Genomic DNA, 60172 nt, shown 5'->3' with positions numbered 1-60172 from the left:
AAAAAGAGACACACTTTCATTAAACACATGCATGAAACACACACACAGTGCATACCACCAACGCCAGCACAGACGCACACACTGACCCGATCAGTGTCATCTGTCAGAAATGAGATGGTGGTTGTGAGAATCCACTCAGGCCTCTGCACTGCAGTGCACAACAGTAACGGATGACTGAGGCGGGGTGTGAGCTGCTGTTTGTGTGCCTGCGTGTCCAAAGCTTATATTCTATATATATAGTATATATATTCATGTGTGTATGCATGTGCAGTTGTGGCATATGAAACAAAATACAATAAATCTCCGGACGCTTGTGCAGGGAATCGTGCGTTGATGGCGGATCTCGTTCTGTCGTGTGTGTGTGTGCAGTAGTTAGTTAGCCCCGGTAGACTGCATGAAGAGATTTTTGTAGAACGACTCGTCACGTGTTGAAACTGTAGAGTAGCAGCTGTTTCCGTGTGGCTTTGTATGGCTTAAGTGTGTGTCTCGCCTCGACGTGTAGAAACAGGGTTATTAACAGTGTCGTTCACCTGAAAACAACGCACAGGGCTCTTTCTTCTAATCGATATTTAATATTCACATACAAGCTGCCATCGATAACTGATGGTTTGATCTGGGGCAACAGGGGCATCTCTCTGCAAAAAAACATAGTTGAATGATAAATTATAATTGGTGATTGGAAATCCTGAATATCTTCCTATTTTCTGTCCCAATTCAGCCCAGTGTTTCCCATATGAAATAACCAGTGGTGCTCCAACTTTGGCAGAAAAAAAATGATGTGTTCATATCTATAGGTTCAAGCAGATTAGTGGATATCAAAGTTTCCAAAGGCACCAGGGTGGAAAATGTGCAGGAAAATGCTGTAAAAACCATTAAGAACTGAGTCTTGGGTTTGAATGTTTCTTTCATTGTAAAGATAGAGTCGGGTCAGGATGAACTTGGATAAAGGTGGAAATCAAAAGGGAACATTTTGGTGTTTTCAGGGGAAAATGAGCAGTTGATTTCTTATTATCATGTAGTTGCTTTTTGGTGTTTGTGAAACCGGCTTGCATGCCATAGAGGAAAAGTGAGCAGCCTGGATGTCATTCAGATTTCTGTGATGAAAACGATCACTCAATAAAAGGGAATCGGTCCAATGAGAGCGCAGGATGAAGGTTTGTGTTTTCACTGTAGTTCAGCTTTGTGTGTAGTTCTGTGTACAGCTTGAATTCTGGGATGTGTAGTGGATTTTTAGGGGTAGTTTTTTTTTTTTTTTTTTTACACTCACTGGTGTTCTGACCCGCTCGACTGTCTCGGCCAATCAGGCGATTCCCTCCTCTCGTCACTCTGTGTAACGCCACCTTCCACTGCTAGTCTGTGTGTGCGCGTCAGTATGCACTGTATGTGTGTGCGTATATGTGTGTGTTAACGTAGAACGGTTTCAGCCAGCAATGTGTGTGTATGTGTGTTTCTGGAGCAGGTGTGTGTTTTTACTTTGAGGCCAATGGAAACTGATGACTGCATGTTGCCTTATTAAGCAATCTGACATTCACACACACAGACCATACACTTCAACACTCTTACACTAACAAGTACACACTGTCTTAACACCCCCCGCCCCCCAACACACACACAAATACAAATACACACACACCATGTTTAAGTTGGCATCAAAGCAGACTCGCTGATTTTATAAACAGTACCAGTGAAATTAAAAATGTTTTGTTGAAATCCAGCTACGGTGTGGAGAGTTTATTGAAGAGGGGCCTGAATGAAAATACAAGGCTTTGGTTATCTTCACATAGTCGGGGCCATGGAACAAAACTGAGCAACAAGTCCCAGAAAAAGTTCTTTGTTTACTTATCAATATCTTTATTATTTTATTATTTTGTCTGTGCTGGGAGGTGGTTAACTTAGCTAAGCATTAAAACAGCTCAAACAAATCAGAGCGTACAGCACAATTAATTTACCTGTTGTAATTCATCCGTTTAAAATTGTACAAAACGTTAAGTCTAAATTTGAAGTCTAAGCAGTGTCGGTAGCAACAGTCATTGCCTGATACTCATTAAAATAAACTCACGACACGCCCATATTGTTCCGAACATTTTATTGGTTTCCACAAAATGAATAAAAATAAAAAATAATTTCCTCCAGAATGGTTTGTATGTTGAGGAACTGGACGGTTAAAATTGAGAAAAAATTAAAATGAAAGCCGGGATCAGGCGATCACAGTGACACCTCGCCTCCCACCCTGATCCTTTCTTGGCGAGTGGAGGAATAAGGGAGAAGCTGCTTTTATAGATTAGAGCAAGCGGCGGGAACAGGAGGAAGAAGAAAGGGACAAGGAGATGGGGGAGAGCATCTTTTTAATCTTGAAAAGGTAAAAACTACAGCAGAAAAATACTACATCATTGTTGGGAATCCTGAACCTTGGCAACTTCACCTCTAACCTTTACACCTCAAAACAGTGAGACGACAAACTGAAGGGTAATAAACTCTATTCTCTTATTCACATGAAGTTACATCTGAATCCCTTTTTATTAAAGTAAAACTGCTCATTCTCAGAACAGACATCTATCTGAAATAAGGCATCTGTAGTGATGACGACTGAAACAGGAGGGTCACACATGCGTTCAGCGATTACAAAAAAATAAAGGGGCGCTTTGAACATGGCTGCCTTACAACAATACCATTAACATGTATACGGGGTCTGAGGGAGGGATGGGGTTTTCCATTCTCTCTCAGGACGGAGCACTATCTGCATTTTCCTCAACAAAAGCAAAACAGGATTTGACAAGATTCAAGCAGGGATAAAGATTCAGTATATTTGCGGCACAAAGATCACAGGGTAAATACCAGGCTGGCCAATGTGTCGCTGCGCAAGTGTGGGAGAGAAAGAGCCAAAGCGCAGGCGTAAACAGCGATATGTTCTGAAGGCTGTGTGATGGATGGAAAATGCCAGGAGAGGCTGATCAATAGCAGGCGGGTAGAGGGGGAGGAGGTGCGGGTGGTGATTGGCAGTTTATGTGAAGGTGAGCCCCGCCTCGTTGTAGACTTTGAAGACTTTCTCGATGGCGTTGACGTATGCAGCCGTCCGCAGGTCCAGACCCAGGTTGTGCTTGCTTGCCGTGCGCATGATTTGCTGAAAAGGCAGGAGACATTTTTATTAAGAACTACATATCACAACAGGCCCTGAATATCTCAAAGACAGAATCAATTATCATGACCTGATCACAGAGGAGAAAAAGGAAAAAGAACCACGCACATTTGAAGATCCCTGATATGGAAGTGTAATGTCTCATATCAGTTTACCAAACTAAAGATGGCAGCTGTGGGTTCACTTACCCGAGCAGATCTCTCCATGGTGTAGGCCAATCCAGAGTGAACGATGTCCTTCTCAGAGGCACCCTGCAGAGACAAATGAGTGTTAAACACACGGTCAGTCTTAGACTTTTAAATCTCTTATGAACCTTTGCGTAGCATGAGATTCTCCTCTCAGGTCTCCTCACTATCCCACAGACCACATTACAAGCTAAATAGGGCCGAGCCTTTGCAGTCTGGACCTCGAAGCTCTTGAACAACTTGCACAAGGATATTAAGTCGTCTGAGTCTGTGTCATCTTTCAAGTCTCTTCTTAAACTTATTTCTACTGAAAAGCGTTTCCTGATGCGATCAGAGCTAGCGATCCAAATTATTGAACTGTTCTGTTTATTGATCATTTATGCTATATAAAATACAGTAGATGTTACTCACAGCGACTCTGGCCTGGAAGTCAGCAGTGGGTACGACGGGAATGGGTCCCCCCTGTTTGCCAAACTTCCTCTCCAAACTCTCCTGCACAGACACTATAAGAGAGAACATGGGAGAGGGAAACAAGATATCAGAAGACTATTTGGTTTCTTCATGCTGTATTCTCAAAGCTTATTTCAGCTGTCGGTAGATTGTGCAGGAATTACAAAGCAGTCGTCTTGTACTCACTGAGCAGGTGGTAGTTTGAGTCCCTCTCATATTTGAAGGTCAGTCTTCCATAGCTGACATGGTTAAGATTCTTCAGCCACTCGAAATAAGACACCGTCACACCACCAGCATTCAGGTACATGTCCTGTAGAGTAAAACAACACTCACTCAGATGGATCTGCCTGTTAATAATACTTTTTTATTCTGACTAACAAAGACACTGAAATTAACACTTAACGTTATTCATTTTACAAGTAAAACAAAACAGATGAGAAGAACAAAGACTCAAGGAAGTGTAAAAACAGTGTAGAAATGTTCTACTTACAGGGATAACCATGACGTTATTCTCTAGGAAGATCTTGTCGGCCTCTGGGGTGGTGGGACCGTTGGCACCCTCAGCAATGATCTACACCAAACAAACGGAACTTAAGATGACTGCACTCTTATCAATCCACATAATGATTTGAGGTGTAGATCAAAATTATTCTTTGCCTTGGCCTTGATTCTGCGGGCATTATTCCGGTTGAGCTGCTTTTCTCCAGCAGCAGGGATCAGGATGTGGCAGTCGGCTTCCAAAATGCTCCCTTCGTAGGGTTTGGCTCCTGGGAAGCCCACAATGGTGCCATGTTGCTGCAGAGACACACAGAAAAAGGAGGATAAATATAATGTTTATTTCCAAAAGAAGAAATGCAAACTGACAGAAATACTGTTTAATGAGAATGAATCAGTGAGACACAAAAACTTTGCTGGTACCAGTTTGTAGTCCTCCAGCTGCTTGGGGTCGATGCCTTCTGCGTTGTAGATGGCTCCATCGATCTCACCGATACCCACACACTTGGCCCCAAACCTGTGCAGGTACCTCATGGAGTGAAGACCCACATTACCAAAGCCCTGTGAAAAGTCACGGCAAGAAGGTTATCATTAAGTTGTATAAATAGTAAACATACTGTATATATAAATTATACAAATTTTCTTCAACCATAAAGTATAGCTCAGCTCCAAGTAACTATAGCCTCTGGTGCCACCTTGTGGCCTGCTAAGGTTATAACACCACCATCATCATCTGCTGTAATATGAGCTAAAAGGAGACGTCAGACAAGTTGGGTATGTTTGATTATGTTGGCTAGAAATGGAGACAGGATAGATACAATAAAAACACAGGATGTTTCGGGGTCAGTGAACTGGCTGTAATGTAAAATGTGTCATCATTAAAAGTACATCAGTGCTGGAGCCAGCTGATTAAATCAGATAGGATGGTGGGTAGGTGATATGGATATTCATATACTGTATATAAATGCCCTCATTTTTATTAACATTTCTACACAGCATCACAGGAAAACAGAGAGTCTAAGGACTGACTTCATGGTTGATTCAAAAAATATATATATATAAAACTAAATAAATCAAGTCGGTAGGAGCAAGAACAAGATCTGCTATGTCCTCTCTTACGAATATATCGCTTAGCAAATCTAATCTCAGCACAACGTAATCCACACATACACACACGCACACAGAGAGGGATAAGCTGAACTTTCGTCATGATTCATCTGTTGTTGCCGCCTCTTCACCTCCTCGGTCCCCCCCCACCCCCATCATCACTCGAATACCCTCTCCACAAACCTAATTGTTTTATAACTGCTGACAATCTGTATAAAACAAAGAAATAATAATTCCATGTGCAAACAAGTATAAGCACAGCCTCTTTTAAGTGTGAGAAGGTTACACAGGGTGCATCCCTCCTGACAGACACACACCATACAGAGACGTCAATCAAGTGTGTCAGATTATAGTTTTTGTCATGGAAAAGTGGTAAATAAAGTATGCGAGGAAAGCCGAGGAGGCCGATGTCGAGAGGTTGCCATTTGTCAGAGTGTCTTTGTGTCCATCACAAGCGAGGTGAGGCCATGTGACGAGTGGAAGTGAAACTGCTGCTTCTCTTCTTAAATACGTACTGTTTAAAATGGTACACTGAGAGAAAGAAAGCCCTTCCCATGGTTCTTTGTAACTCACCTTTGTTTCTTTCTAACGCTTTCTAAGATTTTTCCATTTTGTCGCGTTATGCGAAATAAATGTTCGTGATCTGAGCATTCCACTGATTACATTTATTCCTTCACACAAAGACCCGAAAAATATCAATATAAAAATATAATTTGTTATGCTCGACAAGCAGGAATAATTGAGCCAGAGCAGTCTTACTTCCTTTGAATCATTTCCCATTAACAAAGAAGGGAAACTCCTTCAGTTCCCTGCCGCTGCTTGGTGTGAGGAGATCAGGGCCAGAGTAGAACAGATGGCACAGCTCTGATTGAGACGCAGCTCTAAAGCCCCCTCATTGTGCTTTCAAATGAAATCTTATCCCCTGCAGTATTGGCGGTACATCTCCTCTTGAGCTAAATGTTTCCACTGTCATCAAACCACACATGAAGGCGTTAGTTTGTGTACCTGGATGACGAAGGTCTTGTCCTGGACGCCAGGGGTCAGACCAACCATGCTCATGTAGGAAGCCTCATTCATGAAGTTCTCGATACCATGGAAAACTCCACGGCCAGTGGCTGAGATACGTCCGTGGATTCCTCCCTGGCTGATTGGTTTTCCTGTCACACATGCGTGAGCGTTGATGTCCTGTAAACACGGGCGAGGAAGGTCAGAAGACAAACATCATAGACTAGAAAATTATGTAAACAGCACGAGTATAGTTACCATGTTCTTAAAGACTCATTTTGTGTGTTCCAGTGAGCCAAAGCAAGTTTTTAATGCTTCCACTCATTCTAAATTTAATATGAATTCTTGAATCTAGTCAGATTTTTTAAAAAAGCATGTGGTGGCCACGTTGGCATGCATATACTAAGAGGTTGAGCAGTGCCAGTTCCAGACTATGGTTGAAAGAACATCAGCGCACCCCACTCGTTACCCATAATCCTCTGCACTCAGATAACCAGAGCAGGAGTGTGTCACACACTCTTAAGTCCTGCCAGGGGTATCTGGAACAGAAGTCACTGTGACTGTATACGGTGAAAGTAGATTTAAGAACTAGAGTGGAAAGGGGAATCAAGTGTCAATGAGAAAGGAATGGGACTTAATATTTTAATAACATGGATATGCAAGAGTGCTTGATGTATATTAATTATAGATCATGAAACCCTATATCGGATTGTGGGTTCATAAAATTAAAACAATACATTTAGTAGCCATTGAGGAACCTGTTTAAAAGATAGATTCCAGCAAAACCCCTATTCTTGGTCGACTCACTGGTTACCAAAAAAGGCAAATAAAATGAATGAGCGCAGGAAAAAATTAGCACTATTTTTATGAAGAGGACCAATGATACATCGGATTCTACATAAGGGAGGGACCAACTTGAGCTGTGCATAAAGGCAACCTCTGAAAGGCTTCCGCTAACAGACACTGTTGTTGCAGGGTTGGGTAACAACCATTAATAATAAGTATCATCCATCATTGATGACATGTCAGAAGAATGAAGAGTTGTGGCCAGAAAGCCATTCTGTGACTTTTGTTTACCCTCGTTCAGAGTAGGACAGAGAGAGTTCTTCAATTCATGTTATATTAACTGGATTTTCTGCTATGACTGTTCATGTGTGGCCTCCACTTTCTCCTATAATTAAAATATCTATAACTGAACCTACATGCTTTCATATTTCATTGGTAGTCCCCATCTTTTCATTTTGTAAACTGGATCACTTTCCTTCCATATGAAGATAGGGGCCAAACTTATAACTAGTCTGTTGCTCGTTCAACACATCAGAATGGAATTAGCCTACAAAGTTACCAGTCTGATGGTTTGCGTGAGTTTGGCCTGGAGTTAAATTCCTGCCCAGAATTATTGTTTCAGTCCAGCCCTGGTAGTGTCATTTGGATTCTCATAACACTGCAGTTGGCTTTATCATGTTCGAGTTTTTGAGAATTATAACATGTGGCAGTTGGATGAAACTTTTAACAGCTGCTATAAGCATATGAACATTCTGATAATACACACACACACGTGGGTAAATATTTCCTATCTCTTATCAAATAACACCAGTTTGACAGGTTTGGATAGCATAAGGATTAACCGATAACACACAGAGAAACACACAGGCCTCTGCCTGCTAAGCTGACTTCAAGAGAGCAGGAATGTCTCCCTAATGGGAAGGGAGAGGCAGGAAACCACTGTTCATGGTTTACATGTGAGTCACTCCTTGTTTTTCCATTTGGCCCATTTTCCGATTCGTACCAAAAGAACCAGCCGAAGCACACATTTCTATTTGTATGTCTGAGAACTCACAGTGTGTGCAATGGTGTTCGCGTATGTGTCGGCAATCCAGGACATTTCCCTCTCTCCTGTGCTCATGTCCGGGGCAGGGACATCGATGCCAGGTCCTGGTGAACAGAGATTGTGTAGGAGAGGAAAAGAGGGTACAAGAAGGGAGAGCATTGTAAAGTGTGCCAGCGACTATGTACCTCTGCAGATCCTAACAAATTTGAATAAACGTTGTCCTTGACAGCACAGTATTGGATGACAGAAACATGAAGCACAAGACATTGTGTCATACTGTATATACATGTGCCCTCGGGCTGGCATTCAGGAACAAGGTTCAAAAACAGAAGCAGGCATGCAGAGAGGTGGGGGAGGGGAGTACTGAGAGTAAGAAAAGGATGAGCCAATCTCTCAATAGGGGCAGTTTGACCATGTTACACTCACAGTGACACAATAGAGTAGAGAATGTGAAGTGGGTACTGCTGCACATCCAGGGTGTATGTATGAATTCACCAGTGAAGGGCCTTGTATAAAACCTCACCAAATGAAACAACTGTTTGTTTACAAGCATATAAAATATCAATATATACAAATAACAGACTGTTATATTACTCAGTGCTGTGTTTGCACAGCACACTTTATAAACACTAACTTGCATCCAGGCAGGGGTGAAGAATGTGCCCGTATGGGGGCTGTTAACCTGCTGATCTGTTTGTGTACTTAACTTAAAACTTTAACTACATTTTCCACCACGGCATACAGAATATACGCGTTTTCACTTCAGATTCTTCACCTCTTAACATCATTTTCACTGTGAAACTCGATCTCAATCCCTTTTCTTTCTTGTGACACCACTATTGTTGCTCTCGTCAGTTGACACGGGCACACCCTGAGCTACCCCAACCTGAATAAACAGCACTAGATGACAATAAATGTTTGCTTCTCTCAGGTAATATTCATCACTTCACCTCTTTGAATAAACAGTGACAAGGACACCTGACATTCATCTTTCAAAGCAAACAAATAAAAAGCAGTATGATAAATTATCACTCACAGAATAAATTATAAAACAATTTCTAACTTTTTGAGTACCAAGTTTTAGGATTATTGATTAAAGAATCTCACCAATGAATCCCTTCTTGGCCAGCTCAATGGTGAATCTCCTTGTAATCTTCTCCAGCTCATTATCCTACAAATGGACACACAGACAGTATAGGTCAATAAAAACACAGTGGCAGTTCCATATAAAGTAATATGGCCATCAGATATTTAGAAAGAAGCTCCAGCTATGTTGATAAGAACAGCCAATGAACTTTAAATCTGTTCATCTCAAAGTAGCAATCAATAGATGGACTAAATTCCCTATGATCAATCAAATAAAAGGCTGGGAATCCTCAATGAAAGAATGTGAACTTTGCACTTTTTATCTTCATTTACTGGCACTGCAGTTCTTCCAGGTTTTAAATTTAACTTGATCTCTCTCCATTCAATAGAGGAGAAATACAACATGAAGGGGTGAGACTCTGCAGCCCTGGCTTGTGCATTCTTGTTTGGTTGAATCATCCTCTGGGGTTTGTTTGGATGTGAGAGACACACAGTGAAACTGATCTTCCTCATATGACTGCCAGCCTCAAGATCTCCTCTTGGACTGTCTCGCTTTAAGCATAACAGCACACACACAAAACATTGCTGTAAATCTCCACATGTGCGTGTTAAGCGTAGGCGAGGAGGGATTGATATTAGAAGCCTTACAGAGTAATTCTTGGGGTTGATCTTTACTCCAGCTTTGGCTCCCCCAAACGGCACATCTGGAGGAAAAAAACAGGAACATAATGTAGATATGTTTTTGCCAACACACAAGACGATAACATACGCAGGCAGAGCTGCATTTTTAATGTGTAGTTAGAAGACGACAAAGCAAAACTAAAGATTGATTCCTATTCTCTGCTAGCATTACATGACCGATAACCTAACTTGCTGTCAAATGGTCCTGATTGCTTTTGAGCATTAAACGTAAAAGAGATGAAAGCGCAAAAAGAAATTGTAGAGATCAGGGGATAAGAGCTAAGAGGCTTTGTGGAAAGCTTAGACATCAATACCTACCGACAACGGCACACTTGTAGGTCATCAGAGAGGCCAGGGCTTTCACCTCATCCACAGACACCTCTGTACTGTAACGGATACCTGAGGAAACACACAAAGATACAGAGGGAAGTTTAAAACATGATAACCTTACAAAAAAAAAACTGGAAAAAAGGAAAATGCACAAAAAAGGGCTTTATGTGTGATCATATTCAAGTCATTCAAATGGAGTTTTGGTATTTTTACAGAACAGTATTTAAAATAAATGGCCTACACAAACACCATTACATGTGTATCTCAACAACAGAATAATACTATCAAAGACTGGACCAATGATTGCTCACAGTATGTTCTATGCAATTGCACAAGAGTACATAAACCGGTCAGAGATCACTGATTGTGTCTGACAGCCACAGTAACGGAGGTGGGCGGGTGGAGACCGAGTGAGCCAATCCCAGTCCCCCATTCTGACCCCAGCCCGCAAGCTGCAGTGATTTCTTCCTGCTGTCTTGATTTTACTGCCGTTGCAAGTGTAACATGTGTGGATCTACCCCCAGCGCAGCGTAAAAACGCGATCAAATAGCCAGCTGCCAGCCAGGCCATACCAGAACAGTTTGTGTGTCTGTGTGTGTGAGAGACTGACGGTGATACCAAATATAGTGTATCCAGAGTTAGCTTAGGCGGAGGAATCCAAGGGCAAACGCCACAAAGAGGGGACTGTAGAATCTCAATGGAGAAGAAAGCCCTGTGTGTCATTGCATGTGTTCCAACCACAAGCAAAAACACAGGAAATGCAAAATCCCACTTACTGGCATCATTTATGTGTGTGTTAACACAGTCAGAGCCTCTCATCTCGAGTCTGTTATTACTGAGATTTTGGAATAGACGAGGAAAAGATCAGACATCCTGAAAACAAAGCTTCATCTTGTAGAGTGCTGTTGTGGTTTCCCCTTCATCTTCCTCACCATTCATCCACAGATCAGCTGAGTTTCCTCAGGCTGACCGTGGAGGACAATCTCGGGCACAGTGATCAAATTAAAAGGGGGAAAAGAATAAGCCTAGCTGCCAGCCCATCCCCCACCCAACCAACCATCTAACCATGTATCCACCCAACCAACAGCCGATCCCAGCAACAAGAAATCAAAACATGTCTGTAAACACATTCCTCTGAATTGGAAGGGCAGACTTTTCTCATATAAACTGAGGCCACGCTGAAATTCAGAGTTTCCACTGGAGTCAGATGAGCTGGATTTTTTTTCACTAGACCTCACAAAATGGAGCTTTGTGAGTCAGAGCCTCTTGGCTGCATTGCTACACTCCTTTTAAAGCAATGGCTTAGATTAAGGTGTGTTTGGTAGATTGTACCTTAATAGTAATTGCTTCTTAAATACCCATTTAATCTTGTTCATTTTTCCTCAGCAAGCACATAGCGATCCTTGTGTGTATATGTGTATATAAGCGAGTTTGCCTTTATTCAAAGGTCTTTAACTTCTATAACATACCTATGCAGCTTTCACAAACTGCTGAACTTGTGTTTTCCATGTGACATGAATTTATGCCAAGAATCTATTCCACTTCTGCACAGAAAGGAGAAGGATGTTGACTAAACACATCTTGAGTGGCGTGTACTGTGGAGCAACTTGTAACAAAACTCTCCTCTTGAAGTGTGTAAACCATAAGAGATTATTTTATGCTGAATGGGCAGCTTGGACAACAATGGCTTACTGTTAAAAAGGGACAGGATGGGCTGAACAAGCTGAGGATGGCAGCTTAGGATACTAACCTCATGAGAAGCAAACAAGTAACACAAATACACGTTAACAGTGACGTTGCTTTCAACGACTGTTGGTGAGTAATGGAAGGAAATTGGATACTGAATTAACGATGCTCATGTTTAACTGGTAAGTAAATAGATGGTAATGCTAAGGCTGGCTATGCGGCACAAGCAACAATCACCTACTGTATAGCCCCAGACGCTCACTCAGTAGAAAGCAGCTGTTGCTCTATGTGGCCCTCAATGTGCACACACAGAAACAGCCTTTGCACTTTTGATCTGACCACAACTGAGGGTCTGTGCACCATATCAATGATGTTTACTGAACCACTTGAATCAATGAGCTCTGCAGTTTTTTTTTAATATGTAGCGCAAGTTAAGATAAGAGAGAAGTTGTGGTTTCACAGTGATGCATGTTTTGTTGTGTAAAAAGACAGTAACTCCAGCAAATTGCAAAATGATTTCCAATTTACTTTATAAGTTTGAATTCAAAGTTGCCACACATTCAGTGATTTGTGTGGTCAGCCATTGGAACAACTGGTTAGCTGTTCCTGTGATCTAAATTAAGCGACGCGAGACCGGAAGTAACGCGTTCTAGTAACGCTAACGCTAAATATGATTTTTAATGCCGAGCAGGGTTTTGATTTGGATAGAGCTTCGGCTTGTGGTGATACTCTGCAGTTCTCTTGCTCTCATGAAAGGTATCGTGAAGGTTTTGCTTGGTATAACAGATTTGATTGGAGTCAGATTTTTCCCTGCATTTCACACTGCTAACTGGCTGTTTAGTGTGGTGCTGCAAATTCATCAATGGGTGCACTGATGCATTAGTGATAAGTGGTTTGCTGATGTGTAATGGATACTTTCAGGGTCACGTAGATCAGGACATTCTGACTCGGCCTGTAAGACTGCGTCCTTTAAAACAATATATCGCTGTGCACGGCCCATTCAGGAAAGTGCACGTCTTCAGTCTAAATCTGCCTCCCCCCAGAATAGGCCTTTCACTCGCCACGTTACACGGCTGCAGTAGAGGGTTTGGTGGTGTTAATAACAGGCCAATGTCAGCTCCGTACCATTCAAACGTGCCCTTTGACTGCGCTGACTGAAAGGCATGCCTCTTTTCCACCGAGATAGCCTCCTCTCCACAGCCCCCTCCCCGCCTGTCACACCACTGACAAATAGGAGTTCCCGGAAACACGACCACCCCCATCCCCAAGGCTGACACACCTCCTGTCTTCCTATACAACATAGCTCCACTCCCAATTTACCCAGAGTGCACTTAAGCAGAAAACCCATAATGCTCCGGCTCTGAACCTTGAACTCTGGCCATGGAGCATAGGTCAGTGAGCATAAAGGATATTATAACATATTCTGCTTGAGCCTGACAGAAAGTATTGACAGCTCCTGCATAAAGTAGATGAGTATTTGTCTATATAATGGGGAGGATCCTAATCAGTGTAGTAGCTCTGCTTTTGGGATTTTTTTCAGCCTTCTTTGATTCCAAGGACATGTGCAATGGCTCCAACCATGTGTTCTGTGCAGCAAATGTGGGGATGCTAAATCTGGAAGTGCTCAAGGACATAACAACTGGGTTCTGCCCTTTCCATCACACCATAAATTAGATTAGAATATGCATAGACGACGTTGGTGATGACAGTAAACAGATTTGCATAGGGTCGTCCAATCCAAATCTGGAGATCAGACCAATGGATAATGAGAAAATTATGTCAAAAAGATGCATTAGTAAGTGCATTCTTAAGATTGATGGATTTAGAAGGCGATATTAAACAGGGTAATGCTAGCTTGCTGGTGGCCCCTTAGGCTAGCAAAAAACAGCCACAGGTGAGCAGGAAGGTCACTGCAAACTACCCGGAAAGTCTCAGTTTAAGCAGCCGGAGTTTATACTCGGATGTGAGGTCGGCTAGCTCCGGATAAAACCAGTGGCTGAATGTGTGTGTGTGTGTGTGTGTGTGTGTGTGTGTTGCGGTGAGCTCAAGCTGCAGCAGTTGACTTCCTTGTGTTTTGTGCCTTTAAGGGGCTAACGTTGCTGCTAACTCATGCTAAGTAGCTGGCTGAGGCTAACTAGCAGAGGGGCCAGTGTGGGGTAGGGGGTCTGCCGCAGGTCTTACCTCCTTTGCAGGGAGTCCTGTGCTGGCTGTGCTGGGCGCGGTACGCCTCGATCACCTCCCACTCTCCGTTATCCCTCCTGATGGGGAAATTCACGCTCAGGACGTGATTGCAGGGCTTGATGATGCGCAGGATGCCCCGCACACGGTGCCTCTTCTGCTCGGGGGTTTCCCTGGTCTTTATGTCCTCCACCAGCTTGTCCTCCACGATGGAGGCTCCGCGGTCAAAGAAGCCCTCGACCATGCGGAAGAAGTTGGGGTCGTCGGGCTTTTCGGCCGCGTCTGCATAGTGGCGGACCCTCATCAGGGACGCGGACGCCGGGAGAGCGGAGTCCACGCACCCCGAGGCCAGGGCGCTCCCCGCCGAGCGGGTCAGCAGCTCCCCGAAATACCGATACATGACCGGAGGTAGCTAACCGTGAAGAACTGGAGAAAACAGGGCAGCAAAGCAACCAGGACAATGAGGGTGACGACAGGAGAGAGGGGGGGGCAGAAAGAGCGACTCCTCACCGGGTCCTGTCTTCTGGCAGAGTGCGAGCGACCCGCTGCGCGTGTTTGCTTTAAAACGGTGCACGAGCCCCGGCGTGGCAGAGCGAGAGGAGGTCCGAGGCGTGCGCGTGCCCGTGCGAGGCAAGTCAATGTAGCTGACAGCGCGCGTTCCCGAGGTGTCGCCAGTGATTCTAGCATCTGGTTTATTGACCGCGCGTGCACGTCAGTTTATTAGCGAGTAAGCATATCCAAAGCACATTTAATTCCAGGAGCATTCGGTTACAAATAATGAAGTATAAATGAATTAGAATAAAAACAATTTAAAGAAGTGGAAATAAAGATAAAAAAGTATGAGATAAAATAATAGGAGGATCGGCTTAAAAAACATTAACATCCGAATTAAATGGAATAAAAACAATTAAAAGAAGTTTTTATAAAAGACAAAAATCAAATTCAATCAACCATTGTGGCTTTAGGATTTATTCTAAGTCAGAGGCCACAATTTACACAGAGGGGCCAGTTATATGTCCAGGATTGTCAGTAAGTGGCACGTCAGGAGCAAATCAGATTTCACCCACCCCTGTGCTGAGGAAATTCTGACTATCCTCACATATTACATCTGCACAATACCATTATAAGCATAGTGCCTGTCTAATTGCACACATACTCCGTTCTCTTTTCAAGCAATACTCAAGGTCTGGTTATAGATAACCAGATACTAGATGTAAATTGTAGTGTCTTTGCTCATGGACTTTCATATCTAACTCAGATGCCCCAGACAGAGTGTCACCAAACTCCAACTCTTTTGCCTATTTCATGTAAGGTAAGACGTAAGGACACAACGTAGCTTAAATGCATACTTTATGCTTAACTATCCAATAGGACGCAAACACCTTCATGTAACATAGAGAGTGACAGCAATTATAGCCTTTCCATTATTTGATGTTGGAAAGGGTGATGCAAAGTGAGGGAGAAAAATTGGGATGCCGTGTGAGACATCTTCAGACTTGGGGGGTGATAACTGCTGATGTTACACTGTTTCCATTTGTATGTTGTTCAAGCTTCGGGTCTCCTTGATACATCAAGTCTACATTAAACTCTTCTGCATAAGACATTAGCTGCTGCCTGAGTTTTCCTTTGGATTAATACATTCTAATACACAAGTGCAGTAAACAGATCGTACCTTCACGAAGGTAATTATTTAACTGCATTTGCAAACTGCCCTATACGAGTTTTCCTATGGATGTGTCCACACCATTGAAACAACAGACCCTCCTATTTGTATAATAAGACAGTTCAATTGCCATATTCAACCGTTTTAGAACTATGTGCAAACAGACATGGGTTATATTGAATTTAACAGGGTTGTTTGATCTAGCTGCTTTCCCCTGTGTGCCATTATAGATTATTACAGGGAATTGAGCAGGTAGAAAGGTAGTGCACCAGCCTGGTCATTCATTAGCCTTTGTATGGTAGAGTTTTGTACTTTGTGGCTTGATGGAAGGTCCTGCTGTTATCAGCACTTCCCTGATCAGTTTAGTGAGTGATACATCCGTAGAGAGAGAGAGAGAGAGAGAGAGAGAGAGAGAGAGAGAGAGAGAGAGATGATGAAAAGGGCCGCAGTGTATGCGTGATCAGCCACCCTCAAGAGCAACTATGATAAATGGTTGTAGTTGATCTGGCTGCGTTGATAGTCTGCAGATACCACATTTCCTATTTAGTGTGTCAGCATGATAACATTTGCTAGTAAGAAACAATTTAAAGCTGAGGCTGATTGGAAGGTCATACGCTTTGCAGGTATTTGGTCCAAAGTACTGGATTAAATGAGACATTATTTAAAACTAATATCCGTTAGTATCTGTGCAAAATGTCGTTCTGATCCATCGGCCAGACTGTAATGTATTTTACTGAATAAAGTAAAAAGTTCGATCAAGTGATATTAGGTGAAAAGTCAGACAATCACCAAAGTCAGGGATACACAACCCTGGAACCATGAATGTCTGCACAAAGTGTTCAAATGTTTCAGTCTGGATCACAGTGGTGGACTGACTGACAGACCGACACATTTCAATCCCTACACCGACCCACTAGCAAACTTTAAGCAGGTATTGAAACCAAGTCCTTTAGCAGCAAAGTGTTCTCTGCGCTGTTTAGTGCAAACAACTTATTTGCATGTATTGTCCAAATGTAGTGTGACGTGGGGCATCACTATGCACACATACAAATGCTCTGTGTGTTTGCAAATATGTGTGACCAAGTAGGAGAGCGTAATTCAGGGCAGCAGATCACACATGGTGAGCATGTGAATGAATGGGGTGTTGCTGGAGAGCATTTAGGAGACAGCTGGAACAAGGCAGACGTGCGTGTGTGTGTGTGTGTGTTCGTGTGTGTGAAAGAGAGAGTGTGGCGACAGCACTACCAGCTTGCTCGAGATAATTTTCATAAGAGGCCTGTTGATGTAGCGTAGGGGCAATGTATCATGGGTACAACCTACTGATCAGCCAATCAGCAGAGCTTTTTTTTATACTTTGCTCCCGTTGCATGCAATCCAATGTTTTCCACAAGAGCCAAGACAGTGTAACATCAATAATTAAATGCTGTTAATATCTGCTGCTATGTACTTGCCAAAGTGTGGGTCTGCAAAAATACTCTCAACAAAAACTGCCAATTTCTGTTCTGGTTACACGTTCGTGTCTGTGCATCTGCTCCCACACTCTGAGCACAGCTGAGGTACCTAAGCACGAAATCGCTCTTATGTAAAAGGTACATGGAACCATATATATATACTATACTTCACACATATAGTTTATGAAATCATTATCATCCACATGGCACAGAGAGAGGGGATAGCAGTGCTGAGCTCAGCTGATCAAAGGCCCTGACCCGGGCTTACACCCGTGGACTCTGCACAGGAGATAAGATTAGATCCAGGTACAAATACACATTTATACTTTGCTTAAACAGTGCTACAAACACATGATTGCACAATGTGAAAAGTCACTTAAGGCTCATTTAGTAGTGATTTTTTTAGAAACACATGAATATTATTAGAGTACATCCAGGTCTGGTGCAGGTTAACATGGTTGTATTGTAAAGCTGCGTGTCTCTGAACACCCTGTATTGTCTCTCTGATGTCAGGAAAGAACAATCAATAGAAACCATGTTACCCATTACAATGGGAACAGAGTCAAGGCAAAGTCTCACTGGTAGTAATGCAATAACAGGGGAGAGCTTATCACTTTGTTGTTGAAGCTGCTTTCAGGCAACCTACTCAAGGTCCTTGAGCATCACTGACTTAAAAAAGCTGATATCCACTATGAAAGCAAATTATTCTACAACAGAGCGAGAGAAAGAGAGAAGAGATATAATATCTGCATACTAGTGTGCCTGTTTGTTCTGTCCTTTTTGGGAGATAACAAGCGGCGCTAAAGATAATCGGAAGCTTTCTATACAACTGAGGCCTGTGTCACTCCTCCTCCTGAGCATACCAGCCATAAAGGGAAGAAGGTGGACACCACACAATCAGAGGCTTCAGCACAAAAAACTGCATGCAACAGAAATTTGCATCAGACTGTCTGTACACTGAACTTTGCAAGTTGCCACACAATTTAGTTTGCATTAAAAAAAAACTATCATAAAAATTTTGTTTAGTCAATGCAGTTTTTGAATTGCAGTGCTTGGCTGTGTTCAGCCACATAAATGAATAAAAAGGAGATGAGCTGAGTTTTCCAGATTAACAGAAAGTGTTTTTGTGGAAAAACTTCTGGAAGACTAATATCAATAAAAAGTGTTATTAACAACTTGGTTTTCTAATGATTCTTAATTCCCTTTTCTTACCTATACTATGCTACCATACCTCAATTTTAACTTCTCAAAACCGGCCTTATGACAACCCCTAGAAGATCAGCGGATCGATTCCAGTCTGCCCCATTCAACATGCCAAAGCGCCCTTGAACCCCAAAGCATCCTTGAACCCCAAATTGTCCCTTATCATAGAAAAAGTGCTCCACATGGATGCACTGTTGTGTGTGTGAATGGCAAAAACTGTACTGTAAAGCGCTTTGAGCGGTACACACCATTAACCCTTCTCTCCTGCTCCTTTATGTTCCTGAGCAGCTGTGGCTTAGGAGGTACAGAGGGTCGTACACTAACTTAAGGGTTGATGGTGCACCTCCAGGCTGCATTCCACAAGTGTCCTTGAACAAGATACTGAATCTAAAATAGCCCCTGAAAGCTTTTCTGACATTGTGATAGAAAAAGCTGGGTCTAGAAGCATTCTGTGGATGTGTGTATGAATGGTTGGCTGCGACATGTACTCTAAATAGATATAGTCCATTTAACATTATTTCATATTTATGTGTAAAATGTTCTTACTTATCTTATTTTATTCTATTTTATTTATTGTCGCGGGCTATAAATACACATGTTTTGTCTATAGTCGTACAGAAATCCTACACTGAGTTCTTGAGCTGGTTCTTATGAATGCGTCAGCTCGCACAAGGACGCAACCTGTTTTCTCTTGTCATGTCAAACATCAGTTAAAGGACTTCAAACTCTGCACCACAGGTCAATCTCCATCGGCTCGGTTTTTTTCCACCCACTCTCTATCCAGATACAATCTCGTTTTAATAAAACAACGGCTGCATTAATAATTAAATTACTAAACATAGAGCAATTCATTGGCCTTTGACTCATTTTATTGCCCCCCAGTATTTACCTGCACGTGTATCTTTAATTACATCATTTAAACATTCCCAACCCCTCAGTGTTTTGCTCTCTTTAACTCTGCCACACACACTTTTTTCATTTATCATGTTTGGATTTAAATGGGTGAGCGAGCGCTGTCATGCCATTGGCTCACAGCCTGACAACACCCACCCAACCGTAGGGGTGTGACTGGGGGAGGAGTGGAGTGAACAGCAGAGAGAACATGGAGGGGAGGTGACTACAGCACGGGCCTGATGAGTCAGGTCACATGTTGTTTTCACTGAAAATGATTTGAGGAACACACTGTTGTTCCGCGCGTGTGTGTGTGTGTGTGTGTGTGTGTGTGTGTGTGTGTGTGTGTGTGTGTGTGTGTGTGAATGTTTTTTGGGAGCTGGTTGTTAGAATGAAATTGAGAGAAGAGAAAAAACACCCCCCTGTGACCTCCTCCCAGTCCGCCTCATACTGGGTCATACTGGAGCATTCAGGCTTCTGAGACAACTCCCGGACACAGATTCCTTCAACAACACAACTACACCAAGGTCACCTTGAAAACCGTTTGCATGGTCTAACCCCCCCTAAAAAAGAGGTTTCAAATAGAAGTTTAGAAAAATAATGCAACAGGATGAATTTCTTTTCTTAAAGCCAAGTTAATGAAGAGGATTTCTTTGAACATTTTGAACAAGTGGTTTACTTTCCCTTTCGGCCATAACTCTCAACAAGCGTCTTTTATTCCCTTTCAACAGAGCAGCGAGTTCACATTATTATATTTATTATGATCAGTAGAAATTCAAGGTCAAAGAATAAACAAGGCAATTCAAATATGAAATTAACCCCTAAAACTAAGTCAGACCGTACCGGGTCAATTTTAAATCTAAAGAGACTTAACTCTTGCTTTCTAGAAATTTCTAGAAACAAATGTACATCTGTCAATCTGTATGATTTATTTAATCATTATCATCTAGAACCACATTCAATTATTATCTAACACTTATTGCAGCTGACACGAGAGGAAGGTCATACCCTAGACAGGTTCTATCGTCTAGTGTTACACATTTAATTACCTGGATTGAAATGTTATAATTAGGATCATGTCTCAGATCAGGTCACACTATTGCAAAAATAAACACATGCCGTAAACTTTACTTTATGCAGATTTTAATGCAGATTTTTGTCAGAAATTGGTTGGATTATATTGATTTAGAGGTTAGGGCTGTCAGTATTCACCTGTCAGTTTGATTTCAGGTTTTTTGTTAAAGTTTCTGATTAGATTACAAACCAGAATTGTGCCATTTTTAAATGATTTGATGTATTATGCATTTGCACTTTTAACTGCATTTACAATGTTTTTTCCCTATGAATAAAAAGTGGTTAAAATAGTAATCCCAATTAAATTAAATCCACAGAGATCTGAATCCTGGGCTGGTTTAGACTTTTTAATTAGCTTTTGTGGGGCACATTTTCATCTGTATTTGTTTTCAAGTCCTGCAGTGACATGTTCTTTGACATATGAGATAAACCATTTGTTGTCTGATTGTTCAGAAACCCACATGTCAAGGCCTGTCTATGGAACAAGAGCAAAGGACCCTGGTGAACATCAACAAAAATCAAAATACTAGATTGTTGTTTACTGGAGTTTCTCTTCTTTAGAATTGTTTTTTCTCTGAACACCTTGGAAGTGAGTGGAGATCTAATCAGTTATTTGCCTCTAAGCCAAACTGACTGGAGGAACATGGCCGCTATATTTCACTGACAACAGTTGAACACTAGATGGAGCAAGACCTTTTCCCTGCATGCTGAAGTCTGACTGCATCAATGTGAAGGTGACAATATGAATCCACTCGGGTTCACATCCTTTCATTCAAACTGAGGTTCCTACTGAGTGACACCCAAATAAAAATCCTTACACAAAAACGATCATTAATGCACATTTATGTGAGATAGCAGAATTGACTGCATTATTAAATGTAAATATAGAACTTATGTTTCTATTAATGTAGTTACATTATTAAAGGCATTATTAGGCACAATTTACCTTTGTTTAACTCAAGTTGTGTTGTTATGTCAGTAAATACACAAGCTGTTATGACTTTTTTTGTCATAGATACTTATTGTTTGTAATGCATTTGTATTTTCAGATTGCTTTCAATTTAGTTTGAAAGTTCGTGTTTGTGCATGTGTATGCGGTGCTTGTGTGCTTGTGTGCTTGTATGTGTGTGTGTGTGTGTGTTCTTGTGTGTTTGTGTGCTTGTGTGTGTGTGTGTGTGTTCTTGTGTGTGTGTGTGCGTGTGTGCATTCAGAGGCCAAAAGGTAAAAAGTTCAAGCAGTTCCCACGAGAACTTTCCTCTTATGCGTCTAATCAGGAAGCTGTGGCTTTGACTTGTGTCTGCTCACATCTCATCATCAGCAGAATATATATCACCCCATATATACTCAGTGTGTGTGTGTGTGTGTGTGTGTGTGTGTACATGCATGCATGTGTCTATGTGTGTGTCTACTGCTCAATGTGTCTGGGTCTCACAGTCAGATGTCACGCACCGTGTCAGGTGGCCCAGGAGGAAACCTCAGAGGAAGTAGGGTCAGGCCCAGGGCGGTCAGTAAAAAGTCAAACTGCCTGTTTCAGCTCCACTTTAATCACAGTCTGCACCTTTAACTTTCACTTTCTCTTTGCGGAAGACAGATGTCGTGCGAATGCAACTCTTATGCAAAACAGTTTGAGTAGTAAAAAGTCCAAAAAAAAGTCGCTCACTGCAATACCAAAACTACAAACCACTAAGAATAAGTCGTTTTCTCAGGTTCTGTTGAAGCGTCTGGTGGAAACCAAATACTCAGCTTGTTCAAATATTTCCGGCGATGTGCAAATCAAAAATTGCAAAGTGAGAAATATCAGAAGACAGCAGCTCAGTTCGAGGGAGAAACTCTTATATTTGATCAAAGCTAGCTCGATGGAGATCATTTGACGGAAGGAAGTATACGAGCCGATTGTTGTTCTTCTACAGGTCGACTGTTAATACATTTTCAGCTGTGATATCTGTTGATAGTCTGGTCCAAAGAGAGCTGCAGGGACGGCTCCTCCACTCCACTGTAAGACACAAGAGAAATCACAGTTCACATCTTACCCCTGACCCTAACCAGGACCTCAGGAATGAAGTTTTGCCTCATAAGGGCCTTGTTCCCAATTAGGGCCCCAGTCCTGACAAGATAAGTATTTCCTCTGGACTGGGTCCCAGAGAGGACACAAAAACTAGATTACACACTTACCTGAGGATGTAGGTAACACAGATGATGCAGAGGGGCTGGTACGAGCGGGGCCTGGACTTGGAGGCTCGGACACTGGGGATGACGGCGCAGTGACTCTCCACCCAGACGTAACCCCCACCCCTCACCAGCATCCTGTACTGACCGCTGACGGACTGACTCTTAAAACACACTGCGGCAGGACAGAGGTGCAAGTCAAATAGTAGGCGTGCAACGTGTTTGTGTGTTTTTTGTTTTGGTTTGTGTGCATCAATACTCACGGTTCAGGTGATTCTTGGTCAGACAGTTTGTGTCCAGTGTGTGACAGAAATCGTAAATGGAACGACCGAGCAGCTCGACAGGACTGTAGCCTAAAAGCAGAGTCACTCTGCACAAACACAAAAGCACAAAGCAATAACAATTATGAATCTATTCCACTAAATACTCGCTTTAAAGAATTAGTCTAATGATTCAAATGCAGTTTCTTTTACTTATTCAGCAGCAGCCTTAGTTCTGAATGATTTTTTTGCTTGAATTACACTTGTGATCCTCAGAGAAGCCACAGTATGTCATGTTTACAGTTTACTGAGAAAAATTCAACCTCAAAGTTCCTTACAATAATACCTCAATACTTCATGCAACTTGTAGTCATCAGTTATTAGTAATTAAAATGTCTGTGGAATCCACTCAGCTGCAGAAAGTCTCCTACGGTTTGCATTGAAACTTGAAACTAAAATCTAAAATATATGTGCAGCACAGATGCCGAATAAAAAGTGACAAGCCTTGTGTCAAAGAATTTCTAATTAATTACATTATGTGGAAAAATGGCACCTCCTCTTTCACAAGTCATTCAGTTTTCAGAGAGCTCCTTCTATCTTTTTACATATTATAACATCAGTAATTTATGTTATATTTGAACAGGGGAAATACTAAAGACTGACCGTTTAAATAAATACTTAAATGCTTGTATATAGTGTAGATGTGTCCGTGTGACTCACCTCTGGTCACAGTGTGTGAACCTCATGTCCATGCTGTGCTGGCTGGTGAAGGTGTGTGTGCTGAGGAGTGTGTGAGACAGGGGCAGAGGTCGGCAGGTGAGCAGCAGGCAGGACCCCGCGGAGGGAGCTGAACACAGCCTCACTCGACCCTGACAGTGCAGAACCTATAAAGCCACACAGTTTTATTTAGGCAATCAGATGATAAAGACCATCAGATACGCTTTGTGATGTTCAAGAGTCCCAGGTAGAGGGACATAAAGGGAAAGTCCTTTGTGGCAGTTTCTCACCAACCTTCCACGTCGCTGATTTGAGGTTGGCGCTTCTTCCTCTTTGGGTCAGAGTGCTTTTTATCCTCAGGACGAAGGTCCTCGTGGCAGCGCACCAAAGTCCCTCTAAAAAACAGGCAATTTACAGGGCTATACAATTTAAATCTGCAAAAAATAACACTCTTGATCCCACACACACACACACACACACACACCTGACATCAGCTGTAGATTAGATCTGATTTCTTCACGGTCAGAGGGGTGGATAAAGTCGAAAATATTGTGTCCCATCAACTCGGTCTGTCAGAAAACATAACGTACACGTTAATCTTAAAATCCAGATTCCTAAATGTAAACCAGAGCAAGATTCACATAGACATTTAAATTGTATTACAGGCGCACATGTGTGTGTGTGTGTGTGTGTGTGTGTGTGTGTGTGTGTGTGTGTGTGTGTGTGTGTGAGTGTGTACCTGTGTCAAGCCCATGTATTTGCTGACATTGTCTGACAGGTAGACCATGTCTCCCTCAGAGGATAAAACCATCAGAAATCCCTCCAGGATGCTCAGATGCAGATGTGTCTCCCCCAAGGCCTCGGCTTCCTCCGTCTCTTTCTCACCGTGGTCTCGTCTTCCGTCACACACTTCCTCTCCACCTTCCAACACGTCTCCATATTTTACACTCTGACTGGTCTCTGCCTCTGTCGCAGAGTTCACTGAGGGTCAGGGACAGAAGATAAAAGAAATGGAGGGATATAGTTGATTCTGCTGTGAACATTTTGTTCATTTCATGGGAAATGTTTCTGTTCTGTTCTACAGTGGGTTTGTGTTTATGGGGAACTGTGCACAAAGGATGTGGTGTGTGTGTGTGCGTGTGTAGTCCAGGTGCTATTACACATATTATACAGCTTACATCAACAACCTGATGTTATCACCTAGTGGAAAATGTCTGGTTCATCCAAAGCAGAAGTTCTGCAGAGAAGCATTGTTACTAAAGCCGATATTCAAAACATTATTTTTCGTTAGGATGTTTGTTCACTAAACTCGTATGTATAATTAAAAGAACAATGGTTTTTGGTCGGTGTTGTATGAGGGATGGTGTTAAATGTCTGTGATGACTTGTGTTACCTTTGAGCAGTGCGTGCATGCGTATGTAGCTGAGGGTGAGGCGGATGACAGAGGGCTTGTCCAGGTTGGCTCGGACCGAGGGTTGGAGAGGCAGCAGCCGAGATAAATCTCCAAACACCTCAGACTCCACTTGACGTCTCTTTCTGGCCGCCTCACGGCTGATCGCCCTGCACACAGGTATGTTTATAATACTTAACAATAATTGTAATAATAATAATACAAATGTGTGTTTAGGTTCAGGTACTGACACCGTGTGTGTGTGTGAGTGAGGTGTCATTTCATTGCTAAATCATTGTTACTGTGAATAATCTTGCTGTTAATCTCCATATTCAAATGTACAGTTTAAGTTAAAGTGGGAATTTAACTGACACGCAGTGTTATACGCCATCTCTCTATCTATAGACCTAGTGTGAATGCTTGAGGCATACATCAGTGGTGCTAGTTGGTTTACTGCCAAAGAAAATAAAAAGTGTACTGAGTTGTATTCGAACATTTTATTGCAAGCTACCTTCACAAATCTATAAACTATTGAATTATACAAAGACGCTTTGATTAAACATTTCACCTTGGTTTTCGCTAGCTCTTAACGCAGGATTGGAGTTGTTTGTTTCTCCATGTTGTTGTGATGACACTCATCTCAATTTGAAGTTGATCTGATGTAAGCCCTGGTACAAGTACCTCAAAGTAAAAATATGTGACTTTTTAGTTTGTCTGGTCATGATACACATGTGTATCGATTTTTGTGAAGATCGGTCAATGTGAACATGTTCCCTTGCATGTTGGTAAGAATGATTTATAATATATAATAATAATAATCCTTAAAATTTCAATAGGGCCTCATTTTCTGTCAGTGCCTGTCAGTCATCGGGCCCTTACAAATTAAATTAAATTAAATTAAATTGACTGTTTCCTATGTAAGGCAAACAATAGGAAACAGTAAAAAAAAAATGAAAAAAATATGAATATGTATGAATATATTAGGCTTAAGTGAGCTACAATAAATCACTGCATAGCACGTGTTATTATATGAATATAGTGAGACCGTGACACTGTTTGGGCTGATTAAGGAATTGTTATGATCCCAGTTTGAATTATGAATTCACTTTTCATTGCACAGAGCACAACTTAAAATACTAAATGTAATTGAGACATGTAATTATTTTATACAGTTATTACAAAAGATTTAATGACATTCCAAAGAGAGTATTGGCGAAATGGCAGAAGACTCGACGTATTGACTTGATGACTTATTACCACTAAAGTACTAAGTAATAATTCCGTTAAGTCAAAACTCACATTTCTGTACTTTTTCAGATTTTTTTACTGTGCATTTTTTTAGTTTCTCCGGCATATCTCCAAAACTTCAACTTTGCAGGAACTTGGATGAGTCATATTTCAGTTTGATGACAGTGACAATTTGAGAATTTCTCAACATGTAGGGAAGCACATTATGCTTCAGTACGGAAACTCCATTCAAAGGTTATCATCAGGTTTCAAAAAACATTATGCTGCTGAGAGTTTTTATTTATTTGTTAAAATATTTATGTAGTCTTGCTTTGATTCGTTTTTTCCACAACAGATGAACTAGTTGGGGAGACGAGCACCGCACTGTAGTTATCGTTAAAGTTCAAGTATATTCACACGTGTGGTTACACCATCTTTGGCCTCACCACTTAGTCACAGACCAAACCAGCACAGAAACAGGTCAATTAAACGTGCAAATTACCATATTTTCAAAAACACCGACTCGAAGATGATTAAAAAAAATATCTGTGCACATGCAGCTTTTACCTTCTCTTCTCCTTGTCGGCCGTCATCGTGTCCAACAACTGGCGCCTCTATCCAGCGTCATGGTGAACCTCGGCTCAGGAGATAAAAAAACATGGTGGCAGCAGGAGTTCACAGCACGGCGGGGAACCTCGCCACTCCAGTTTGCATCATCACAGGCAGTGTAATTAATCAGAGAGGCAATTAGTGGCGAGGCAAATGTCACGAGGCAAGTGGTCCCCCGCAGCAGAGATGACTTAATCAGACTCAGCCAGTGTCTCCTCTCCCTCCTCTGCATGTGCATCACCTACAGGCCTCCACAAGCGAGCTCACTGATAGGTCAGCTGGCCAGGAAAAGCATCATCCTCCCCCTCCACTTCCTCCTCTCCACCCCCTACCCTCTTCTTCTTCTTCTTCTCTTTCACAAACTTTCAAGCATCACACAGACGACTGAGGATGGATAAAAAGCAAAATACGACAAAAAGAGGCAGGAAGAGACGACACGGAGAGGTGTGAGGGTGATGTAGACAGCTCAGTGTTTTATTGGAATCAGACCAGACAGGACTAGCCTGGCTGTTGCACTACATTTTGGCACAGAGTAAGATAGAAGTGTGACCAGGAACAGCCCTACCCCTGGGTGCACGAAGCTTCACTACACAGCGACTCTACTGCACACAGAGCAAACCCCGCTCGCCTTCAGACCACTGTACAGTACATGCGACAACAGTCCTTCTCTGTGTGTGTGTGCGTGTCTGTGTGTTTGTAAAGAAGAGAGTGAGAAGAAGAGGGAGGAGGCGAAGGAGGGAGTCTGCATGGGGTGATTTGTGTCTTGTGTTTGAAATGAGAGGTAATTCAGCTGCTGGTTCTCCACATTTCTTTTTCACCCGGCCGTAACAGACTTATAATAGTATAGTTATAGTATTTTACACAAAGGTTTCCTCCAAATACACTTTACAATAATAATAATAATAATAATAATAATATAAAAGAGAGAGAGAGAGAGAGAGAGAGAGAGAGAGAGATAAGAAAGAAAAGCCATTCTTGAAAAAAGCAAAAGTCAGAAAAGCAGGTAGTTTAGGCTGAGTGACAGCTGCTATTGGTGGGAAAGGGGAATTGGTGCTTCTGAGGAGACGTGGAAGGAAAGTGGGGGGGGGGGGGGGCTGAAAACACTGATTGTAACTATAGGAATAGAAATGCTGAGGACAAAATGTCATACATCAACGAAGAAAAACAAAATCCACGCATTCACCCACAAAAAAATGTACATTCACGAGAAATAATAACAATAAAACCGCCCACAGGCCGGCACATTCTGGCCGGCAGGAGGGGAGGTGGACTCTGAAACTAGCAGATGCATGAAACAGCTGAAAAAACTGGTCTTTTTCACTGCTTGACAGGCCACCTGTAACACTCTGCTCCACATAATTAGTTCAATAGCCTGTAACTCGTAAAGCTCGACATTCACTTTGTACACACGAGAGAGGATGAGAGCGATCGATCATACGACAAATCCGACAACAACCAAAAAAATAACATTTCGAGAACAAACAAAACCATAAAATATATAGATAGTCAGGGTATTGCACAAAGGGTATTTGGCCCTAACCGGTCCACATTAAGGACAATAATAACACAGGTGCTTGTCCATGCGCCACGACTCTCCTTTACTAGAAGACGATACCAACACGATACAGCCACTCGACACAGGCTATATACAGGCCTCTGCACCCGGCACCTACAGTCCACATTTATACAGGTGCTGGGGAGAGGAGCAGTGTCAGTGTGTAAATGTGTGTGTGTGTGTGTGTGTGTGTGTGTGTGTGTGTGTGTGTGTGTGTTTGGTTGTCTAAGCATATGCAGTGAGACTGCAGGGATGTGCGAGCGTGTAAAAACTTGGGATTGTAGTGTGTCTGTGTGACTTTGTGCTAAACGTGTGCACAGGGGAATGTGTGTGAGAGAATGTACAGGTGTGTGTGTGTGTGTGTGTGTGTAGTCATATTCATATTCATAATAAACCCAGGCAACAAGGACAACACAATGCAAGTAAAGAATATTCCAAAAGTAACAACAACCAATAGCTTAAAAATAAAGGAGTGATTGCACGTGTGTGTGTGTTTTGTAAAGGGATCTGTGGTTCTACACATGTGAGAGTGTCGGCATGTGTGCGTTTAAATGCGTGCTGGGTTTCATGTCGCTGGATCAGTGTGTGTCTGTGTGTGTGAGTGTGTGTGTGTGTGTGTTAGGTCTGCGTCTCCTCGGGGGCGCAGTAGGAGAAGTCCTTGAACTCGTCCTGGTTAATCTGTCGGATGATGGCCTCGTCCGTGGGCGTCAACACGGGGTCCTCCTTAGTGAAGTCCTGGTCGAAGTTATTCACATCTCGCTTGGTCTTCTGCAGAGCGCGCACACACACACAAAGAAAAGAATGACTTCAGAGGACGAAACTTCACTGCAATCTAGTGCTATGAGGGTAATATTATAGCGACCCCTTGTGGCCTTTCAGACTTACTGCCTTGTTTGTATGTGACGTTCGTACAGTCAGCTCAGTGTGTGGCTAGTGAATACAGATTCTACAGAAGTGGATTCCAACCCAAAATGTCGCATTAGTTTTCTTTGGGCTCATAAAATGATCAAAACTTTTTAATCATTGTATTTTTATTCATTAGTTTATTTTGGCTTTCTTCTAAGCTAAACCTTTGCATTTTCTAATCCAATACTGGATGGTTTTAACTCCTCAGTATCAGCTGCTTGTGGTTTGAAACTCTCCAGTATTATATGATACCAGTGATGAGTTTAAGGTCACATATCATGATTTAGTTTAAGGAGAATAATTTAATATCACAAGCAAAAACTTTGTCTTAATACAAATCGTTGTGGTTGTACTTTGGCTGAACAAAATACAAAGTACAAACACAAAAAAAGTATGATTTATCACTGGAGTTTGTTTTACTTTCCACAAGAGAACCTTATTTTACAGTGAAGTGCAGAGCGGAATGACCTTGCTGCAGGAAACAACAACTTTTGGATTTCTGGAGATTTTTCAACAGTCGGGTCCATTTTTTAAAGTAAATCAAAATCAGTAAGAACCAAAAACAAATGCAGGAAACACTCTTGCATGTGGGAACCAAGTTAAGAAATTAAGTCACAGCAGATGTCACTTTATCTTTAGCTTTACAGTTCTGAAGGGATGTAAGACGTCAGTGTTTGTGTGTAATAATATGTGTGTGTTTCTTACGATTCTGGGTTTGAAGGGCGGTTTGACTTTTCTCTGCTCCAGCAGCAGCCAGTCGATCTCTCTGAAGAAGGGGTGGGTCTTGATGGCCTCCTCGCAGCCCTGGCTCACCACGCAGCCCAGACGCTTGGCCGGGTTCTTGGTCATGAACTAACACACAAACACACGACACACAAGCTTGACTCTGAGATTTTCAGCTGTCTGAAAAGCAGCCCCTTTTAAAAAACAAAAAAGGACGTTTCCAGCTGATGTTTCATGCATAAAACAACGAGGACAGAAACAGAAGGATAAGGGTCGAGCAAAAAGCATTTCGGTGCTAATAATAGAGCGGAGGCATTAATGGCTCTGTGAATGCTACAAACAAAGAGGTGTAGTGGCAGAGTGATGAAGCAGGTCAGCGGAGGGCTGCTGTTATTTAACGCCCTTGAAAGCTGCGTCGCATTTGTTCCGCTGTCTGTTCACCGGCGTGAGAGCACTTTGTGATCTGCTGTGGTTTTTATGATGCCATTATTATTTTAACCTCTCTTTTTTTATTCTTCTCGGTATCACAGAGAAGTGCGCGTCTGTTTTCGTGCACTTTGAATGAGTCTGATTTGAGCAGGTGTGGAGAAAAACATGAATGACTGTGTGATAACAATGATCACAAGAATATTAATGTGATAAACACCTCCTTTCATGATGGAAAAACTTTTTCATAGAGACTTTTCGGATTAATACAAACATGTATTTCATAATGCAGCGTGGTGATATGCAGGTGAAACGCTGTTTAGGTTAAAACCTGTCTGAAAAACATACTGGTAGAAGATCCAAGTCTACATACAGCTATTGTATCATCAGCGTTTAACATCAGAACCTCAGTCACACATATCTGAATGTATCAGCGGCGAACCTTTGCCTCCTGTTTCCCTTCCAATCAGCGTGAGCGAGAGGTTGAATAAAACATTTGCTTCCCGTGGTGAAGCAAATCTGCAGCGAGGCTTCGCATGCGGTTCAACTTTGGTGAACTTTGACCTGTGATATTCGCGTGCATTGTGTGACTGTGCCATACCACATGGCACAAACTGGAGCTATATGCAAGTTAAACATCTACAAACTGGCAGTTTGCAATGGAACTCAGCCCAGTTCTGACTTTTTCTAAGCTTCTAATCATCTCATAAATGATCACTGGAAGACCTCCTCACAGCTGATTATATATTTGTGTGTTTAGTAATGAGAAGTGTCAGGATACTGTAACAAACCCCCAAACAAGTCACAAATAGAAATCAACTACATTAAACTAAATTAAACTTGTCTTCAGTTTAAAGCAGGGACGAGCCTCGCCAGTGATGGAGATGAATTGACTCTTTCAGGGATTTTAAACAGCTCTTAAAGAAAACATTAAAAGAGGTGTGTCTGAGAGATGAGCCGTACCGCTCGGAGGATGGAGACGGCCTCTTTGCTGAGCCACACAGGGTACAGGACGTCGTCGTGGAGGATCGACTCGAACAAGTCGTCTTCGTTATCGGCTTCGAACGGAGGCTGCCCGGCCATCATCTCATACATCAGCACGCCCAGGGCCCACCAGTCCACAGACGCTCCGTACTCCAGCTCCTGCAGGATCTGAATTCAACAACATGACACAGTTTAACGTGAAGGACGGATTTGAACCGGCTAACCTCCCCCTGCCTAACAGACTATAGGACTATCCTTGTCTGTTGCATTTTCACAGGATAGATTCTTCAGGTTGTGCAAAGGTTAAAACAGGGAAACAGCTAACCTGCCTCTTTAGAAATAGCTCTAAAACCCATTGATCCTAATGTTGAGTCTCTGCTGGTTGCCTAATGGCGACAGAAATAGCCAAGAACACTTTTTTAAACTCTGTTTTTTTTCTTCTTATAAGGAGACAAAGAAGACAAACAAGGCGCTTAATATTCATAGAGTTTCATAGGTGTTGTTTGGCTGATTTAAATATTTGGAGAGAGCATAGCCCTCTCTAACAGCTTTTGTCAAGTCGAATAAAAATTACTTAAAAGGTGGAGAACAGGGTTATCGCTGCTTGGAGACAAATCATTTTCAAAATAAAGCCTGCAGTACTTGACTTTCTTAATGTTGCAACCAGCCCACCACAGCACAGTTGAGACCACGATATATAAAACCAGCATCTTGAGGACAACGTCATGATCTGTGGGCTGAGTTCGGCTCACCTCGGGCGCAATGTAGTCCGGCGTGCCACAGAAGGTGGTGGTGGTCACTCCGTTCATGATGCCCTCTTTGCACATGCCGAAGTCTGCCAGCTTACAGTGTCCCTCTGCATCCAGCAGGATGTTATCCAGCTTCAGATCCCTACGAGAGACACAGACAGAGAGGGAGAGAATTAGCACCGTCTGGTTTCCACAGCAGTCGGGCTTGCTGAGATAAGTGAGCATGCGTTGCCAAAAAAAAACACATGAGAATCACCCCCTAATGCATGTGTGAATCATGTTGTCATGCACCTTCTGGTATGTTTCTTATAACTGAGCCATTTATAAAATTGCCTTCACTCATCGGCTCTCTGTCTTTTTCTGGCTTTTAGACAAAACAGGAATATTTTAAAGACTCTAGTAGATATTTCTGTTTCAAAGTGTTCTTTTTATCAGTTTTACAGAGTTGCTGGTAGAAAAACATGAAAATAAAGGAGCTGTTGGGGGTATTTACCTGTAGATGACACCATTACGGTGCAGGAACATGAGGGCCGAGGTGACTTCAGCGGCGTAGAAACGAGAGCGAGGCTCATCAAACTTCCTGGATCGCTGAATCTGGAACATCAGGTCTCCTCCGTTCACGTATTCCATCACAAAGAACAAACGGTCCTGCAGACAGAGGAAGACAAACACTTGTGAGACTGAGAAAACAGACATTAGCCATCAAATACGTGCGTGTGTGTGTGTGTGTGTGTGTGTGTGTGTGTGTGTGTGTGCAGTCGGGCCTTCCTACCCGTGTCTGGAAGCAGCAGTAGAGCTGGGTGAGGTAGGGGTGTCGGCGGGCGAGGGCTAGGATGCGCTTCTCGGTCATGGTGCAGTCAACGTCGTCGTCCTGCAGGATCACGTCCTTCTTTAAAACTTTGACGGCGAAGACCTCCTCCGTCCCCTTCAGCTCCGCCAGCATCACCTGAGAGGGAGAGACCACAGCAAGGAGGAGGAGGAGGAGGAGGAGGGAAATAGAGAAAGAGGAAGAAAGCAGTTCACAGAAGTTTAAGACTTTAACCTTTAACTCCACATTATTATAAATCGTATATCTCAGCTTTTACAATTGAACATTGAATGATTTATATATTGTTTAAATTTCAATATGATTATTCAAATCACATTTTAAATACCAAAACCTTTGTTTGTTATTATTTTTGAACTGAGTAATCTGTGTGTTTGGACAAACATTCATTGAAATTAAAAAAAAAGAGCCTCTGCCTCATCATATAATGTACATATGACTGGTGTATTGAGGTCCTTGATATTCCCTGACATTACCAGATACTGAATGTGGTGTTAAAAGAATAACACTGACATAATCATAAAGGTTAAGAACAGTAATCATATAAACATTCTCCTAAAACGCCTCCTCAGAGCCGCCGTACCTTGCCGAAACTGCCTTTGCCGAGAACCTTGATGAAGTTGAAGTCCTTGAGGGTCCTCCTCTGACTCTGTCCGTTCTCCCTGCCCGCGGAGGACGAGGAGGACGAGGAGTTGGTGGAGGAGGAGGATGAGGAGGAGGAGTGTTGGGGTCCCTGCTGGTCAAGCGACAGCACGTCCTGCAGGCGATCTAACTCTGCCAAGTCTGTGGGTGTCAGCGGAAGAGAGGATCAGTGAAAACAGGCTGGCTGCCCTTTCTCCTGTCGCTGTTCAGCTCGTCGTACAACAACAGAGACGTTTGCCATTATTTTTTTAACAATTACTTTTCAATAAACTTTTAAATTAATGATCATATTCTGGGATGATTCTGTTTAAGTTTCTCTGACCAGGAGGATTAAATAGCAGCTGTAACCTGTGTCATCGGAGTTTGGCCCGATAACGAATCCTTCCACATAGAGAAAGTTAACTTTTATTTCTCAGCTTAAATAGTATGAAAGCAAGATGACTCGGTAACAAATGGTGGTGGGTGGCGGGGGATCATTCTTACTGTAGGTAAATCAGGGTTAGTCTTATATCTAAAAGGGACACTAACGTATACAAGTGTAAATCAGGGTTCGTCTTATATCTAAAAGGGACATTAACGTATTCAAGTACTCAAAAGGAGCAACAATATTATTACTGAAAATAAAATGACCGGCTCTCACTGGTAAAATTAACACAGTAAAACCACATGCTGCTCAGAATGTATCTCAGAGGGCTTTGAAATATCTTCATGTTTGTGTAAAAGTGTTTTTTGATGATGATGTGTGTGCGTGTGAGAGTTTGTGAGTGTGTGTGTGTGTTGTGTTACCCTGCTGTGAGGGGGAGGTGGGGACAGCTGGCTGGCTGAAGCTGTTCTCGGTCTGAGAGAGCTCAGGAGGAGACTGGGGAGGGTCCTGCCCTGGAGTCAACTGGAGAGAGAAGGAGACAACATGGCCTTTCATTTGGGGTTCACCTCTTAAAACCTGTATCATCATGGGCTGCAGAGTTTAATCTCGGGTTCTCAGTTCGAGCATGGAACTTTGTTTTATGATAAAAACAGCCATTTAAAGCCATTCACAGATATATCCGAATCAGTTTGTCAATATGGGTCAAGACAACTTTTAGTTTACAGTATGACAATGTACAGAAGATGTTGATTTATCCAGTTTAATTTTCTTTTCTTTTTACAAGAATCTAAGCTTATTTGATGAAAAACTGCAGACAGAAAGAATATACGGCCAAAGGGGCAGATGCCAGTGTCTAGACGGGAGATTCTCATTATACCAGGCATGAAGAAGCTAATAGCATATTTAAAAAAAAGAACCAATGGCCTTCCAAATGCAGATTCAAACTTCTTTATGTTCCTGGTTGCAGAAGCATCACAGTGAGAATGATTCATTACCTTCCTCCTGCGCTGCGCGGTATTCGAGATCTTGTCAGGCGTGACTCCCAGGTCAGCCAGGACCTTAGCGATTCCTCTGGCGTCCACGCCGCAGTTAGGAGCTACATTTTTCTCACACCGCCTGTGCACATTCATCTTACACACTGCAAAACGGCAAAAACACATGAAATGGTTCAGGTTCATTTATTTTTGAAAAGGGGCCTTTTTAAAGAAGAAGAAAATGTATCCAAGGTATCAAAGTACATTGTTAATGCAGAAGATATCATATCTGGATGCTATGACTGCAACTTTGTTTACTAATGCGAATTTTCATTACCAATAATAGATTTCTCACATGGATTAAAAATGTCAGAAAAAAAGAGAAAATAAATGAGAAGCAGCTAACTTATAAAGCTGGAGGTTCGTGGAACGAATATTTTTCATTTTAGGGATTTGATGCAACAATCAATCGATTTTCAGGATGATTAAAGTATTATTCTGGTTTATTTCTCTCTATTGGGTTGAAATATCTTTTCATTCGCCATCTCCGTTGTAGAGATTCACGGACCGGCAGACTCGCATAAAATATTTTTAATAGTTATGCTGAAGGAGTTAAATCGTCCATGGCCACATAGATTTCACCAAGACTGGAATCCACCTTTCCTTCTGCACCGACTGTACGAACAACACCAATTTCCTGAGGTGCATCGTCCTGTTCCTGTTGTGTCTGTTTGATTTAGCTTCTTGTCTGTTTACTCCAGTTCAAATAAATACAGTGGACCACCACAGAGAAATGACTCATCCTCATAACAGTCCGTGGCATAATCCAACATTGTTTTTTAGCTTTTAGAATCTCCTCAGACGACAGTGAATCCGCAGTGAAAGTTGGCCTCCCACATGTAAACAAACCGGTGTGTGTGAATGATTATGCAGGGGGGGGATTAGGTCAGCCGGCAAGTTGCCCTGGATGTAGATCCCTATAGATCGGCATAATGACTGTGTTGCCTGTGAAATGATTCATGAACAAAGCATTTTTATTCAGTAAGCTGTTAGAAGGCTTCCACTGTTGGCACCGATATGTGTTGTTTTGTGTGAGTCCTTCCCTGAGTCCCTGAATGATTCTGATAATCGAATCATCCTTTCAATGAGCTAAGTTGTGCAATATTTATTCACCAACTTTGCACATAAACAAATCTTCCTCTGCAAAGATATAATGTGTGTGTCATTGAAACAATTGTGATTTTGTTGACAGCTTTTGATTTTAATTATCTGGACACATAAGATTTGTTATCAGGCCTCCCTGCAAAATTCCCAGCTGTGCCTGAACTCACCTTTGCACTGCAGGCCCTGCCTCATGAGGCCCCAGAGCAGGGAGCCACAGTGATCACAGAAGGTGGGGACTTTGTAGTTGTGGATACTGAACTTATGGGGCATGTTAACACTGAACCGCTGTGAACCCACCTACAGAGGGAGACGCACACACACACATGGTAAATCATCAGAATCTGAATTATTATACACAAAAGACCTTTATGATTGAGTTTGTGTGTGTTGATGTCGATATGTAGGTAAATGTGTGTATATGCATGTGTGTGTGTGTTTGTTTGTGTATGTGTACCTCCTCTGGTGTGTCCTCCTGCTTCTTCATCCCGGCACACTTTGTGATGATGAGCTCATGGCAGCGCTTGTGGACGACACACGTGCACACTGGAAGCACAGAGTCAAAATTTCAATCAACACATTTGTGGAAGACTTTCCCTTTTTATACGTTTATGAAACGTATATGTTTAATTTGATGTTCACATGATTCTGATGTACTGCTGGTGCACATATTGATGCCCTGATCCAAAATTGACCTTATTTAAAGAGTTGGGTATTCGCCAAATGTGACTCATCCACTTTAAATATCAATATGGAAATGTAACAATGGAATTTTTATCATTTTATACTCATGAGTTTTATTTCCACAACCATTCATGTCTGTTACTCTATGTAGATAATCAGCACAACTTCCTGCATCTGCACTGAACGATGAAGAATCATTCAATTTGATTGAGCATCAACACACTAATACATCATGTGGATGTTGTTGTGATGCAGGTCATAAACTCTCTGGGTGATGGCGGGTTTTGACCAAATCACAGCTGTCATTCAGCAGCACGTAATCCCTCTTGTGTTCTCAGGATTAAATTATAAATGATATGCAACATGTTACTTGAGAAATTGGAACCCGCGAAAGAAAAGTACTCACCCTGACACTGGTATCCCTGCTTCCCCAGGACGCCCCTATCAGATCACACACACAGAGGAGTCAGTGTTTCAGCCGGGGTGGTTACAGAAAACACAACAACAGGTAGGTTTGTGTGATTGTGAGTGTGAGTGTGTGTGTGTGTTTCCTACCAGATAAAATCTCTGCAATGTGAGCAGTAGGTTGGCTGTCTCAGGTAGGTGGCCATGAACTTGTGTCCATTGACTTGATGGACACGTCTTCGGACGGCGCCCTGTCGGCGGCGGGGACCGATCCTCTCCCGGAACACCCGCTCCTCATTGTCGTTGGTACCTGAGGCTGTGGAGCAAACAGACGGGAAAAGATCATCAGTAAAAATGTCAAAGCATCTGTTCCTTTCAGATGACACATCCACCCTCTGCGGATGTTTTCTTATGGCCATCGATTCTATTTCCTGAGACGGTTTGTACAAATAAGGACCATTTGCATCATGTTGCACAAGATGTTTGATCATTCAACGGCCTGTCATCTTCCTCTTCCCCCTCCCTCCTTCTTCCTCACACCTACCAGAGGCCTATGCATACATAGATGTGATTGCGTGCTATTTATACTTTGGTGTGTGGGCACTAAAACGAAGGACATCATATTAAAATACTCCTCCTCAGTGAGCAGCATCCATCCAGCCGTTCCCTTCACTTCCTCTCCGCATCTCCCCACAAAGATAAATGCTTTCCGAGGGTAACCTTAAGACAAGAGAACCACCTACACTCTCACTCCCACACACACTCCTCTCTGCGCTCCTGTCCTAGTTTGCCGTTCTCTCACTCTCCCTCCATCTCTCTCCTGGGTGCGTTATAGATGTGGTTACCGCTGAGTCTCACCAGAGTTCGATTACAGACAGGCTTTCTAGGGAACCTGTGTGTGTGTGTGTGTGTGTGTGTGTGTATGTGTGAGAGAGAGTGGGAGTGTATGTGAGGGGAAGTGTGTGTTTTTGTGTATCTGATGGTGGTGTTGGTGAGGGGGGGTGGGGTGGGGGCTAAACAGGCCATTACTGGGATCACTTTGTTTTACATAATACATCATCCATCTGTCCAGGACAGACACACACACACACACTACACACATGTACTAACACACACACACAGAGGCATGCTGACAAGGAGGGCTGATGAGTCGTAACAACAGTTAAGAGTGATCGCCGTGGAGACAGACGTACTCTGGACCCACTGAATGACCACCTGGGAGTCCAGCAAACACACGCACAAAAATACACAAACACACACACAAACACACAAACACAAGCAGGCTGAGGATTCGATAAGACACAAACATGTAAAAAAAAAAAAAAAACAGCGGAGGAAATGCTGAAGTACAGATGGTGGCATAAACAAATATGACGTGAAAAGGAATAACAATACAACTGTGGCAGGAACCCATCTTCCTCTAAAATAATGAATAACAATCTATTGAGTTTGAAGATAAATATATCAAATACGTTATATAGAAAATTGCACTGCACTCATTTCATTACTCATTGCCCTACAATGAGAAATTAAGTGGTTCCTCAAATTGCAAATATCTTTGTAGAAATCAATCCGGTTCTAACATTTAGAGGAAGAAAGGTTGCAGCAGAAGTTGAAGTAACAGTTGAAGCCGTTCCTAAAATATAATTTATGATTGTAGACACATTTATGAAAAACCTTTCTTAAACTGAAGAGAAATTGAAAAGAGAAAAGATTACATTTTCTGAAGAGAACCGAAGTGTGCTCGCCTCACTTCCACTGAACCACTTCCATTTCCCGTTTAAACATCGGAAATGTGACAATGCTGACTGTGCGGATCTATGAAGTTAAAGCTGCAGTGGTTTCTCAAATACTATGTAGGATTATAGGTACATTTGTGTTTTGTACAAAAATGTATCAATTGGTGTGTGTTTGTCAATAAGTCAGTCAATGAAAAACAAATATTGTGGTAATTGATTAATCGTTATCACTTTAAATTTTTCTCAAAAAGCTTCTCAAAGTGAAATTGTGATGCTCTATGTTGTCAGACACACAACGGTGGGTTGGTTGAACAAAACAAGTCACAGTTTTTTTCCCATCTTTTAAAGACCAAACAATACATAGATTAATCAATCATAATAATCAGCAGATTAATCAAACAGAAAGCTCTAAAAACTGCGTTGGCACTCAGTAGAGCGCGTCTGCCAAGCCCCACAGTTCCCTCAAATTCAATCTAGCTGCACCAAATTTCACACACTCATAGATATCAGTCCGCTAAATGTGTCTGATAATTGTTTTACCAAGATCCATTCATAATCTATAGGGAAATTGGTTAGAATGCCCGAAAATGCCCTGTCTTGTGATCTAAAGAAAGAGAGCGCAAAGATCCTGAATCCGCCATTTTTGTCTGGATCTGTACCAATAATGGGGTATTTCTTCCACCCTCCTTCCACCAAGTTTCAGTGCAGTAGTTTTTAGCGTAATCCTGCTGACAACCCAAAAAACAACACACAAATAAACAGAGAGTGGCAAAAAAAACTCCTTCGAAGAGGTCATAACAAGCCCTTTGTTGCTTTTCTTAAAAAAAAAGCTTTTATCAGTTATGCTGGTAATATTTTAAGTGTTATGTGGAATGTTGCGTCACTTATTTTGATGAAATGTGAGGAAAAACACACAAGGATCAGAAAAAGGATGAAGAAAGATTAGAAGAATACTGAAACACAGGGGGTGAGGCTGCAGATGGTCAAAATAGGTCAGATTAATATTTGCTTCCTGAGACCAACAGATGCAGAAGGATGGAGAGGACAGAGGAGGAGAAGAAAATAGAGTGGAACACGTCCTTCCGTTGTCTCAAACTGCAGAGAACAGATTGCACCAGGGGAAAAAAATAAATCTGCTAAAAATACCACCTCTACTTCTAGTTCTCGCCCTGTATCTCTGCATCCTCTACTTCTCTCCATCCGTCCTATCAGCGCATGCACACACACACACAATACACACACACACACCGTTTATTTTTATCAGCATACATTAACATGACGAGCACTCAAGCCAGCTGAACTCAGAGAGGAAGTTCAGGAGTGGGCGGAGAGAGAGTCCAGAGGTCACAACAGAGGGTCCAATCATCGATAAGGAGGGCAAGACAAGGGTCTGTGTGTTGATGTGTGCGTGTGTGTGTGTGTGTGTGTGTGTGTGTGTGTGTGTGTGTGTGTGTGTGTGTGTGTGTCTGTGTAATCCGTGGCTCAATCTACCCTACTATTTTAAGAATCTACTCCCTCTCTCTTCACTCTCCACAGCTGCCTTTATCCTCCTTTATACAGAGGAGCTCTTCACCTTTATACTGCGGCATCCTCTCCAGCACAGTCACTTCCACCGCACACGCATATACATGTATATAAATGCAAACTTCACCGGAAAGCAGAGAGTTGCTTCTATTTATAACCGGGTGTCAACGTACACAGGTGCAGGAGACAATCACTCTTATCCAGCAGCAGGTGAGTGAGCGAGCGCATGGACTAATTGAGGAAGACACTGTGGGCGTCTCCATGTTTAATCACTTGAAACAAATGGAGGAGATGGAAAAAGAGCGAGAGAGAGAGAGAGAGAGAGAGAGAGGAGAGAGATGAATTCTGTTTAGCGACTTTCTAAGAAAACAGGACGGCCTCGGGCTTCATGTTTGGCCTCTTTTCACAGTAATCGCTCCATCACACCCTGTGACCTCAAATTTCACTGCAGCAAAGTGGCAACAACAGCAGAGGATTTAAACTTATAGTCACATTTTATATACAACAAATAACACAGGCTGGAAGCTCTGCAGATCGTTTGAAATAGTTCACTCGTGACCCAACAGAGGGCGCTCACTGTCAGCTTGACCTATTGCATTTATCAGCAACGTAAAGCCCCTTTTGTCACTGATCAAAAAAGCCACTCACACCTGCTATCATCTGACTTTTGTCTGCACTTGGAATGGGAGCCATGGGCATTCAGTCCCAGGACAAATGCCTCTGCAGTAGACACAGGTTTCTATCTGCTCCAGCTCTGATAAACAGTGATGGAAACGCAACACTCGGGTGAACGCACTAACTTGACAAGACAGCGAAGTGAGAGTTGTTGGTGCGTTCATGACGCACCAGGGAAAAAACTGAAAGGCAAATTCCTCTACTGGCAATGGGAATGGAGTCAATCATATTTATATTTTTTGTGTTTACCCACGTTGAAAATGGAGGACGCTAGCAAATAGCGACCCTTATAAAAGCTCATTACTTTGAACTCATACCACATCTGTACAAAACCATCATTAAACTAGATATTCTTTCATGTGTTAAATACCTTTCTTTTTCCCTCTGTGTGTGTTTACAGCAGGACAGTATGCGTAGTGTGTCGAGTTGGTCTCACCCTCTGTGGAGGATCCGGAAAGGTCAATGACCACATACACCTTCCCCTCGGGTTCCAAGTCAATCTGTGCAGACAGAGAAGGAGAAACACAAAGTGAACCAGTGAGAAATAACACAGCTGAACAGTGAGTGCAGCAGGGGGGGAGGGGAGGGGGGACTTTCCTTTACAAAATAAACACACCCGTGCACATGGAAGAGGTCATCGTCTTCACCAGCATCCCCCCCACAACTTTATTTCAATACAACATATTTTTACATGTTTACAAATGAGAAATAATGAATTAATCCACCTATTCAATGCATGCTGCAATCACTAAATCATTTCATTTAAAACTAGTCAAATTCTCCTGAGTCCTTTGCTGTTCTGGAGAATCCTGACAACAGAGGGTGTTCAAGAGAAGCCAATTCTCGTATAGTTAAATAAAGTGTAACCCTACTTTAGCATATTATCCTAGTTAATATTACGCTACTATTAACAGAGGAGACATTAAAGCGGTTCATGTGCTGAGTGCTGGTAAATCAGTAAAATCCCTCCTCAACAGAGTCAAATCATTTTCCTAGACAAAATGTTCTGATGCTGTGAAACGCTGGCAGCCAATATTACATGTCGGACATAGTAATGCTCGTGGAGTCTGATCCAAACCTCATATTTTTAGATCAGTGTCAACACACTGCAAAATGCTAAGAATTAATATCTTGTGCCGCACTCAGAGGGACGTTCAGAGTTGCCAAAACCCAGACGAGTTGCTGGAGGAAGAAGACTGCAGGGGAAGCAAAGCTGCTGGGAGAAGGAATGATGTCACTACAAGATATTCGCTACGTGTGTTATAATCCATTAATCCTCTACATACACTAGGCTACATAGTATGAATTATATAGAGCTCATATAAATGGATTTATCAAAACAACAGCTGATTAAACTGCCAACTCTTTTTAATATATCGTTATTACTCTCTGCGTCCTTCATATTAGCAAACAGCTTGAATTACAAGTCAAACTGAGCGTTGATCGGTTTGTGTGAGCAGGTGTCATCCAAAAGGATTCTGGGTATTTCACATTCACGGAACAAAAAAAGAAATGTTCCTGCTCAAACACTTATAGATAAGCAAACATGGGACACACACAAAGTTATTCAACAAATAGTGACCTCACCCACCCCCCCGCCCCACCGCCCGACATTATACATGCAATTACGGAGATTAGCGAGAGTGCAACAGAGAGCACCAGAGACGGCCGACAACAGGAAGAGAGAGACGGGAGAGAGACAGTGCAAGAGAGAGTGAGACAGAGAGGTTTAAATCCTTAGTTAAGCTCTGGGACAGTGGCAGATCCCCTTATGCAACAGTCAGACTCACACACAGGCAGCAACACACAAGCACACACACACACATACAATTCTATGCATCGCTGAATGGCGAGACACAAAGAAAACACTGCACAGTGAATTCAACAAATACTATTTGCTTATCCTATCATTTACATCTGATATTGATTTGTATTTTCCCCATAAAAATTAAGTAAAATGTTACCTGATGTTTTTTTTAATTTGTGGTGCATTAAACTAAACCCTACATTTGGCAGCCAATGATCGGAAGGAGGAAGGTGTTAATTTAATTTGCTGCTCAGTAAAATAAGAATGAAAAACTAAATGCAACTATTTTGATGATTAATAGTTTCTAAGTCATTGAAATGGTAAAAACTACTCAAATGAGAGGTTTTTTGCTGCTTTACTTTTCATTATAAACTGAATATCTTTATGTATCTGACTTTTGACAACATGTCACTTGTTATAATAGCATTATTATTTCTATCTATCGTTGACTGATAATCAAAAAGGATTCATCAGAAAAACAAACAATACATTCATCGAGAAAGAAAATTGTCATTAGTTGCAAGTCTCTGATGTCAAGGAATCTATCTCGAGTGAAAGAATGTAGCTCCTATATATTCATCAGTATGCAGTACTATCATCCTTTTGTTGTATGGGTAACACGTAACCACTGCATGGGATTTGTGACCTACAGTATAAGCGCCATTCAATTCTTGATGTCTACCCTTGAAAATGTTGTGCTAATCCCCAAATGTAACCTCTTGCGTAACGGCGCATCTCAGCGAGGATTTCAGCCGAAAGATGGACTGAGAGTGATTTTGAAACAGAGCGGAGCAAATGGACGGCACCGTCATTGACTCAGTGCTCGGCTCCTGAGGCAGCACGGCAGCATTGTGACATCACCTGCTGCTGGCCAGGTGAGCTGGGAAGTGCCTTCAAGATAAATCGATACGAATGACTATGACATGGACATGGGGTTTTCAAGATTAATTAAGTCCGAGCCAGTGTTTGATATCATACCCATTAGTCTGAAATAAACAGACCTTCGTTGCTCTTGACAGACTTGAAATTCTTTTCTTCATGATTTCAGATGCAAGGGTTGAATATGTAAGGTGAATATGCTGAGTACTAATCAAAGCATAGTTAGACCCTAATACCAACGCTCTCACTCCAAAATGCTGCACATAGCCAGTGTAGCATTAGCTGCTTTGAGGAGAGCACTGGTGTCCCGATAATTACCAGAAATGTTTATCGGGGGCCTGTGGGTACAATCCCAAATTCCCTGGGAGTTTTCCTCTTGTAATGAGTAAAATATACAATAAAATAAAACATAAAAATATTATATATACGCAGTAATATGAGATTAACAAATTTAAATAGACAAAAATAGGATAAATTTGGGTGCAAGGTGACATTTTAAACAAAGAAATCACAAGATACAATGCAATTATATGAAGTCTTGAGACTGGTAAAACTTATAAACATTGTTGATTATTTTGTTTCTTTAACGGTTTAGGCAATTCAATGTTTGCATATTAAACGAAACACAGTCTCAACGTCATGTTCTTGTCAACCTGACGGATCGATTAATCGTTTCAGCGCCACTAGAATGACCTATGGCCGTGCTAAGTGAATCGAAACGCTGCTCAGCCTTCACCTGCCGTGTGCAGACACGCACATGCACTGAACACCCCCGCCCTCACAACGAACGATGGGAGGAGAGAGAGAGAGCTGGAAAATCTAGTTCCCCTCATTAAGCTTGTTAGTCCAATTAGGACACTGATACAGCCAGGGAGACGAATAACTTCACAAACCTTCTCTCACTCTCTCACACACAGCCAGTGTGTGTGTGTGTGTGTGTGTATGTGTATGTGTATGTGTGTGTGTGTGTGTGTGTGTGTGTGTGTGTGTGAGATAGGAGAGAGAGAGAGAGAATGTCTGGGGATTTTTTCAAATCGACTTCAGAGGGAGGTTAATGTTAAACACACATACAAGCTTAACTCTCTCACATTCCCTCCATGGCCACACATACAAACAGGCCCCAAATACACTCACATGGGTGCTAGAATTAAAAAAAGGACACACACACACAGACACACACACCATATGCAGTAGCACAGAGGAGCACTCTACCAAGCAGACAGGCCACTCAAAGCTTGCATTATATCAATACTGTGGCGCTAACCCCCTCCCACTCTCTGTCCATCTAGCTCGCTATCTCTGTCCAACCAGACAGCTCTCTCCGTCTCTCTCAGGAGCGTTTAGTCTCAGTGACAGCCTCCCACATCCATCTGTCAAATAACAAATTTCGGCTTGGAGAGAGCTCGACCGCAATTGCACAATAACAGGCGCGTGTGTGCTCCTTGCTAGCAGTCAGCAACTCGAGCTTGCCCACTTGCACACACACACACACACACACAACACACACACACACAGACGGGAGGCCCATGCTGAGTGAGACGGCGTGAGAGTCATGCATCTTTAATGTAACATCACAGACGGCTAATAATGTAAGAGAAGCTGAGCTGTGTGGGGGTGAAGGAGGAGGACAGTGAGGGGGGGGGGCTAAGCTAAGCCAGATCCCTACCACGAGTGACGGGTCAGGCCGTCCAGTAGCGTCTACAGGACAGGGGGCATAATTAGATTTGGAGGAGCGGACATTCCCTCTCAGCTCATCCTGGCTGCTCCGTCATCTTGCAGACGAGCGGGTGACGTCCAGATGGACTGACAGACGGCCTGAAGAGCAGCCCCTGCAGACCCCGCTGCTGGAGCAGCCTGAATGAGAGCACACTTCATGGAGACTCAGTCAGCAGGAGGAAGCTGCAGTCCAGGAGAACATGCAAACTCCACACAGAGCGGCTGCAGAGGAACCGGGATAACCACAGCTCTCTAATTTTTACTTTCATTACTGATATTGTGATGTAAATTGCAGCTATTCTCACCCAAAGCTCTCAAACTGTGAATCAAACACAAGAAGTATCCGTGAAGCTGCTCCGAATTTCACACACTTAAAGAAATCAGTAGAAAAAAGCCTGATTTATTTTCATCAAGATCCATGAAACATTCCTGATGTGGATTAACATCCAAATGTAATGGGTTCTATCCCGACCCATACCGCATCATTACCAGTTTCTCGGTAATTTGTTCAGCAGCGTTTGTGTTTGTGAGACAAACAAACAAACACATTATCTCTAACTAACTATCACCCTTATCCGTGTGTCCTGTCCCTGGCTAAAGATAAAGGCAGATAGCATGGAAGTGTGTGAGTGAGAAAGTGTGTCTTTCTTGGCAGACACACAAAAATAGACACACTGCTGGGGTCACACAGAGAGAGATGGGACGAACCGTGTGCATTTCACCTGCTGTCCCAGAGCTCTCAAATATCCTCCCATTTCTTCCCTTTCACTGAGAACATGAATTAAACACACTCCAGCGCGCACAAACACACACACAGACACACACACACAAAACAAGCGTGCTGCTCTGCCCACTGATGCCAAATCAGGTCAACCCTTGGTGTGTGTGTATTGTCACTGTGGTAACACTGCATCTTAAATCCAGTCTGTCCTACTTAACCAGGAGGCCGCCAAGGGGTGGAGCCCATGATGTCATTGTCCGGCAACTTGCCATGGTGAGAGAATGGAGTCTCGGGGTCAGGGATAGAGAAAGGGATGATGACAATATGGCTGTGACCTCGTCTTGAAACGAGCAGAGAGGGAGGGCGGGGCTGAGGAGGATGGCTACACGGCGCTGCAACTCAACACTAAAGAGCTATGGTAATTCAATGGTGATGGAGATGTAAAGGTACGACCCACACGGCTACATGGTCATGCTGTTGCTTATGTTCTCAAGACTGTTTATCGATAAAGAGTTATTCACTAGACAAGCTTGTTAACACACAACCTGTCTCAAAGACATCTGTAAACTGCTTAACATCGGGTTTATTTGTACAATTTGTAACACAGCTAATAAACTACATTAGCATCCTTCATGTTGATTCTCAAATTCATGGATTCAAGGTCAACTTGACGCAAAAGATCATTTCTGATTCACCCAAACCAACAAATCTCCTGGTGATGACTGCGTCGAAAAACAACGATTCAATTGCAAACTTTACGATCCTGCCGAGACCTTAACGCAACCTGGGTGACATCAATGCTGGTGATGCTACAAACAGTTTACTGAGGAAATGGATGTCTTACATGATACCTATGAGCAGCCAAAAAACAGTCTTAGCTATCGAACAAGACGTTTAACCCCATTTTTAAAGCCTCAATTAATCAATTAAAACCAAACTTACACTTTCACATACATTAGAGTAATAAGAACTACCATAAATGACATAAACCATCTTTGAGAAAAATGCCCTTTGACTTTTTTGTTTGATAACATGAAGGGATTTATGACCTATACTGCAGCCAGCCACCAGGTGTAGATCAAGATGCTTTGGCTTCACTTTTAGGAACCTTTCATGTCGTCTGATGTACATACTGTCCCAACATTAATGGCACAGCTCTCGAAAGATAAAAACAAAATTTTAAAACTACAATATATAATAATATTATAGATTTGGCTGATTGCATCTTCTAAAAAACACAATAATAGTTGATTTAGGCCTCAGAGACAATGACTACAAACAGGGTCACCAAGAACAATGAGAGGATTTGTCAACGTCAGCCTCACAAAGCGACATGTTTCAGTTCAAACCCGTAAACTATGAATTCATCTAAAAATATTTTAACCTTTTTAAAAAACAGACTGTCCTCTAAAAGAAGTCCTTGACTCATTAATCCTGGCTGCTGGTAAGTATAAGCATGTGAGTGTGTGAATGTGTGTGCGTGTGAGTGTTGATGCCAAGTGTCGTACCGAGGCTGGCTGACATCTGACGTGGCCCAGTGTCCCCGTGAGGAAACATTACACTGGTGTGGTCATCGCCTCTCTAACTTGTGCCTAGAAGCTTCTGGCAGCCTCACAGCTCTCAGCCTCCAGCCTGATATATTTACATGTACACACACTCACATCTACACCTCGTCTCCTGCTCCCCCGCTCCTTCATCACTCTCTTCTGCACAGCCTCTCTTTCCTGTTTTTATTTCCTGTAAGTATTTTCATTTCCCTTTCACCCCCCCCCCCAAACTCCCTCCTCCTTCTCCCTCCTCCGCTCTCTCTCAGGACCTTTTGACGCCTTTTAAAAGTTACCTGACACGGTTTATAGACCCATTTTAGCAGGAGAATTAAAAGTCGATGACTCAAGTCCAAACGCAGACAGTAACGACATTAATTTGGACTGGAAACATGTTAGACTGGCAGCATGTCCAGAGTGTAGCCCACTTCTCCGCCAATATCAGCTGCTACAAGGCTCTAGCCGACCATAAAAGTATAAGCGGTATAGCTAGTGGATGAGTGAATAAAAACTCATCCTGCTTTGCACCACGATTCAGCAAGAACTTCCAAAATGTGTCATAAAATCTAGAGAAGGAAAATTTATTTTACTTTGACAAAAACATTTATTGCAAGAATCTGTCACAAGAATCTTGTGGATTACTCTAAATAATCGGAGACAAACTGCTACAGACGCAGTGCAACAGGTGACAAGATGAGGTGAATCCTTTGCGATCTTAACAGAGTTGAATAACGATTACTTTGTGAGCACAGGATAAACTACAACTTGCAGGAACACACTACAAACATATGTTTTGGTCCGTATACATGAGACTCTCTCGTTTTAAGTAATTTCCCCACTTTTGATAGTTTCTACTGTGTTCGGTCCTCTGTGTCCTGCGTACAGTCATGTCTGAAATAGCTCCGACCCCTCGACTCACCTCTTCTGCTGTTTATCCCTCGAGCATCTGGGGCTTATGGGAAATGATGTTAGCTAAAGGCGGTTAAAGCATGAATACTGAATAAAGAACCATTTTACTTTGACTCTCAATCCCATTCGTTTTGGCAAAAGATGGTTCACCGTGAATTTGTTCATTCTTGCACATGCATGACATGCTTAACGAAATATTATGATCCATAACCATAGCTACTACTTATTTCATAGGAAGTCATTTCTCTGACTCAATCTTCACATTAACATCCATGACAGCAGCCAAATAATCTCCATTTAGCTAAACAGCTTATTTTCAAAGTGGAAAGTCAAATGTGTGACCCTGGACTTCAATCATAATCATCCTTTGCATTGCTGCAGCGCTAACATACCATGGCTGCCACAGGAATGTACAGACACAGTTCTGTTTACAGTGGCATGTGGCTCACCTCTATACAAAGGCGATGCAAGGCAGTTGTATTTATATAACACATCTCACTGCAAGTAAACTCCATCGTGCCTAACGTTTGAAAAGGCATACAACACAATCACCTACACGATCAGGAGTGTGTGGCAGCGGCGTTTGCATTCATGCGATAGCTTACATGAAGGACAAACAGTGCTATGACGTGTTGTGTCGCTGCTGATCTCAGATGAAGCTCTGCACAGCAGTGGACGATCGAACCGGACATTTGGGATTGTAGCTTTGATTTTGTAGCTGACGTGAACTGAACTTTGTCAGGACAATTCTCTATGGAGTTTGCCTTCTAGTTTGAAGAACAACCAGAAAATGTCTGGAACATTCAGATGAGGGTTGGCACATGGGTTCATCGTTCAGGACGCGGGACATAATGTATGGATTCTGCTGCAGAAATCATGTGTTTGTTTTTTTACAGCACATCAACACTGACGTCGGCCCTTATCTCTAATCTCTTCATCTTTCCAAGTTGACATCTTCATCGACAACTTCTACGGGTATGGCTCCTCTTTTTCTTCATCATGAGATATTTGTATTCTGGGTTTTTTTGTGTTGCATTTGTCGCATGTTCGAAACGTCATCAACACGCCCACTCGCTCGCTGTGAATTCCCCAGACATTTTCCTGTTGCTCGACAATTCATCTGGTAGGTAAAATAGAATTTCCCATGAAGGATGGCCTGTTCTGAGCGGACGCCCCATGTACGCAGGCTCGAGTCCTCCAGCAGCAGCTGTAGGTTTGGTTCTGACTCAGCCCTTTGCTGCGCGTCTTCGCCGTTCTCTCCCCTTACACACTTAAACTCCGTCCTATATAAAAACAAAGAGGCTTAATGCACCAAAAATGCCCATGTTAAAAAACCCTGTAAGAGGTTTAAATCATCCTGACTCTGCAAAGAACCACAAGTGTTCTACTTTGTTTTTCCTCTCTTCTTACCCCCCCCCCCCCCCCAATTCTCACCTACCCATCTCTCTCCGTGGTGTTTCTGTGGGTGAGAGGCTGTCACCAAGGGGACAGGCTGTCATTGTCACCATGGGGATGGGCTCCGCAGAGCATCTCAATTACTGAGTGGGACAATTAATAAGCATCAAAGCCTGGTTAATATTTCACCGGCGGCACGGCGTAGGAACCTGGCCCACAGCGCTGGGGGTCCATGTGAGACGGATCGTGGAGAGGCGGAGGAGGACAATAGAGAACAGCAGGCAGAGACGATGGGAATAAAAGAGGAGAGACCGGTGATGAAGATGAGGAAGGCAGCAGAAGGACGGAGGAAGTGAGAACGACTGAGTTAAAGTACACAGGCCTCTGTGTTCATGTGAACAGCCGGCAGCTCAACCATTTGGTACAACTCTGGTCTGTGTCTCACTATGGGTCCTAGCATTCATATTCAGGAAAGATGTTCCAATACTGATACCAGCACCAGAAATGCCTCTGGTACTGCCGATAAGACAGGGTCAGGCATCACCTAATAGGCCAATCTTTGTATCGATCTGAATCTACCACATCTTCACCCAGGAAAATCTGCTATTTTCCTTTCCTGTAAATTATTTATTCTTCTTTGCCGCATCACAACAGCTGTTGCGCCATACTGCCACTGGCAAGTAGTGATCTGAGAGCGGCGGAGAAGTAGTGATTTCCAGTAGAGTTAGCCAGAGCTAAAATGTCAGCAGGTGGGCAACGTTTCACAAGTAAAGAGGTGCAGAGTAACGTGTGCAAGACTTCAGTTCTGAGCGGTGGAACCAGTATCTTATTGGTTCTCATATCGGCCGATACACAAAGTCCAGGTATCCGAATCAGTATCAGGAAGGGAACAATGGTATTATAACATCATAATATTGATTAGTTATTTTAGTGGGGTTGTTTAGGACATTTTACAATTTAATGGACATTTTGTTGTACTTGAAAGACTTTATTCCTGTTTTTCCTGAGAAAGTGACATTTTCACAATATGTGTCCTTTGTGGTGCGCAAGCCCGGCAGGAAGAGGAAGACGATGGGTAAACGAAGGCGGGGTGGGGGGGTGGGGGTTTAAGTGTAAGTACTATGACGAGAGGGGTATCACTGCTGGAGATGGGGAGGATGGGGGAGGCAGAAGTGGTGAGTAATGGAGTATTGCAGGGAGGAGGACGCAGGGAAAGTGGGTGGGACTGTGCTGCTGGGAGGCTGATGTATTGACGAGCTGGCAGCGTGATCGATGGGATGTGGTCAATCAACAGAGTGATCCATATGCTGACCTTACTGTGGATGGGCAAGGGACGAGGGGCGTGTGTATGCGCTCCCTGTCTGTGGGTGTGTGTGCGTGTGTCTATTTATATGCGAATGTATACCGTTATAGTACTATGTTACATAACTATACATCAATTAAACAGCCCCTGGGGACCCGTACCGTGTGGTTTTGCATTCTTCAGTCTATTAAATCGTATACATGGTGTAAATATTAACAAAGAGTTCAGTTACTTCTGTATGAAAAAACTCTTCAGATTAATTCACCACAATGGACATTTTGTTGCCCCTCTCTTTTCTATTACATCATGGTCATATGTTAATCCAGCTGAAGACAGGGTCTGTATTTAAAAAGTCTTCAAAACAGAGTTACCACGCAACAAAAACGCCATTTTGACAGAGGAAATGCCACTAATGCTGTAACTGTGATGGTTTATCCTCATATTTCCAACAGGTTTAAAGTTCCTGTTGTTTCTTTCATATATGGTATGAGAATGGACTGAAACCAGTGGCTACCCTAAAAGATAGGAAATTATTATTTCCCAGAATAGGCTTTGGAAGATGGTCTGCAGTGATGGAAAATATACGTTAACCGCAGCTTATGGGCTAATGACAAAACAACACGTGTGGTAATTTAAAATCCATGTCCTCAGCTCCCACTACACGTCCTGACATCACCTTCGTCAGCCGCTCATCCGACACAAAGACAAGAACAACCACACGCAGCCGAAGTGGAAGAAGATCACATGTCAGACCTGGAGACAAAACTCACAGACCACAAAACAACTGGCCCTTTATCCCCCCTCGTATACAGATCCACATGTGGCGCCCCGGCATCACAGTCCCCGACGCAAATGAGATTACATGAAGAGAAACCGTAACAAAAGAAAGGAACTTCAGTCTCTCTCTGTCCAGCTACTGAAGTCACAGTATGATTGTGTGTCTGACAACTCACAGGAACCGGACTGTGGTGAAGTCCCTGCTTCATAATTGTGATTCTACAGCTTCCACTCCAAAAGGGGCAGGAGGAAGTTGAGGGGCTGAGGAAGGACGACTACAGGCTGCAGCTGAGACGTCCAAATCTGATCTAACGCAAGTTCAGCTCCCGTGTCACAGGTGAGCGGCAGGATGTCAGTACAGAAATCTCTTCCCTAGCTTGAGTCTGCATCACAGGTTAAAAACCCGACCGAGTTGGACGGCCGGTCGAGAAGAGTCTCAATTTGATGGGAGACTTCTAGCGCTGAATTTGCTGCTAAACTGCCAAAGGGGTAAAGGTGTAAAAATCTAAGAGGCATTTGTGGTTTAGGAGCATGTTTGCAGCTGAAAGGCCCCAAGAACTGAGACGCGTTTCTTCAATATGTCGAACTTATACAGTATCGTCTCGTCTTGCTCTTCTATATCGCTGATATATTGATTCCAAATTTGCTGGAAAGAGAGTAACGTTGTTGGATCAGTGCTCAGAATCCGTAAAAAGTTGGATCAGCGCATCCCATACTCATGAGCAAGGCATTGGGCTCACTAAAGCCTGCGATGCAATAATGTTGTGAACCTCCGCGGAAGGGATGTGAGCCTGTGAATGTATGTTGTGAAGCGGCAAATGACTAAATGAGACTCCTTCCTGGAAGAAGCTGTTGATAAAGGAACTTGGACATGGCTGAAGGCTCATTAAAACCTAATCAGCTGAGGAGCCACTGGGCAAGGTCATACTATGGACCTGTTCCTCTCTACACTGCAGATCCAGCCTATGATGCCCTCCAGTACCCAGGGCACCTGGACCTCACATATCAATCACATACCCAGTCTTCATAGTGCCTGGTTCCGTTCTGCAGCAGGTCCTCCAGCTGGATGGTGCAGTTGGCCACGAAGTCATCGTATCCGATGGGCGCATCGTGGAAGACGGAGAGCTCCAGGCTCCGTCCCTCGCGGACCTCGGTGCAGAACTCCTGGTGCCAGGCGGGGCTGTTGGTCTTGGTCCTGGTGGCGGTCTGGCCCAGCCGGGTCTGGTCCAGGTTCAGGGCCAGGTAGGGGTCCAGCAGGAATGAGCCGCTCTTGCCCACAGCGTGACGCAGGGCCCATGGGGTGGGTTTCAGGTCCACTGCCTCACACACTCGCACCTTCAACAGGCCACTGAACACAGGCATAGCTACAGGGGTGTGTGTGTTCTGTGTGTATGTGTGTGTGTGTGTTAGGACTAGTCAGCCTGTTCCTGCTCCTGTACACAGAGTGTTTCCTTCCAATGAGAGGGGGTCACTGCACAGTCCTGCTACATCCCATAATGCCGCGGGCTCCTTAGACTCTCAGTCTAGTACAGCCATATCAGAACACTGTGTTATCCTCACACTCACTCACACAGACACACACTGATGTGCGGTAACACGCAGCACCAACGCAGACTCACACCCTTCAGAGGTCGCTCTCGTGTTTGTTTATGCTCCAGACAAGATTCCAGAATATCTGCGGAAACAGGCCGGGATAGGGACGCCTGGGCGGGGTGTGCAGGTTAACGGGCTCCGGTTGGGTTCACTCGAAGCCCCCGAGCCTCCCCACCGCGGGTCCGTGCGTGTGTCTGTCCCGGGTCAGGGTGGGAGAGAGCGGGAGCAGCCGCGCCTAGCCATCCGGGATTGGTGCTCGGTGTCCAGCCCGTCGCAGGCTCGCTCTCCGCCGGGATAAGCTCCTCGACCTCACGGTGCCGCGGTGTTCCTGCGCGTCCTCTCCGGTAGGCAGCACCTCTGTGTGTTCGCCAAGCCCGCTGCGGTGGTTTTGTGTTCACGACCAGCCTGAGGACATCACGGCGGGGCTCCGCTCCCCAGCTCCGCTCCGCTTTTTTTTCTGCTGTGGTTCCTTGCGCGCGCCCCCCGCTTCCCGTCCCCTCGCTCCTGAATCCGCGAGTGAGCGCGAGCTGCAGGAAATGCGCAAAACGCGTCACACGCGCTGCCGAGCTCTCGCGCCGGATGAGAGAAAAGAGAGAGGGAGAGAGAGAGAGAGATAGACTATGTGTTTGTCTGTGCGTGTGTGTGCGCAGATGGAAGAGGTGTTTTCTGAGGGGTGGGGGGGGTGGAATTCACCCGCAGGCATGGAGCGTGCGTGTGCGTGTGTGTCATGGCCCAGACAGCCAATAATGCAAGTCAATCATTCAGTCCTTATGCATGGTCACACACACACACATACACACACACACACACACACACACCTAGGAAACAGAATAAATAACATACATATCTATTACTATTATTTGCTACATGTCAAATAATGATAAAATCTAGTTTCAAGTTACTCTGAAAACTAGTTTTGAAGTTGTTATGACTATTTATTCTGTTTTCTAGATACTCTTTTTTTCCAGTTTTTTAGATGCTCGGTTTTCTACTTAATCAGTTTTGTAGTAACTCTGTTTTCTATTTATCTGGTTACTCGGTTTTGTTGTCAATCCCTTTTCTAGTGCCTCTTATAGCTACATTTCTAGTTAATCAATAATTTTGTTGATCACTTTTCTATTTGCTCGCATTTGTAGTTTTCCAGTTACTCAGTTTTATAGGTTTACCTTGAGTTTCTAGTTCTCTTCCTCTTGATCTTCACATTCACACACTGTGAGCTCGTATATTAAAGCAGATGTGTGATGCTGCTCTGAGCTGCAGTGGACATTGAGTTTTTCAGGAACTTCCTCAGGAACCTGTGATGGTGGTATTATATTCACACCATCATATAAGTCTCTGTATTAACTTTAGAGCTTTACAATCAGTACATCATATGGGAGACTCTGTATAGTGAAAAGTAAACACCTTCATTAATCAGTGTAGTTTATAATAATATATATTAGTAGTATTTACCATATACTTTACTTGGGGAAATTATTATAATGTGCATGATACAGTAATGCTGATTGTAATGCTTACTCTTCATACTGTGCTGTGTTTAATTTCATGTCTGATCTCCCTGGTCACGTATCAGTCTAATAAAATCTAATACATTATATTGTGAAAACCTCATGAATAAACATATTGTTAAATTCATACCTCACTAACAGTGTCAATCAAAACTGAACATTATTGTATTATTATAGGTGTACCTAATTAAATTACCTCTCAGTTACTGTTGTGTTGTAGGATTTTATTGGATTACAATTCAAATCTCTAATCTATCTATCTATCTATCTATCTATCTATCTATCTATCTATCTATCTATCTATCTATCTATCTATCTATCTATCTATCTATCTATCTATCTATCTATCTATCTATCTATCTATCTACCTTCTTTGCTTGTCGACGACACCAGGCCTGGCTCAGCTACGCCATCTGCTGGCTTTTAAGACTTATGACAGGTTCGATGACGCACCCAGGACGTGACGTCGAGGGACGCTGTGTTCAAGTGCTCCTCGTAAATTTGTGTTTCACAAGTGGTTAGTGGAAAGAGTATTCAGACCCTGTACTTAAATTAACAATTTAATTCAGATTTGTATAAAAATACTGCATTGTATGTCAAAGCATTATATTCCAAAAATGTATGAAAATAGAGGAATAAATGTAAATTGATTTAATCGAGACTAAAAAAAGCCTTTTCCTGCAGATTGCCCCACTCCAAAACGTATATTATAATAAGTGTATAGAATCATTAACTACATATTTTAAGTAGTATTATGTATGATTACTTTCCATACTGTTGCATAGTCATCATATTGTATACTTAACTAGTAACTTGCTATTGTATGAATGTAGTTGAGTAGTATGTTCAATATGTATAAGTATGAATGTGATTTGAGTAGTTATCGCAATTTCTTAATACTCAAGTAAAAAAAACAACATCAGACTCATACTGAAGTATAGAACTTGGGTAAATGTACTACATCCACCGCACTGTCTTTATTTTGGCCACTGGAAGGCGCTGTTTTGTCTTCTTTCTTACTGTGGGTGCTTCCAGAAATGCGAAAATCCTCAGAAGACAGGAGATTCGTGAACAGATTCCGTCTCCTCGTGTGGTACAGGGGGAGAGATAGAAAATTTTAAAAAAAAATTTACGTTTTCATGTTTTATCTTTTCTCAACGATGGATGAAGTATTTTGGAGGTAAATGGGTATATTTTATCTAAAACAAATAAGACTAAGAAGGAGAATACCATGCAGGATATTTAGGAAATTGGTTCAACGCAAACTGAACAGGACAAAAAACAAAAGTAGCAAATATGATCCATATTATTTATACCTAAAAAACACCCAAATACAAATGCTTCTATTATGGTTTCTTAAATAATTTAGTCACCTTTAGATTAATACTATTATAAATCAGAAAATCATGATTCACCGATCATAACTTTAACCATTTATAAGAAGCAACAAATTTATCAATTGCTTTGAATCTGTTGTATTTGTATATTCACAGTTAAATCTTTATCAATAAGATATTATAAAGGTTTGTTCCTGTGCATAATTTCACACTAGATTAATAAATATGATGACATCTTTTCGGAGAAAGATATAACTGTCAACAGATAAAATAATGAGTATAAAAATATAGATCGCCTTTATATCTGCGTAATAGTGTGTCTATATTAAGAAATATTATAGAAAATAAAATTGCTAAGTTAATTAAATTTCTGTTTCTTTAGTTTGACCAGGAAGTCATATTAAGCTGAACACGAATATATACTGTTTTTCTTTTTTATTTATCCACCTGAATGAAGTGAATAACGCTCAATAGGGACATCTTCACATAATAACTCACACACTCACACACACAAGAATAGCCACAATATGAGTCATAAATTAGATAATTTTATTTATATACAGTATAAAATACCAAAACATATTCTGCATCAAACTGAACTTGAAGTCTGACATATCATCAAACACAGACTGAACAGTGAAGTCTCTGAACTTTAAATTAAGTATAAGAAAGGTACAGACAGGGAGGAAGGCTTCAGTGTGAATTGATTGTCCAAAGCAGGGGACATCCAGGGGTCCTTCAGGGGCCTCTAAAGACACAACTAGCTCCAATAAAAAATAAAAGAACGACACATAATTATAGAACATAAGAGTGATTCGCTCCTCCTGGGTGGGGGTCCCTGAGTTGAATTCCAACAGCGGGAGGTCAACCGATGCGCACTGCCTTCGTCCAGTGATGTATTTAGAAAAACCTACTGTGAGTCTGGTCTGCAGGAAACGAACAGCACGGACAGAAATCTTTTACATCATCTGTTTGATGTTCTGGAATAATACAGTTTAGTGCAACTCCTCCTCCTGCTCCTCCTTTCTCCGGTTTCCCTCGACGGACCACCACAGGCCTCTGAAGGTCCATTCCAGAAGATTTAAAGTGTCAGACATCCAAGTCAGAGTCACTGTCTGTTACTGAGAGAAGAGTGTGTCCGTCCGCGCGATCTGCGCTCCCGTCCGGACTGCACTCTCCTCCACTGAGTGCACGCGAACCGTCTGGACACATATGGTGCTGCAACCTGAGGATGGAGAGAAGAAGAAGAACAGGAGACGTTAAAACCCAAATGTAAAAATGCATTTCAACTCAGAATGAAAAAGAATACCAGTTAAAATCTGAAAGACAAAACTTCTCATATTTTGTTTCGTTGTGCAAAAAAAAGGAAAATTCATAAATAATATTACATTTATGTTATTATAAATATAGAAATAATAAAACAATTATATAAACATCACTCTTTTGTCAAGGCAAAAATAACAAATCATCTCAGTCAAAACGTCTTGGAGTCCGTGCGGGCATGGTAAGCAATTTGCGCCCATTCATGCACATTTTGCCTCCGCCAACAGGGTGGTTGACCCAAACACTGACCCTGAAGCAAATTAAAGCGAGAGAAAGGAGAAGAAGGATCAACGAGGACACGCTGACAGGGAGAAGACAAAAACCTACAAGCTGAATGGCCGAGCACTTTTACGCATGAATGGCCCCTTTACGCACAGCCTTGGCTGCCCGTGGAGAGGAAATTGCTTCAACAAGTGAGCGCATGATGATAGAGGAGTGGTCAGTAAAGAGAGAAATTAGACATTTTGGAGTTTTACAAATTTGGACAATATTTTTTTTAATATATGCTAAGACCAATGAGGTCTGTGTAGATGGACTTTTAATAAATCCGTTATACTCTCCGGTGCAATAAGAGTAAGTTCATCCTGCTCCCTGCAAGATGTCAAGTTTAACTCTCAAATGAAAACTTCTTTCAAAAAGTTACTGACCTGTTTTTGGCTGCTGCCGCTCGGTCTCTCTGTCTCCGGTTTTTGAACCAGTTCCCAACTTGAGTCGGTGTCAGTCCGGTGGCGTGGGCCAGCTCCCGCTTCTTCCCCGGGTTCGGGTAGGGGTCCTGCAGGTACCACTCTCTCAGCAGCCCCCGTGTCCGCTCCTTGAAACAGTGCGTCTTCTGCTCCCCGTCCCAGATGGTCCTGGGCAACGGGAACTTCTTCCTCACGCGGTACTTGTCCACGGGTCCGAGTGGCCGCCCCCGGAGCTTCTCTGCCTCCCGGTAGTGAGCTTCGAGCCACATCGCCTGCAGTTTGCCGTGCGACGCGCGCGTAAAACGGTGCGTCTCCAGGATGTGGTACAGCTCGCGGAAGCTCCCGGTGTGGTACGCCACCACGGCGCGGGCCCTCTGCACGGACTCGTGCTCGGAGATGGAGTCGCGCCCGTCCGCGGTCACCGGGAGCGACCAGAGGAAGCGGGCCAGCCGTTCAATGTCCCCGGTCTCCTCCAGAGTCTCGCACACGCTGGCGATCTGCGCGGCGGAGAAGCACAGTCCAGGGAGAGCCATGGGTGGGCAGGCGGAGGGAGTATCCTCCGGGGACCGGGAGCGGGCCAAGGGTGAGGGCCCATCCGCGAAGTGCGGCAGGAGGAGGCGGGAGGCTGAGAAGAAGTCGAGTGGAGATCTGAAAACCATCTGGTCCACTGAGTGAAGCTCGAGAGGAGACGGAGACAGTCTGACAGAAATGTGCTGAAGTCTGACTCTTTAGTTCACCTGGGAGTCAGGGAGGGACCCCGGATCTCACTCCTGATTGGTCACTGTGGAGCTGATGCGAGGTTGTCATGGCAGCACTGTCAGTCAAGCACAGGGGGTTTATCTCCCTCGTTTAACGCACAAGCTGAACACGTAAAGTCTCTCTGGTGTTAACGATTTAACCCAGCAGGAGGGTTTGCCATGAAACTTATTAAATAAATATATATAAAAAAAGAAATCAAAGGTCACTTTTTAACCTCTTTATTTCCAGAGCTGTGGAGCAGATTAAATGATTCATGGAGTTGAGTGGAAGTGATTCAAACATATTGTGCAGAAAAATCCTATCAACCAGATTGACAGAAACAAATCTAAAGAGACAAAGAAAGTGTCTCAAAATAAATATATTTGATTTCATTTAAATAAGGGATCTGTTAAAACTCTCACCTGGTTGTGTATTCTCTTTATTGTTGATTTGTATTTTTCCTCATGCATGTAAGATGTTTAAAGGAACAAACATTTTCATTTTGATGCCACTTTTTCAAACTTCACTGATGCCTTTATTTCTGCATCACAAACACCATGGAAACAGCCACGTAGCCCTGTGTACTGGAGCTGGGCAATAATTAAAATAATATCAATAATTACCACAGTGTAATTGTCATGTTTAGCAATATAAGAAAAGCAGAGTGAGGAGGTATAATACGAAATTGAGCCACCTCAAATTTGTCCAAATGTTTGTGCTTCAGGAGCAAAAAAAAATCTGTCACTAAAGATGTAATAAAGTGACATTTATCGTGATGATT

At 42.7% G+C, this 60172-nt stretch overlaps 4 protein-coding genes across 5 annotated transcripts; all 4 read right to left on the bottom strand.

The window, feature by feature from the left end:
- Positions 1-2069: 2069 nt before the first annotated feature.
- glud1b (glutamate dehydrogenase 1b) lies at positions 2070-14706 on the bottom strand. The gene is made up of 13 exons (XM_053413248.1): positions 14174-14706; positions 10295-10375; positions 9944-9999; positions 9317-9380; positions 8219-8313; positions 6379-6558; positions 4690-4827; positions 4429-4566; positions 4262-4342; positions 3958-4081; positions 3733-3824; positions 3325-3387; positions 2070-3121 (listed from the first exon to the last, which is right to left on the bottom strand). The coding sequence occupies exons 1-13, from the start codon at positions 14568-14570 to the stop codon at positions 3002-3004; spliced, it is 1629 nt and encodes a 542-aa protein (XP_053269223.1). The 5' UTR covers positions 14571-14706; the 3' UTR covers positions 2070-3001.
- Positions 14707-21974: 7268 nt separating this feature from the next.
- epas1a (endothelial PAS domain protein 1a) lies at positions 21975-27163 on the bottom strand. Its single transcript, XM_053413247.1, has 9 exons — positions 26780-27163; positions 24989-25155; positions 24335-24576; positions 24080-24164; positions 23890-23990; positions 23599-23762; positions 22882-22988; positions 22625-22793; positions 21975-22445 (listed from the first exon to the last, which is right to left on the bottom strand). The coding sequence occupies exons 1-9, from the start codon at positions 26803-26805 to the stop codon at positions 22382-22384; spliced, it is 1125 nt and encodes a 374-aa protein (XP_053269222.1). The 5' UTR covers positions 26806-27163; the 3' UTR covers positions 21975-22381.
- A 105-nt stretch (positions 27164-27268) lies between these two features.
- prkcea (protein kinase C, epsilon a) lies at positions 27269-54287 on the bottom strand. 2 transcript variants are annotated; one of them, XM_053413245.1, is made up of 15 exons: positions 53227-54287; positions 41529-41658; positions 37371-37536; positions 37222-37256; positions 36589-36677; positions 36302-36431; positions 34992-35134; positions 34419-34518; positions 33574-33773; positions 32937-33110; positions 32658-32812; positions 32168-32306; positions 31395-31583; positions 29988-30134; positions 27269-29144 (listed from the first exon to the last, which is right to left on the bottom strand). In XM_053413245.1, exons 1-15 carry the CDS (start codon positions 53569-53571, stop codon positions 28995-28997), a joined length of 2292 nt encoding a protein of 763 aa, XP_053269220.1. In that variant the 5' UTR covers positions 53572-54287; the 3' UTR covers positions 27269-28994. The 2 variants fall into 2 exon arrangements, with proteins under 2 accessions (XP_053269220.1, XP_053269221.1); XM_053413246.1 differs by having other exon boundaries at positions 41595-41658.
- A 3449-nt stretch (positions 54288-57736) lies between these two features.
- Positions 57737-59312, bottom strand: six3b (SIX homeobox 3b). Its single transcript, XM_053414054.1, has 2 exons — positions 58618-59312; positions 57737-57872 (listed from the first exon to the last, which is right to left on the bottom strand). The coding sequence occupies exons 1-2, from the start codon at positions 59310-59312 to the stop codon at positions 57737-57739; spliced, it is 831 nt and encodes a 276-aa protein (XP_053270029.1).
- Between the last annotated feature and the right edge of the window lie 860 nt (positions 59313-60172).

The sequence above is a fragment of the Pleuronectes platessa genome, chromosome 21, assembly GCF_947347685.1.
Source record: "Pleuronectes platessa chromosome 21, fPlePla1.1, whole genome shotgun sequence".
NCBI lineage: Eukaryota > Metazoa > Chordata > Actinopteri > Pleuronectiformes > Pleuronectidae > Pleuronectes > Pleuronectes platessa.
This window is presented reverse-complemented; position numbering and strand designations above follow the sequence as displayed.

Bases quoted from the DNA above. Each gene is read 5' to 3' on its own strand.
- glud1b (XM_053413248.1), bottom strand. From the start codon at position 14,570: ATGTATCGGTATTTCGGGGAGCTGCTGACCCGCTCGGCGGGGAGCGCC. The intron at 9,381-9,943 runs GTAAGGCTTCTA...GTCCATTTGTAG, and splicing joins TCAACCCCAAGAATTACTCT to GATAATGAGCTGGAGAAGAT. The intron at 4,828-6,378 runs GTACACAAACTA...GACTTTTCACAG, and splicing joins ACAAGACCTTCGTCATCCAG to GGCTTTGGTAATGTGGGTCT.
- prkcea (XM_053413245.1), bottom strand. From the start codon at position 53,571: ATGCCTGTGTTCAGTGGCCTGTTGAAGGTGCGAGTGTGTGAGGCAGTG. The intron at 37,257-37,370 runs GTAGGAAACACA...GTGATCTGATAG, and splicing joins CATTGCAGAGATTTTATCTG to GGGCGTCCTGGGGAAGCAGG. The intron at 30,135-31,394 runs GTACGGCTCATC...TTTGTGTGTTAG, and splicing joins CCGTCTCCATCCTCCGAGCG to TTCATGACCAAGAACCCGGC.
- epas1a (XM_053413247.1), bottom strand. From the start codon at position 26,805: ATGACGGCCGACAAGGAGAAGAGAAG. The intron at 25,156-26,779 runs GTAAAAGCTGCA...ACCTGTGTGCAG, and splicing joins GCCGACAAGGAGAAGAGAAG to GGCGATCAGCCGTGAGGCGG. The intron at 24,165-24,334 runs GTACACACTCAC...GTTTTCTGACAG, and splicing joins AATACATGGGCTTGACACAG to ACCGAGTTGATGGGACACAA.
- six3b (XM_053414054.1), bottom strand. From the start codon at position 59,312: ATGGTTTTCAGATCTCCACTCGACTTCTTCTCAGCCTCCCGCCTCCTC. The intron at 57,873-58,617 runs GTCAGTAACTTT...CTCCATCCTCAG, and splicing joins GCGGCAGCAGCCAAAAACAG to GTTGCAGCACCATATGTGTC.